At 41.8% G+C, this 72,089-nt stretch overlaps 1 protein-coding gene and 1 long non-coding RNA gene across 5 annotated transcripts; one reads left to right on the forward strand and one right to left on the reverse strand.

The window, feature by feature from the left end:
• Positions 1-19,416: 19,416 nt before the first annotated feature.
• spry4 (sprouty homolog 4 (Drosophila)) lies at positions 19,417-45,749 on the reverse strand. 4 transcript variants are annotated; one of them, XM_073067329.1, is made up of 2 exons: positions 45,506-45,749; positions 19,417-20,648 (listed from the first exon to the last, which is right to left on the reverse strand). In XM_073067329.1, the coding sequence occupies exons 1-2, from the start codon at positions 45,604-45,606 to the stop codon at positions 19,694-19,696; spliced, it is 1,056 nt and encodes a 351-aa protein (XP_072923430.1). In that variant the 5' UTR covers positions 45,607-45,749; the 3' UTR covers positions 19,417-19,693. The 4 variants fall into 4 exon arrangements, 2 of the variants coding, with proteins under 2 accessions (XP_072923430.1, XP_072923432.1); XM_073067331.1 differs by lacking the exon at positions 45,506-45,749 and adding an exon at positions 22,645-22,978; XR_012101583.1 differs by lacking the exon at positions 19,417-20,648 and adding an exon at positions 28,496-30,397 and having other exon boundaries at positions 45,506-45,630.
• Positions 44,241-53,540, forward strand: LOC140739230 (uncharacterized). Its single transcript, XR_012101585.1, has 4 exons — positions 44,241-44,535; positions 45,667-45,815; positions 46,687-46,824; positions 53,183-53,540. It is a non-coding gene; the product is annotated as an uncharacterized lncRNA (long non-coding RNA).
• Positions 53,541-72,089: the final 18,549 nt, after the last annotated feature.

Consider the following 72,089-nt stretch of genomic DNA (forward strand, 5'->3'; position numbering starts at 1 on the left):
AATTTTGATTTCAATGTTTAAGAGATGTTTGGATAAGTACATGGATGGGACTGATATGGGTAACTATGGTTTAGGTGAAGGTCGATGGGACTAGGCTGTTTAAATGGTTCAGCACCAGTGGACCTGTTTCTACTCTGCAGTTTTCTATGACTCTATAAACAAAAGTTTATTCAAATGACTACAATATCACTATTATACAACTTTCAGCACTTCATAAATTTATAATCTGAAATTAAAATATGGTTATAACTATCTACAACACAATCAAGCCCATGAGTGACCCACCATTCAAGGAAATTCCGCTTTTGTACCCATAACAAAAAACGTTATGGCAAAATGGCAAAATTAATTGAAAACAAATTAAGACTTTGTGTTTGCTAATGCAGTCCAACGCGAACCCCCAGTCATCTTGTTCTCAAATATTTGGCCGGCAAACAGTTCTTTCCCTTCCTTTTATTTTCAGAGTTCTGCCAAATGCGCCGGATTGCTGCATCTTCTCACCAGAGCCCACTGCCTTGGTGTAACTCGTGGCAAATATCAGCATGTTGTTCATTCACGCAGTGTTCGCCACTGCTCAGCACAATCCTGAATCCTCACATTCCAACCAGGGACATTCATCTGGATCACACTTTGTACCTGCTAACATCTGAACCCCCGTGAATGTGCTAGCCAATAAGAAGGATCCATTTGCAACATTAATTTACATAATTATTCCAAAACATCAAGTTTATTTTAACTATAAATTCAAAGACAGCAGATATATTTCATTAGGAGTCTGAGATTTGGTTTGTCACCAAAAACACTCACAGACTTCTACTGCTGTACCGTGGAGAGCATTCTGACTGGCTGCATCAGCGTCTGGTATGAGGGAGGGAGGCTACCGCACAGGACCGAAGTAAACTGCAGAAAGTTGTAAAATTAGTCAGCTCCATCGTGGGCACTGGCCTCTGGAGTATCCAGGACATCTTCAAGTAGCAATGTCTTAGAAAAGCATTGTCCATCATTAAGAACTCCCAGCGCCCAGGACATGCCCTCTTCTCATTGCTACCATTGGGAAGGAGGTACAGAAGCCTGAAGATACACACTCAGCGATTCAGGAACAGCTTCTTCCCCTCTGCCCTCCGATTTTTAAATGGACATTGAATCCATCAACACTACCTCACTACCTTTTTTTATTTCTGTTTTTGCACTACTCATTTTAATTTAACATTTAATATACATATAGACACTTACTGTAGTTGAGGGTTCTATACTTATCACGTATTGCATGTACTGCTGCTGCAAAGTTATCGAATTTCACAACATATGTCTGTGACATTAAACCTGATTCTGATTCTGAAATAACCTTAACCATCCTTTGTAGTATACAGAATGCAGTGTAGACTGAATCCTAACACAACGCGATGTTATCTGTCCTACCAAAAGTAAAGTATATTTTCATTTCTTTCTGTCAGTGAAAAAAAATGACCATGAAACTGGTCATGTGATTCCACAAAGCTACATCGTGTCTCCTATTTTCCTGACCTTTTATTACTCTTTCGCCTACTCTCATTGATACCACATTCCCCATGCCTGGCAAACAATTTTGAAAACACTAAAATAAAGATATTACATAGAATAAACTAAACCTTGCATATTCTAAGGAATAACAAATGTCTAACAGTGTATTTCAAAGCAGCTATTCAGCCTTGTGGTCTTGCTGACATTTATGAGCTCCTCAAGTTCTGTTCGTGTGGTTTAGGATATGAATTGCAGGCTTGTAACTGACTACCGGACATATATCATTTTGTATATAATACACCTGTTTAATGTTCAAGGTGAAGAAGTTCACAACAGAGCAGCTGCAGGACTTTGAGTGTCAGGTAGTGTTGGGAATAGGAGAAGTTTTGGCAGGATGAGAACGGGTACAGTGGGGGATTTCTGGGAATGGCTAGACCCTCAGGGGTTCGAGAGTGTTAGACTTAGAATGCAGACCTTTATAGTACAGTACAGACCCTTCGGCTCATGATGTGTGCCGACTTTTAATCTACTCTAAGATCAACCTAACTCTTCCCTCTTACATAGGCCTCAATTTTTCTACCACCCTCGTATCTATCTAAGAACCTATTAAATGCCCCTAATGTATCTGCCTCTGCCACCTCCTCTACTGAGCATTCCACACACTCACCACTCTCTACGTAAAAACCTACCTCTGTCATCCCCCATATACTTTTTTTCAATAACCTTAAAATTATACCCGTTCACTTCCACCCTAAGAAAATGCTTCTGGCAATACACAAGCTATAGCGGTGTCGTGGCATCGGCATCGGACATCTCGGCAAATGGACCCGGGTTCGATTTTGGCCGGCTCCTTGCACGCTTTCCATCCGTGCTGGGTTGAGCATTGAGCTAGCGACTCAGCCTCGTAAAAAATAGTCAGATGCTAAAGTAACAGCAAGGTTACTGCCCAATGTGCAGAAAGGAAATACAACAAACCTGCACAAGCTATGTCTCTCATCATCTTATACACCTCTATCAAGTCACCTCTCGTCCTTCTTCGCTCCACGTAGGAAAACTTAACTCACTCAACCTATCCCCATAAGACACGCTCCCTAATCTGGTATATCTCCTTTGTATCCTCTCTCAAGCTCATAGACAATGATATTGTAGTCATTGAATAAACTTTGTATATATAAAGTAAAGGATTAGCTGGCAACTGTAATAGTGGAAAAGGCCAAGACAGAACGGAGACAATACCAGCAGGGCCTAGGCCTCGCATGGGACTGCGTTGGTTACCTACAGTACATCTTCAGAATCAGAATCAGGTTTAATATTACCAGTATACGATGTGAAATTTATTGTTTAGAGGCAGCAGTACATTGCAATACATGATAATAAAAGCTAAACATTACAATAAGTGTATACAGTATAAAAAATAAATAAGTAGTGCAAAAAGAGAGGTTAATAAAAATACTGAGGAAGAGTTCATGGGTTCATTGTCCATTCATAAATCTGATGGCAGAGAGGAAGGAGCCGTTCTAGAATCACTGAGTGTGTGCCTTCAGGCTTCTGTACCTCCTCCTTGATGGCATAATAAGAAGTGGGCATGTCTTGGGAGATGGAGGTCCTTAATGAAGAATGCCGTCTTTCCGAGGTTCACCTGTTGAAGGTGTCTTCAGTGCTGGAGAGGCTAGTGTCCATGATGGAGCTGGGTGAGTCTACATAGTTCTGTATCATTTTCCATCCCAGTTTAGTCACCCCTCCATACCATTAGTGAAGCAACATCTTGCAGAGTCATATTCAGGTTGAAGCCTAAATTTTCAAGTTGTACTACTTGAAAATGCTCAAAGGACAATTATAGAATGTTTTCCTTGTGCTTTCAACTGCCCCTCATCTCAAGCCTTTGAACATGTATGTCCAAACGCAAACCATCAAGACAAGCTGTAAGTCAGATGTGTTGACTTCTCTCCTTTGTTGAATCTTTACTAAGTTCAGGACATGGGGAAGAAGCTGTGAAAGGCAATTAGTGTGTTCTGGGGCATTGCCTCACTATCCAATCCCTAAGGCCTCTTCACGATATGAAGCTTGCTCCACACTGACATATGCCTGTCAGGTACAGCAGGTCATCTCAGTCAGACCCTGCGGTCACAGATTTCTGCAGATGTACCATGCAAAGCGTTCTAACCACCTGCATCACCGTCTAGTATGGGGGGTGGGGGGTGCTACTGAAGGAAGTTGTAGACTCAGTCAGCTCCATCATGGGCATTAGCCTCCCCATCTTCAAGGAGAATGCCTCAAAAAGACAGCATCCATCATTAAGGAACCCCAACACCCAGGACCTCCCCTCTTCTCATTGCTGCCATCAGGGAGGAAGTACAGGAGCATGAAGACATCCATTCAGTGATTCAGGAACAGTTTCTTCCCCTCTGCCATGAGTTTTCTGAATGGTCATTGAAACCATGAACACTACTTCACTACTTTTTTAATCTTGTTTTGCACTACTTATTTAATTTCCTACTGTAACTTACAATTTTTATTATTATGTGTTGCAATGTGATGCTGCCGCATAACAACAAAATTCATGACATATGCTAGTGATATTAAACCTGATCCTGATTCAATACAGGGTGATCTCGGTAAGTGGCCTCCATGGTGGGTTTGGGTAACTCCACGAGCATGAAAATTCTAGACAACCTTAAATTAAAAGAGTCAAATCAGATTATAGTTCACTTTAGGAACCTTCACCATCCAGGACATGCCCTCTGCTCATTACTGTCATCAGGGAAGAGATAAAGATTAGCTTAATTTGTTACATTTATTTGTTACAACATACAGTGAAATGCATCATGTTCTTCAACAACCAAGGTTTGCGCTGGGGGCAACCTACAGATGATGTCATGCTTCCAGCGCCAACATAGCATGCCCACAACTCAGTAACCCTCATCAAATGCCTCTGCAATGTCTGAAGAAACGAGACCACCCGGAGGAAACCCACACGGTCATGGGGACCATGTACCAACTCCTTACAGAGAGTGTCAGGGATTGAACTCCCATCGGTGATTGCTGGTGGTGAAAACCATTGCCACGCTTTATAACACCTGCAGTCCCTGCTATGCTAACTGCTACACTACTATGCCATCCACCAGGAAGGAGGATGTATATAATAAATTTCACGTTGCAATTCTTATGTACTGCTGCCACAGAACAACAGATTTGACAACATACCTGTATGTCAGTAATAATAAACTTGATTCTGACTCTGACTTCTACAAATACGATCTTGTTTAACACATTTCTTGCCAAGCAGTCTGGCAGTCCCAGAAGGATAAAAGATGAAATGCAGCAAATTCCAGTTAATTGGGCTATCAGTGACGAGGGGCAGCCGCTTATTTGGGACAACTCCAAAAGAGCAAAAGCAAATCGAGAAAATTGCCGGGATTCCCTTCATTTATTTGGGTCACAATGCTACTTAATTGGGCCAGGAATCTGTTGCGGAAGTTTCTGACTAGCACCAGTAACGTGCACTTGTGTGATCGCTAAATGCTACATCAAGCTTAGCATGAACAGTTTTTAAATAGCATCGGTTGCGTGTGTTTGAGTTCAAAAAGCAGTGATTTTTGTCTCTGATAGGTGGTGAGAATTAAGCAGTAATGCAATCCAGAACTGTTTTGCTCACTGCAGTTTCAAGCAGTCAGGCTTGGAGATGCCAGAAACAGCTGGGAGTAAAACTGAAACCATTTCACTACTTCAACAAGTTTGGGACTAAGATGAATTTGGAGGTATCGGCAATCACCTTGAATGAAGATTTGGAGGATGCAATTACCTTTTCATTTCATTTAAAAATATAATTTGGTAATTAAATGGCATTTTGTCTATTTTTATACCTTTTTAACTATTTCCATGAATCTTTGGCTAATCAGGAAAGCCACTTAATTGGGCTAAAATGTACTGGTCCCAATGTGCCCCAATTAACTGGAATCCATTGTATATTAATTTTAATAAAGGAATATTCTGAGACAGAAACAGAAACAAAAGCAGAAACCCAAAGCACTGATGTAATCCGTTGGCAAGAAAAAACACACCATTCAAAAAAATGTAAAATTATTGCACCATCTCTTGGGCAACGGGAAACATTCCTATTTATTACCACTTTCCGGATGGTCAAGAACATTTAAGTTAAAAATTACTTTTCCCCCAGGATTGGTTTCTTCAGTGAGTTCCTTCAATTGTTTGTCATTCTTTTTATAGTTTTGTTACTAATCTCTTGGCACAGAGGATGTCTGAAGCTAGAAAATGCTCAATGCACATATCTTTAGAGTAACTCACTGAGAAATGAATAGCAACCAGGGTTCTATTTTTAATTTTCTATTGGAGCAATTTATTATTAGTAATTTCATCATATTCCAAAGTCACTCTGATGCTTTCTTGTCACTGCAGTTGCAACGGTTCAACGGGGTGAAAATCGGAAGACCAGAAATGCGATCGTGTGACACTGACAACAGAAACAAAACTTTTCCCTGAGTGAAATATGATTAAGACCATTTCACTATAACTTCTGGAAATTCAGCTACGCACTTGCCAGTTTGAGTCACATCTGTGCAACGGACAGACGCAATTTCCGTGACAGATGCACATCAAAAGGTGTCGATCTGCCCTTGTGGGATTGCATCTGGAATATTGCACACATTTCTGCTGTCCTTACATAAGGGAGGGCACAGTGTAGTGAAAGCTTATTAGGTTGCTTTTCAAAATAGAAATTGTTAGAGAAAGAGAACTTAAGCAGACAAGTCTGTTCTCTAAAAGTTGAAAGTAGGCCTTCCTGGAGCAGGACAGTGCACTGGAAGAATCTTTGGATATCTGTGAGTCCAGGCCAGGGCTGTCGGTTTGATGCCCAGAGGTGGCGTGTCCTGGGGTTGGACCATTGTCAGAGTCTGTGAGTGGGTGGTTTGGAAGGAGAAAAGAAGCATATTTTGCTGCTGTTGCTTTGTTTTGTTGCTGTTATTATGTTGCAGAGTCATAGAATCATAGAAAAGTACAGCACAGAAATAGGCCCTTCAGTCCATCTAGTCTGTACCGAACTATTTAACCTGCTCCCATCGATCTGTACTGGGAACATAACCCTATCATGCATATACCTATCCAAACTTCCCCTAAACAGTTGAAATCGAGCTCAAGCACAACTTGTTGTTGACGCTGTTGTTAGTGTTGTTGTGCAGAACGTGGCAGGCATGCAAACTGTGTGCCAGAACGTGTGGTGACACTTGTGATGTTAACGCAAACAACATACTTCACTGTATGGCTCGGTGAGTAAGTGAACTCAAATCTGAATCTGAATCACTACTGACCAGGTCAATCGGGATATTCAAGGCTGACATTGACAGACTCTGAGATATTAAGGGGTTCAATGATTCAGGGAAATATTCCTATGGAGAAGAGTGATGCTGAAGTAAAAGATCACACACGATGCTATTGAAAGGCAGAAGAGGCAATAGGAGTTGGATAGTCTACTCCTATTCCACTTCTTGTTCTCCATTTAGGACAGGGGTTCCCAACCTTTTTTTAAGTCATTAACCAATACCATTAAGCAAGAGGATTGTGGACCAAAGGTTAGGAACCACTGATTTAGAACATTGCCAGGATTATTAGCCAATCAGGCACCATCAATGGAGGGGAAAAAACAGCTGACGTTTTGGGCCAAGACCCTTCATTAGGACAGGAAGGGAAAGGGGAAGAAGCCAGTATAGAAAGTGGGGTGAGAGGAAGAAGTACAAGCTAGAAGGTGATGGGTGAAGCCAGGTGAGTTGGCAGGTGGCTGGGTGGGGCAAAGGTGGATGAAGTGAGAAGCCAAGAGGTGACAGGTAGTAAACGCAAAGGGCTGAAAAACACTAAACCTTTTAGTTCAAAGCTCCAAGTTAATTTATTACCAAAGTACATATATGTCAACATATACAACCCTGAGATTTATTTTCTTACGGGCATATTCAATAAGTCCAATAACCATAATAGAATCAATGAAAGACTGCACCAACAGGGCAACCACCAATGTGCAAACTACAACTGTACAAACACAAATAGAAAGAGTAATAATAATTAAAATATTAGTAATAAATAAGTAAGCAATAAAATATCAAAAACACGAGAGGAAGAGACCTTGAAAGTCAGTTAATTGATTATGGGAACAGTTCAGTGATGGGGCAAGTGAAATTGAGTGAAGTTATCCCCTCTGGTTCTAGAACCTGATGGTTGAGGGGTAGTAACTGTTTCTGAACCTGATGCTGTGGGGCCTGAGGCTCCTGTATATTCTTCCTGATGGCAGCAGAGCAAAGAGAGCATGACCTGAGTGGTGAGGGTTCCTGATGATGGATGCTGCTTTCCTGCAACACAGCATAGATGTGCTCAAGGACTTCACCTGTGATGGATATTAGGCTGTATCCACTACTTTTTGCAGGATTTTCCATTCACGGGCGGGCATAGGTGTTTCCATACCAGGCTGTGATGCAGCCAGTCAATATACTCTCCACAACACATCTATAGAAGTTTGTCAAAGTTTTAGATGTCATGCCAAATGTTCGCAAAGCCAGGTATATGTTCAACCTGTGTGGATTTAACTAGTCTTGTCAAAGATGGTCAAATTTAAATTCCACAGCACAGTCCTGAAGTCAGGACAGATCTCTAACTTCCATCCTCTTGATCTAAGGCATGCTTCACTTTAAAAATATGCTTCAGTAAAATAAATAGATTATTGCATCAATGCTGCTGGAATCCCATTGTTATTCCATTCTGACAGAAATACAACCAAGTCATCACTGGGATATCCTACACATCCTGTATCCACTTGTACCCGGGAGGTGTTTTGCGTAATCCTGAATGTTCTTGACATTTTTTGCAGTTTATTCCTTTTTCAGAGGAAATTAACATAAATAATCCTTTGAGATCTGAACTTCCTTTGCATCTATCAAAATATGAGTGCATGCACACCATATGCACACATGTGTATCCCAGAATGAGACACCTGCAAAGCTCGAGTGAACAGTCTGTACCCAGGCTCAGCATTGCTTATGGTCTAAGTGGTTCTGAACTCTTTTGGTGAGAGCTCAAAATATTCCTTCTGGCCTATGAATCATGACTCCACATTGCTGAATGTACTGTTTTGAAATACTTGTATAATCTAAAGCAATAATTTCTCTTCCGGCCTCTTTTTTTTTAACCATTCCACTGCAAAAGCCCATACCATAAACCACAACTCTATCTCTCGATTGGATCTTATCTGTCTACAGAAGACTGTAAACAAGAGTTTGTGCACAAAAAGCTGGAGGAACTCAGCAGGCCAGGCAGCATCAATGGAAGGGGAATGAACAGTTGATGTTTTAAGCCGACACCCTTCATAAGGACTGGAAAGGAAAGGGAGAAAAAGCCAGAATAAGAGGGTTTAGGAAAAGGAAAGAGAGGAGAGTGGACCATAGAAGAAAGAGAAGGATGAGGGACATTAGAGGGAGGTGATACGCAGGTGAGGAGAAGCAAAGGGGTAAGAGGAGAGCCAGAAAGAGGAATGGAAAAAGAGAGACGGGGGAGAGGTGAGAAATTACCAGAATTTGGGGAAGTTGATGTTCATCCTGTCAGATTGGAGGCTATCCAAATAGAAGATTAGGAATGAATAGATTGAATGCAGTGCTGGATATACGTACATGTACCACTTTGAAACTGACCGAGACCCTCCAGGCTCATCCTGTGCAGAATTCTCACCTATTTTACAGGATCTGAAACAAGTGGAATAATTGGCCTGCTTCAGATTGATAAATGAGTTTCCATAAAGCCAACACAGATGTTGTAGAACTTCATGTTCGAAGATTGGTGTCCCCTCTACCTATTTCACCCCTGACAATGTTGCACTTTTAGTGGGTCCTAGTTTCATATCTCCAAAAAACCTTCTGCTGAATTTGTCCAGATGCCAGGAGGTTCATTCCCAAAAATATATTTTATTCATAACATATAATTTGAATACTATTGGGGCGTGTCTTTCTTTACATTCAAGGAATGATCCACTGAATCAGGAGTCCTTTACAAGTCAATCTTGAAGAATTTATTTCACCAGTGGATGGTGAATCTGTGGAGTTTGTTGCCATAGACAACTGTGAAGGTCAAGTCATTGGGTGTATTTAAAGTAAAGGTTGATCATTCTTGATTAGTAAGGGCGTCAAATTTTGTGGGGAGAAGGCAGGAGAATGGGGTTGAGAGAGATTATAAATCAGCCATGATTGAATGATGGGATACACTCGATGAGCCAAAAGGCCTAATTCTGCTCCTATGTCTTATGGTTTTATGGCCTCACATACATTGTAATATTAAATCAATAGATTCCTTTGCATCAGTGTCACTCATATCTTCCCCTTAATCAATACGCCCATTATGTGTTCGAAAGACTATTTAGACAGGACCCAGCGCCTCAGTGTCCAGTGATGGCAGGCCCCAAGGCTGTGGTCCTTCCCCACAAAACCATTGTGGCAGCTGCCGCCTACAATGTGTCAGTCGGCAGCTTGCATAGAACAGAGAACAATACAGCACTGCAGTGTATAGGCATTTCAACCCACAAGCTTGTGCAGACCTTTGTTCAGTACTCCTGCCCCACAATTAATCCAACCCTTCGCTCTTACACGGTCCATAACTGGTTCTCGCACTGTTGAAGTCTTGCTTGGATCGCCCTTTGTCTAGAACCTCCTTCTTGACCTTACCACCACGGGTGACCCTACCACGAGCTAAGTGCCAGATGGCTAAACTCCAGACGGCATCGGTCTCGGGATCTCAGGAACTCACAAGCCTGTCCAGCATGACAAGCTGTTGTTCCTCATTTCCTCCACTCCTCAGCTCTCTCAAGGGCAGTATGCGATGGGATTGAGGCCCCGAGTGTACATGATGGGGAGGGCCTCCCTTTCATTTTCACTTGTGCTGACCTTTGTTCAGTAATCCTACCCCATGATTAATCCAACCCTTTGCTCTTACACAGTGGTGACTATTTGATGGACCTGTAGTCAAAGATGTTTTCCTGCACGGACACTTCTCCGAAGTACAGGTAGCGCGGCAGGGTCCAGCTGAAAGGAACCTTGTACTGCATTGAGGCCATCTATTGATGGTTCTGATCTGGGTTAGATGGTCGTGTCTCTGGAGTGGAGCTGAGAACCAGCTACTTTCTGTCTCAAGACACCATAATCACAGTAAAAGAGGCTTTAAATAAGACCATTACATGTAGGAGCAGAATTAGGCCATCAAATCTGCTCCATTATTCCATCTCGGTTGATTTATAATCGTCCAAACAGTAGGAGTGTGCAGTCCAGTCTATTACGGGTACAGCCTTCCTCACCACTGAGCACCATTGTCCCAGGACAGCAACATCCATTATCAGGGACCCCACCTCCCAGGTCATGCTCTCCTCTCACTGCTGCCATTGGGAAGAAGGTACAGGTGCCTCAGGCCTCACACCACAAGGTTCAGGAATAACTGTTACCCCTCAACTATCAGGGCCTTGAACCAAGCGGGATAGCTTTACTCAATTGCACTTTCCCCCATCACTGAAATGTTCCCTCAACTTATGGAGTCACTTTCAAGGACTGTTCAGCTCATGTTCTCAATATCTGCTTCTTCTTAATTTCTTATTATTATTTCTTTCTTTTTGTATTTGCACAATATGTTGTCTTTTGCACACTGGTTGAATGCTTGAGTTAGTGCAGTCTTTCATTGATTCTAGTGTGTTTTTTATTCTATTATGGACTTGTTGAGTGTTCCTGCAGAAAAATGAATTTCTGGGTTATATGTGGTGGCATATATGTACTTAGAAATAGAGTTTACATTGAGCACCCAACTAAATTTATCACTCACAACTCAGCCACCCCACACACGATATATTTATACATGGTGATGAAACATTAAGTGAGATCCCTCTTTTCCCTTTGATCATAATCAGAGACATCTGCCATAGCTGACATTCTAGTCATCTTCACATTTATCACCTTATGCAGTAAATGCTTATGTGCGGGCTCATCATGTTCAGTTTGACAAAACCACATTTGTGGGTTCACACATATTTGCAGAGACCCAATAAACAATCGACTGGTTGCATGCTCAAAGTGAAGAACTGACAATGTACCTGAGTCTCTGTCAACAAGATAAGGATCACATTGATCATATCATAGGATGTATATGTGCAGGTCAACTGTAAATTCTTTCACTTACCCTCTCACTTCCATTTAGGGCCCCAAAGAGCCCTTCCAGATGAGGCAACACTTCACCTGTGATTCTGCTGAGGTCATCTGCTTTATCTGGTGCTCCTGATGTGGCCTCCTCTACATTGGTGAGACCCGATATAAATTGGGATGAATTTTGTGAAGCACTTCCATTCCATCCACAAAGAGCAAAATCTTGCAGTGGCCAACCATTTTAATTCCTATCCCATGTTCCATTCTGCCACGTTGTTCCTTGGGCTCCTTTTCTGCCATGATGTGGCCACTCTCAGGTTGAAGGAACAACACCTCATATTCTGTCTAGTAGCCTCCAGTCTGATGGCACGAACATCAACTTCTCCAACTTCCAGTAATTTTTCCCTCCCCCTTCTCTCTTCTTCTATTCCCCACTCTGGCCTATTACATCTTCTCCTCACCTGCCTACCACCTCCTTCTTACCTTTCTCCCATGACCTACTCCCCTCTCCTATCAGATACCTTCTTCTCCAGCCCTTTGCCTTTTCCAACCATCATCTCTCAGCTTCTTACTTCATCCCTCCTCCCCCGCCCATCACCAATCATCTTCTGGCTTGTGATCTTTCTCCTCCCCCCACCCCCACCTTCTTATTCTGGAATCTGCTCCCCTTCCTTTCCAGTCCTGAAGAAGAGTCTTGGCCCAAAACATCGAATGTTTGTTTACTTCCATAGATGCTGCCTGACATGCTGAGTTCCTCCAGCCTTCTTTGTGTTTTGCACTGGATTTCCAGCATCTGTAGAATCTTGTGTTTTAAAATTTGTAGTTAACTAGTTATTAGGTATTTAGCAATTCAATTGATGAAGAAAGTCTTATTAACTTAAGACTTGCTTTTCCCTTATGTCCTTGGCAAAGAGTAAGCTAATCTAATTGTGTTAAGTGCAGTTTCAAACCTGCTGAATTCTGGAAACAGGCTCTCTTGCAACTGCTGTCTACAGATAGTCCTTAAGTCTTCTCTAGTCTGACTAACAAATCTCCAAGGAGATCTGGTTTATCACCAAAGATTCTAGCAGATTTCTACAGATGTACCATAGAGAGCATTTTAACTGTCTGGCATAGAGGGGTCACTGCATAGGATTGGAAAAAGCTGCCGAGAGTTGTAAACTCAGGCACGGGCAAATGTTGTAACCATGGGCTCGGGTCTCCCCACCATCGAGAACACTTATGAAAGGCAATATGTCAAAAAGGCTTAATCGGTTATTAAGGACCCTCACCACTCAGCACACACCCTCTTCTCATGCTACCATCAGAGATGAGGTACCGGAGCCTGAAGACACACACTCAAAATTTTAGGAACAGCTTCTTCCCATCTGCCACCAGATTTCTGAATGGACAATGAACCCATGAACACTACCTCACAATTTTTTGCTTTCTTTTTACACTACTTATCTAATTTTATATGTATTATATATATATATATATTTGTTTTAGATATATTATAATTTATAGTATATTTATGTATTGCACATAAATGTGCAATACAACAAATTTCACAATATGTGTCAGTGATAATAAACCTGATTCTGATGCTGGCTTCTGTCCCATTGATAATGAGCTTGCAGGTTTATTTTGAAGGTGGTTCATCACTACAAAGAGGCATGGATCTTTTTATCGGCAGGAATGATAGATTCAGTAACCAATGTTGTTTGAAAGAATGAACTCTCTATTGGTAGGTTAATAGCCTTTGTTGGCAGCAATTATGAATCGCATTATGTGAAAACCTATCTCTAGCATTCATCCCTGTATCTCCCTGACTATTGGTCCAGCTCGGGGGAAAGCAAAGTTGCTGAAGCTGATTTTCCTTTGTGTTAAATTTGAATTAGTATTCTAGTCCCTCACATTGGCATAGAAATTTGTTATAAATTATAATTAATGAGTCATAGTGTATTACAGCACAGAAACAGGCCCTTTGACCCACTCATCCAAGTGTTTTTCCTCAGCCAGCCTCTTTGCCTTTGTTTGTCCTGTATCCCTCTAAACCAGGGGTTCCCAGCCTAGGGTCCACGGACCCCTTGCTTTAGGGTAGAGGTTGCACGGCATAAAAAAGGTTGGGATCCCCTGCTCTAAACTTTTCCCATCCAGTTACCTGTTCTAATGAATTCTAAATCCATATCCACCACTTCCGCTGGCAGCTCGCTCCTTAAAATCACCCCCCTGTGTGCAGAAGTTGCCCCCCAAGCCCTTTTCAACTGTTCTCCTCTCACTTTCAACCTATGCCCTCTAGTTTCAGATTCACCTACCCTTATATTGTAAAAATAATTCACTATATATAAAATATATAAATATTCTGGTTAACCTAAAGGAGCCAGACTTATTGGTCTACTCACCCACAATAGGAAATATCCTCTCAACATCTACTTTATCTAGGCCTTTCAATATTTGTTAGGTTTCAATGAGATCCCCTTTCATTCCTCAAAACTATGATGAATACTGGCCCAGAGCTATCAAAAGCTTCTCATACATTAGTTCTTTCATTCTTGGAATCATTCTCGTGAACCTCCTCTGGACCTTCTCCAAGCCAATACATCTTTTCTTGGATAAGGGGCCCAAAACTGCTCACAATACTCCAAGTGTGGTCTGACCAATGGCTTATAAAACCTCAGCATTACATCCTTGCTCATTAGACATCAATTGCCCATTAGACATTAATTCAAAAATGTCTGTACTTCATTAACTGTAAGGCACTAAGCGATATCTTGAAAGAGGAGTAAAATGTTTTATACAAATATGAAATTATGAGGTGGCACAATGGCCATGGTTTGTGTAATGTTCCAAGGTGTCAGTGGTAAGATTGGGATTCCGATTCCTGCCAGTCTGTAACAGGTTTGTACGTTTTCCCCATAACCACGTGGGTTTCCTCCAAGTTCTCCAGTTTTCTTCCACATTCCAAAGACGTGTTTAGTGTTTGTAAGTTGTGGGCATGCTATGTTGGCATATGGTGACACTTGCGGGCTGCCCCCTGTGCATCCTTGATGCAATCAACACATTTCACTGTACTTTTCAGTGTTTTGATATACCTGTGATAAGTAAAGCTCATCTTTACTTGTTCTGCTTAGATAACAAGAGGTGTCTGTGTGTGTGAAGATCAGGGTGAGAACAATTGGCTTCCAAACAGAAGCAGCTGATACCAGCCCCATGGGACACCACAGCAAAGGCCAAGCTACCCTCGTTCAATTTTGCCTTGGAAACACAAAGGCCCTTGATATTGACACAACCAACCCAGAAGACAAGAACTGAGTCGGAGCGTATATTGCCCCCATCATTATTGGGAAGACATGCACTCCCTGAATTATCACAGAAAGTTTAATTCAAAACTGCACTAGTTATACATTCTTTAGGAGAAAAAAATCCTTAACAAGACCAAATCAGTTTTTTTATCATCAATATATTTTTCTGATTCATACATACATCACATTTTCCCCTTTTATTTTACACAATCAAAGAAATCTCACAACAAGAGAAAATCTAAAATAAATACTATAAAATAGAACCTTCAAATAAATATTCTTACAAGAACCCTATTCCAACAGAATCAGAAACAGAACTCCACACAGCTTTCCATGTTAACACAAAGGTGCCAAGTTAAACATGAACAGGAAATTGTAATGACTGGTACTGATAGCTTGAATTTCAATGAAGTTCACAATTACTCAAGTTGTTTCTTAAAGAGTACCACACAAATGGAGATTTTGGTAGGTGCCAACTTAGTTGGTTTTTTTTATTCGAGAACTAGAAGGGATGAACTTCGATTCTCATTTGAGTCTCATTTAATTCTGCTTTCCGTCTCTCTCTCTCTTCCATGTAAATGAAGTATAGAGAAGCTCAGGAAAGGAATCCTCACTCATATTGAACCATAATATTACGGGGAAGAATTAACTGTCTTCTGGTGGTTTTGTTACAACGTTAAACCTTTTGTTTTGCCTAAGGTGCTGACATATACCGAGGTATGGCTCTGATGTCTCCGACTGCCTTGTGCACTTTACCCAAGTGGTCACATATAAGCCCAGACAGAGTGCTGTGCGATCCCTTCCAATCAACTGAGTAACGTCCTAAATGAACCCAAGCGCTTCCTTCGACCGCCACTCACACACGAGGGTTTTCTAACACGGGTCATTAACTATCAATCACAGGAGTAATTTTTGCTCTGTCCTTGTAGGCTCATTAAACCCGTCCCCTATTAACTAATAACAACTGACATGTTTGGGGAAGACTGGAGATGGTAGTTTACATAGAAGAGACTGATGAGGATCTGCCATCCCTGACATTTGTTTTCTGATAGAAAGGCTACCACCAAGTGACCCAATGACCTGCCTTTAACATTCAGTAACATTGCTGTAATGAGGAGAGCCTAAAATGCTCTCGGACCTCTGACTAGCTTTGCATCTAAGCCTTTCTTCTCTTCTCAGACATTTATATCTTTGTAGAAAGTGCCTTATACACCACCAATCACTATAACAGGAACACCCTCACTACACTGATCAGGTTGTAGGGAAGAAAAAAGCATCTCTGCCAATGGGACGGTTTTTAAAGAAAGCTTCCTGCCTTTAGAACTACTGTATTTACAGAACAAATAGGAACGTGCACAGATTCCACAGTGGCATGTTACATTCAACAGAAGGGAGAAATATTTTTAAGGCTGTATCAGCCATACAGGTACACTTACAAACAGTGACACGTAGTAGGAACAGCGATACCAGACTGAGCTGGGCAGATGTGGAGAAAATGCAATCCACCATAAAGAGCCTGCATTCCATTTAGTTAAACAAAAAAGTGGAACTCTGCTGTGGGCAGAGGCACCTGTATATTGCCACGCATTAGCCTGGCTCAGTTTGGGATCTGAATTTCACTTGGGATGACAGGGAAACGGAGGACAATATAAAGGGGGGCAAGAAGTCCCTTAGCCCCCACCCCCACCAACAAGACTCCGGTCAAAGAAAACGGCACACAATACACGTTTATACATTGTGAATTGAATTACAACAGGCTGACAGTTTGGGTAAGTGGAAGCAGCGACAAAGAGGCTTGTCTGTGACTTGTCTATGGAACATCACGTTACTGAAGCTGTCGTTTCACATCCTCCATTCAGACGGTTGGCTTTGTTCTTTCAACATTCGTGTTCAGCACTGCGAGGCTGCACTGCCTTTCTTTCCAGCGCGTGGTAGCGCCCTGGACTGACTAACACTGCGGCCAGAGGTTTCCCTCGCCGGGGTGAGAACAACAACAAGGGCAGCGTCACTGGAGCAATATTCTATTCACTCTCTGATCACTATCCTGGTTGGCCATGAACATCCTGTTTCCATTAGTCATGCTGGTCTGGAAACTGGAGTTCAGTCCCCTGTGGGTCATCACACCACAAATAACAAACACGGCACTTGCTTGGTTTGCCAGCAACTTTCAGGGCAGAATCGGAGTTTAACCTGCTTAATTTACCTTTAAAGCTACTCTTATGGAGCTTCTCAATAAATAACTGTCAGTATAAATATGCATAATCAATTCTGCAAAATATATATGCATTGCATTCTGTGTGTACTGTACTTCACAGTCTTAGTCTCATGATCCAGTAATATTATCAATTGTAACCATCTGTTCTGTTTTGTCCCAATCTTTTTCTAATTCTCTAAGATGGAATAATCATGTCAGTCAGGATTTTAACCATGTTAAAATAATTCATTGCCCTAAATTGTTTTTACCCATAGTTATCAATTCTGCCACAGACACTGCCAAGCCCAGATGTGAAAGGAGGATTGGGCATGGTGCTAGCAACCCCATCCTGCAAAATTCCAGAGCTACAGAAACTCCAAAGACCTCATCCCTGGGAGAGGAAGGAGCTTAAGATGGGATACACCTGGGGTCAACTTAAAAGAGTGGCCCAGGACACAGGACTTGGGCGAGCTGCTGTCAGCTGCCTGTGCCCCAGTAGGGTAATGGCTTTGCACGCACACACTTATCACTGAGCAGATAGCAGAATGGCAGGTGCTGTCTCTGATTAAATGCAACCTTTGTTTTTAAATAACTTACTATCAAGAACACATATATTTTAAAATTTAGTTCAAGAATGTTTCTGTTTTTCATTATTTTTAGAAAAAAGACTTTAAGATCTTGTGAATATTAAGCACAGATGAGAATAGTTGATGGAAATTCCACAGAGAATAGGTTGAGTGGGAGGGTTTTCTTCACAATTGAAGTTGTTCAATTTCCTGTTCTTTTTGTCCTATCAGCTCCCCTGGTCTGTTTATCACAAGGTCTTACACAGCCTCCCTGGTATGATTGGTGCTAATGTTGACAATCCGTGCCTTCTCACACAGCCCACAGTCGTCATCATGCTGCATTGAGTCGATTAGGAGTATTACACTACACTGGGGGTCCGTCATGGGTGGTCCCAAGCCCAGCTGCAAGAAGAGGGTTGGGCATGTGGGGGGGGGGGGGGTAACAACTCCATCCTGTTAAAAACCGGAGCGACAGAGATGCCAACAGAAGCTCCAAAGTCCTCATCCCTGGGAGAGGAAAGACCTTCTCCTAGCACACGTATGAAGTCATCTGATGAAAGCAGTAGCCACAGGGCCAATCAAACTTCGACCTGGATCGGAGGACTCTGGTGAGCTCCTGCCAGCAGCCTATGCCCCGGCAAAAAAACAGGAGATGGGCTTAAGCAGAAGATGGTACAAGTTACCTATAATGGCCCAAATCTGTATAGTATTGGCAGTTAAAAATTGTTAAAAAATACAAACACATCACATGTGCCTTCTGTTCCCACAACCATATTTATAGTAATAATTATAAGTTATTACTTTGATATCCAGTAAAATGTGACTTGCATTGTTAGCAGTTATTTACTTGGTTGATTTTATTCTGAAAGGAACTATTGCTATCTGTCCATGCCTCTTGGTGCTTGTAAAGCACAAATCTCTCACACCAACAAAATAATCCCACTAATTACTGGCATGAATGGTGTACTAAAAAAGTCTTGTGAAGCAGACCGAATAAAAGAACAGACATGGATTTAATTAGGAACAAAAAAGGAAACCAAATTTTGTTGAAGATGAGTAACATACATAAAAAATATTTTTCAAAACACTTAATCGTGGACCCTTTTCTAGTGTTCAGGGCATGGCTTCCTGTTCCCTAAAGTTAAATATCCTAACACATCAAAAGCTTAAGTGACCCATTGGGTAGAGAGTGAGAATCCTTACCTACAAAACACAAAAATAGTTTGCTATATTGCTTCAAGACTCCAGCCTACAGTGTCTAGCAAGGTTTTGTTATATCTCCATCCACTAGTACCATTGTCAATCAGACAGTACACTGAATTTTGCAGTCAGTATCATTTCTTTTAAATGCCCTTCACTCATATGTTTTGGCACAACATGGGTCAATAGTTCTAAGGGTGACTGATTGAGGGATGTGTGTCATCTGGGAAATTTAAGGGAATAGTAGCAACTGATTGTATTCCAAAACAAAAACCTGCTTCTGTAACCCTGGAAAATATTAAAAGGCGTCTGGATAAATTCAGTATGTTTATATATTTTGTTTTAAAAGCAATGGATAATGGTGGATCTGAAACACCTGAGCACTGTTTCAGCCAGATATACTACATGGTAGGATTTAGAGGTAGTGATGTAAACTGTTTAAAATTCCTTTTGCCCGTTCACCCCCACCTCCCCTCCCCCACCCCACTGTCCCAACACCCCCCACCACATCAACGACAACAAAAAAAATGAAACCCTTTAGTTTTTGAGAGGAGTATCAGGGGAAAAGACGTGGATTTCGAAAGAACTTTTGAAAACCCCATATTTAGCTGCTTCTAAAAGGCTTCACATAATTATATATTAGGTCCTTTTCAGAAAGCTGCAGGAAAGGTTTGCCCACTCAGTACTGAATAAACCATGTACTTAAAAAATAAACAAAAAAAAACTTGCAAAGGGCTGAACCAATAAAGTACGGATGCGAGCAATGGGAAGGCCAGCCCTGCATCATGAGGGCTTGTCCGCACTGCAGGCCGACACCTCCGGAACCTTGCAGTACACGCTGTTGGAGTTCTTGCACCGGCAGCCCGGCCTGCTGACTGTGTCATAAAACTTCTGCGACAGCTTGACGCACCCAGTTGCTGGCAGGTAACAGAACAAGCACGGCAGGAACACAGACATAGTGCCCATGCAACACCAGCGGGCACAGCAGTCAGAGTGGGAGCAGGAACACGGGTGGTCCGCGCAAGAGCCCTCCTCGTCCTCATTGGTACAGTGATAGAAAATCCCTTTGACCAGGCACATGCAGGTCGCGTAGTTCACAATGTCCTGCGGGCTACACTGATAACTCTGATTGCAGACCCAGCAGTAGGGGAGAGTTCTGGGTGAGGTGCAGTGAGCACACTTGCATTTCCCGCAGCCCTCGCAGAGTAACACGTGCTTGCCAGGCTCCTGGCGCTGGGAGGTCTCCTTAAGATCGATGGCCTTGGAGCCGGATGACTTGGGCTGTGATTGAACGGCCCTCTCACAGCCAGGCTGATCGGCCACGGACGGCGGGGCAGCGTGGTCCAGTAGCCTTTGATCGGACGAGGTACTGCTGCTACTGCTGATTGAACCAGGTCTGCTGCTGGAAGTCCAAGACAGGCTACTGTGGCTGGAGAGCTGGTGGTGGTCACAGCCCTGGTCGCGGTGACCACCGGATCTCTCCTGATGGGGCGGCCTGCTGTGGGCACTCGGGTTCCTGCTGGGCTGGGTGGCGATCGGGTTTTCGACGTAATCGTTCTCCAGGCGGTTTGGTTTCATCTGGTCCATGGGCAGGATTGTGGTTTGCTGCAATCTGCCATAAGGCAAGCGACCGTCCAGCAAGGGTTGGAACACGGAAGCGGGGCTTCCAGCATTCCCGAGGGAAATCCGAGACTCCATTTGCCTCAGTCTTCTTGATCCAGCACTCGAATTCCACTCCCTGCAACAAAGAACCATCAACATTTTAAAACATTAAACACAAGTGATTCTGGAAATCCGGAATAACAAACATAAAATACTGGAGGAACTCCGCGCGTCAGGCAGCATCTACGGAGATGAATAAAGAACTGACGTTTCGGGCCGAGATTCTTCATCTAGACCTGCCGTGACCTGATGAAGGGTTTCTGCCCGAAAAATCGACTCTTTATTCCCATCCATGGATGCTGCCCGGCCTGCTGAGTTCCTTCAACATTTTGTGCGTGTTATTTTAAAATGTTGTCATATTGAAATCAACTATAACTCATCAATGTACAATGCACCTGGCCGAGACAATGTAAAACTCCACTTGGTTTAAATATTACCACTGAATTGGAAGCACTGGCAATTTTAACGCATATCTGTGGTCAAGGACACAGGAGGACTAATTCGTTGCCTAACTGGTGCTTGACGGGTTAGCTTATTATTTGGGACTATTCCCCGAGTATTTTTGTTATCGAAATCACACGTTCTTCGTGCTGGGAACCCCACCAAGACCATTCAAGTCAAAGCCACAGTCCTGATCTATTCTTAGATTCAAATAGATTTCCGGAATTGCCCGTTTCTGTTCATTTATGTACCAAGCCTGTGCTGGTTGTGAACGCATTTCACTGTATGTTTCCAGCACATGTGATAAATTTTAAAAAAACAAAAAACGAAAGTGGAGCTGGGAAAGAGACAAACGTATAACTAACCCAAGACCCTTAAAGAGTCATAAGCAACAAAGACGAGCAATTAACTATCTAATCCTTCAAACCAATAATATGTCCGCTCTGCTACAGTTAAAGTGATCAGTTACATTAACGTTATGACAGCCATGGGATCTGTTCCCTGCTCGTATCTCCACCGCCTTGTCCTTTGATTTCTCTCCCACTCTTTCTCGTTGGGGTGCTTAATTGTCAAGTTTTCTATTCATAACCCCGACTTGGCGCAGTAACCCACGGAGAGGGCTAGGCTGTGCGTGCATTATCTACAGACGTGTAAAAGGCTGCATGTATCCTGAATAAACCGGAGATCGTTCGCACACACCGACCCATGGAAGGAAGAATAGGCAAAATAATATCTTCAAAGTGCCCCAGATTAGACCATTCCTTTATTCATTAAGAGGTTAGAAATGCCTTCCTGGATTATTCTAGCAATATTTTATGAACTAAAACGCCCCTAACACGAAAACAGATGTTTATTCCATTTATTTAAACATTACACAGGGACATGGTTTATATACGGCGATGTGTTGTATTCTAAATAATACGACATTTGAACAAGCACAATAAGAGACCGAAGGATGAATCACTATTATAATTTTAACCGTGAAGGCAGCGAGTCTGCATCTGGGCGCAGTCAATAATGGAATTTCATTCATAAAATTGCCGATTAATGAATGGAACCATTTGGCCGCACTCCGGGAGGCTAGGATGCGTTTTACATCAATTTGAATAATCGATGCAAGCCATTGAAGGATACAATGAAACATATTTTCAAAATAACCCCTATTTGTAATTGCAAGAAACGGGTTCGGACAATAAACTCAATATTTATCATTTAAAACGATTACCTCGGAAATGTTATTAAACTCGACTCTGGGTCCCGGTTTTCCATTTTAGTTAATAAAACAGAATCAATGTTCAGATACCGAAAATACATTGCGATTTTGTTTTTGCAGGTCGCGGAAACAGCATCTCCTCGAAATATAACATACTGTATGAGGATTTGAAGCAAAATCGGCACTCTAGAATTTATAAATAGACCTTTTCGGTATTCAAGATTTAAGCATTTACTAATTTTCTGACAGAAATTCGCTTAAACGATGCAATTTAGTATCAATTTTAAAATCCGTTGTCTAAAAAAAAAGAGGAATAAATCTGATATTATCCTTAATACGATCTTTATCGGAATCATGTACTATAATACTTAACCCATGAATGTAATATGCTAAACAATAATAAATAGAATATACTTACTTTAAACGTCCCCAGAATAATAACAAGTTCCGTTAACACCCAGGTGCAATTGGGGGATGCTCTGCTTTGTAGATGCAGTACCGCTCGGCGTGAGGGCGCACAGTGGCAGATCCTGCGTAATTTTTGTGAATGAAGCGTTTGGCAGTAGCCGGGAGGGTAGTATTTTCTTTAATAATATATTAAATCAACAACAAATTTATAAAAATGAATTTGATACCCCAGTGGTAAGCATTGGGAGTATAGAAGATGCAGTCGTTGCTTTTGCAGATTCACAGTGGGGTTTGTGGCTGAATCATTGATAAACTGCAGAGTCTCCGACTCAGTACCGTCCATCAGCCCCACTTTCTGTGAAATGCATTTTTTTTCTCTTGCTCGGCGCTCATGAATGAAGAGGCACAGTCAGCACAGTGCGCAGGCGGCTTACTTGCAGTGCAGTATGGGTCATGTAGTCTTCCACCATTTATTCTCCCCTGATCTGGAGCCACACGGACTACAATTCCCATCACCCACTGCAGGACGCCTCCGCTTCCCACGGTTTTATTTGCATACCAGTTTACTATTGGCTGTAAGTAAAGACATGCGATGTTGATTGGATAATTAAAGAGGAACTGCCGCATCCGGTGAAAGCTGTTTGGGCAACTAGGAATGGGCTTGTAAATTTGCACTCTTATTGGACAGAAGGTGTTCATTGATATATTCTCTGAGATTGTTGTGAATTAAAGAATGGAGACAGAGAACGAGAGAGAGAGAGAGAGAGAGAGAGAGAGAGAGAGAGAGAGGGAGGGTACGACAGATGTGCCTTAAAGGGATATCGACTTTTTGCACTGTTCCATCAGCCACATCCATTGAATCCTTCGGTCAAAATGCAGTATTGTATGAAGGTTTATACCTTCTTTACCATTTGTTGTAACCGTGTACGTTCCCCGTTAAGAGGGTGTTTCCCCTCGCTCAGCTAATAATTCTTTCTCAAGCACAATGGAGGACAGTCACCTTTGCTAAATGCGGAGATCTCATTTTTACAATTAAATCTCAACGTTGAGCTATAACCTTGTCCAGAGCTACAGTGGATTGTACTTAGTTTAATGGAAAATTATTTTTTATCTAGATCAGAATAACCCAGAGTTATAATTGTTGACAACTATTCTGATAAATATATATAATAAATGTCATGCCTTGAGCTAACCCACCTGAAACCAGAGATATAGGAGCAATATCTAGAGGCCCTTTGGTGCTGTTATTCACTAAGTGAAATAATAGAGACAGAGCTGCCAATAAAACAGCTTTTATTGAAGACAGTCAACTTTTAATACCAGCAACAATCTATCAAAAGCCACGCTACTTTCTACGGTCTGTCCTTAAGGCTGCATGCACAATCACTTGCATTATGCAATTTCAAAATAGTGACAAGATCATACAAACTAACAACTTTCTGGGGCGGCATGGTAACACAGTAGCAGACTGGGTTCAATTTCCACCTTGCCAGTAAGGAGTTTATACGTTCTCCCTGTGACCACATGGGTTTCCTCTAGGTGCTCCAGTTTCTACCCACAGTCCAAAGATGAATGGGTTGGTACGTTAACTGGTCATTGTAAATTGTCCTGTGATTAGGCTAGAGTTAAATACTGGGTCACTGGGAGGCACAGCTCAAAAGGCCGGAAGGGCATATTCCACAAAGAAAAACTATCTGAAAGCCATGAATTAACAACTTGCGTACACATTAATTATACAATTAACTAGTTATAGAGACATATACACAGCTCAAGATATAACAAACTAAAAAAACCTCTCAAAGTCTTTTGACAAACAAGTCATTCACTTCATATCTCTAAAGTAACTGTGACAAGTATTGATAATTCCAGTAATTACGTATTCAGAGTTTTCGTACACATTCCGATTCACATCCTGCTTTGCAACCGTTGTCTGTATCCAAGTATGCAATGAATACATGTTCTAAACATCTGTGTCAAAATTAAACTTAATATAGGCTTCAAACGCATTAACTGTTACAACATCTACAAAGTATACATTGAGCTTATGATAGTCAGTAATGAGCCAATTAGAGACAGAGTAATAGAGAGCAATACAGCAGAGATACAGGCTCTTCAGCCCAACAGTATTCCTCCGCTGGTTTCCCCTTAAGTCTCGTCATCTCTGCCATCTCACCATCTTATATCTTAATTCTCATTCTGACTTCCTGTCGACACTTCTTTCTTGTAGCCACCTTTAAGTCATAAAGTTTGACTTTCCCTCTCGGGGTTGTTTCCCAAAGCTCACCATTCTACCAGACTGTTTCGAGTTCTCTTGCCACAGTGGTTACATTTCATTATCTCCGTGTTTGCTGCAACATTCATCGCTGGATCTTCAGAGCAGTTGAACTGCCTCCACGCTGCAGTGTCGTTCTTTCAAAGCAGCCAACTCGGTATACAATTGGTTCTCTCCCTTTAGCAATATTGCGAATGAAAGCCTTGCAGGCTGTTTTCAATTTTATTGAAATAAAACATATTTGGCCCTTTGAGCCACACCACCCAGCAATGCCCCGATTTTAACCCTAGCCTAATTACAAGGCAACTTACGATGACCAATTAGAACTGATACGTCTTTGGGCTGTGGGAGGAAACTAGAGCACCCGGAGGAAAAACTCCTTACAGGCACTGGCAGGAATTGAACCCAGGTCGCTTGTACTGTAAAGTGTAGTGTTAACGATTACGCAATGCTGGGCTCTTCCTTAGAACTCAGAATCTTACCCTTGGTATTAGTACATTGTGTGCCAAACTCAATTAAAACTACCTCATATCAGTGCTCATGCTGATCCTTAAGCCTTCCAATTTATCTGTGCTATCTTGTTTTAGCAATATCATCCTGAAACATGCTATATCATCCCAAGCAGATTAAGGAATTTTCCTCTGAAATAATTGCTAAGGGGGATAGTGAATTGCTCTAAATAAACGACTCCTTCCCCTCAAGCTAGTTATAATGAATTATCCTTTGTGATACATGTCACATCCTTCTCAACTTTGTGGTGACCTACATAGATACTTTGGTAATAAACACCTTCTCTCCTAGCAACACACATAAAGTGCTGGAGAGACTCAGCAGATCTGGCCAGCATCTATGGAGAGGAATAAACAGTTGATGTTTCCAGCTGAAACCCTCATTCAGACTGGAAAGGGGGAAAATCTCCTCCCCGATATCTTTCTACCATCAAAATACCCAATCAGTCAGCACTGCAAACCTTTGCCTCTCATACAGTCCTGTGCAAAAATCTTTGGCATACCAAACTAAGGTGCCTAAGACTTTTACACAGTGCTGTACTAGTCAACATGGAGCAGCAGATGAGTTTGTAAATCTGGCGGGAGCAAAGGATGTTGGGAATGGCAAGGGTGGAGCACCAAGTGAGTCAGGTGACAGAGAAGAAGTGTCTGGATTGGTGGGGTTGGGGGGAAAAGGGTGCGAGTGGCGCAGGTGCCTACACACCCAGCCCTAAGACATCAGAGAATATGTACACAACGCTGGAAGAACTCAGCAAGTCAGGCAGATTCCGTGAGAAAAGAGTAGCCAACGTTTTGGGCTGAGACCCTTCATCAGGCTGGTTCCAAACAAATGGCTTATTGATCATTGCAGAACGTCTCTCTCGTGCTTCCTGCTCCATTCCCTATCCCTTCCCCTTTTCCCAACCATTATTCTTCTCTCTCAGCCCCCTTTCCACTCAGTCCGGAATACAAACCCATAACAGAATCAGGTTTATCATCACTCATTCCTGTCATGAAATTTGTTTTTTTTGTATGGCAGCACTACAGTGCAATACATAAAATTACTACAGTACAGTGCACAAGTATTAAGCACCCTAGCTACATATACAGTATGTGCCTAAGACCTTTGCAGAGTACTGTATCTCAGGTATGATGCTCATCGGTCTCTCTTTTTCTATGAGTACGTCATGTTCTGGGATTGGTAACTGTGGCCAGTGCCCTGAGTCTTGGAGTCATTCAGCACCAAAACAGATCCCTTGACCCTCTTTCATGTCTGTGCTGACTAAGATACACTATCTATGTATTCCAGTCCCATTTAGCAGCACTCAGCATCTCTCAAGCCTACCTGCAGTGGTTGGGCAGTGCCAATGCACACAGAGGTATGAAAGCTTCCTGGATCTCTTTGCTGCAGAATATTATGATCCGTTCAATGACCCATAAAAACAACTCAATCTAGCTTGCTGGTGGATGTCCAAAACCCAGACTACCAAAGGAAAGTAACTGACACACCTTTACAACCATCTACCCAACTATTCACCTCCCACATAACTGGGAGAGTCCCACTAGCAAAGGTGCTCAACGACATTTTCCACTTCTTCAATGGAAAGTACTAGAAGTATTTCTGCTTCCTTTCTTTACTATCATGTGATATCCCGATCAGGATACCGGGCACATGGTGGAATTGGATAGTAAAGATGATAAGGGTGGGGCATGGTATTGTAATGGTTAGCACAATGTTTTACAGTATCAGCGACCCCGATTCAATTCCTGCCACAGTCTGTAAGGAATCAGAATCAGTTTTATTATCACCAGCATGTATCGTGAAATGTGTTAATTTATACCTCCTTCCTAATGGTAACAATGAGAAGAGGGCATGTCTTGGGTGGATGGGGGTCCTTAATAATGGCTGCTGCCTTTCTGAGGCACTGCTCCTTGAAGATGTCTTGGATGCCACAAAGGCTAGTACCCATGATGGAGTTGACTAATTTGACAATTTTCTGTTGCTTCTTTCGGTCCTGTGCAGTAGCCCCCCCTACCCCCATACCAGACAGCGATGCAGCCAATCTGAATGCCCTCTACGGTACATCTATAGAAGTTTTCGAGTGTTTTAGGTGACAAACCCAATCCCTTCAAACTCCTAATGAAATATAGCCGCTGTCTTGCCTTTTTTATAGATACGTTGGGACCAGGTTAGATCCTCAGACATCTTGACAACCAGGAATTTGAAATTGCTCACTCTCTCCACTTCTGATCCATCTCTGAAGATTGGCTTGTGTTCCCTCATCCTACTACCCTTTCTGAACTGCACAATCAGCTCTTTGGTCTTACTGGCATTGAGTGCAAAAAAAGGTTGTTTCTGCAACACCACTCAACTAGCTGGTATATCTCACTCTTGTATGCCCTCTCATCTCCATCTGAGATTTTACCAAAAATGGTTGTATCATCAGCAAATTTATAAAGGCTTTTGAGTTATACCTAGCCATACAGTCATGGGTACAGAGGGAGTAGAGCAGGAGATGCGCTAGCATTGATCGCCAGCGAGGAGCAGATATTATCACCAATCCACACAGATGGTGGTCTTCTGTTTAGGAAGATGAGGATCCAATTGCAGAGGGAGGTACAGAGGATCACAGTCGATCAGGACTGTGGGATGTTCTCCCCGTGAACGGGTGGTTTGCTCCGGGTACTCTGGTTTCTCCCACAGTCCAAAGCTGTATTGGTTAGAAGGTTAATCGGTCATTGTAAATTGTCCCGTTATTAGGCTGGGGTTAAATCGGGGGAGGCTGGGCAGCACAGTTCAAAGGGCTGGAAGGGTCGACTCCACACGATATCTCAGTAAGTAAGTGAGTAATCAAGCAAGCAGATAGATAGATAAATCAATCATTCCCAGCTGGACTCTTCCATATTATTTTCCTCTTGAATCTGAGACAATGCCAGTTACTTTCTCCAGCAGTGCTCCCACTCATGTGGGCAAATATCAACCTATCTCTTAACTGCAAAACTGCTCAATTGTTCATGCCAAGCAGACCTAAATTTTGTAAATCTTGAAAGCAAGGGAAGTGGACATCTTTCCATTCTGAGCAACAAAAAAAAATCAATTATTAACCTTTACTTATTTTTAACTTGAAAAATGACACACATTTAAACTGATGCAAAAACTTGAATGAACGGGGAGCAAGGACATTTCCCTGGTCCTACAAACCTCCAAGGCAGTATTCAAGCTAATTGCAACGTTGACTAGAAACCAAAACCAGCTTGACACACTTTACAAAGAATCACCAAAGTAAACTGATTAAAGTGCAAAATAAAATAAATATTCTTTAACATTACATTCCCCGGCCATTTTCCAATTGGTATGCAGGATCAGGAAAAATAACTGAAGTTGTTTCATTCTCTCATGTGGATAAGTATTATGTTCTAATCAACTATTTAGCAGCTTCCATTGTTCTACCAAAGCTTAACAGAACCCAAGCAATATCTCATGGTCAATATCAGCAAGACCAAGGAACTGATAGTGCACCTCAGGAGGGGAAGCTAGGAGAACACTCATCAGTAGTGGAAGGGATGAGCAGCTTCAGCTTCCTGGGAATCAAAATCTTCGAGGCCTAACCCATTGATGCGATTACCAGGGAAGTACACCAGTGGTTATACTTCATTAGGAGATTAAGGAGATTTGATATGTCACCAGAGACTCCATCAACTCTAGCAAATTTCTACAGACGTGCTGAGGAGAGCAGTCTTACTGGTTGCATTATTGCCTAGCATGGAGACCCAATATGCAGATCGGAAGAGGCTGCAGAAGGTTATAGACTCAGCCAGCTCTGTCACTGGCACAATCCTCCCCACCGTTGTTGACATCTTTAAATGGTGACGCCTCAAGAAAGTGGTATCCATTATTAAAGACCTTCAATATCCAGGAAAAGCCCTCTTCTCGTTACTAACATTGTACAGGAGTCTGAAGACCCACACTCAATGTTTTAGAAATAGCCTCTTCCCCTCCACCATCAGATTTCTGAATAGTCCAGGGACCCATAAGCACTGCTTCACTACCCTTTTCTATTTTCTATCTATCTATTTATTATTTATTTTAAAGCGTTTGATGGCTCTGGGCCTGTACTCACTGGAATTCAGAAGACTGTGGGGAGATCTCATTGAAACCTATCAAATGGTGAAAGGCCTCAATAGATTGGATGCGGAAAGGATGTTTCCTATGGTGGGGGAGCCTAAGACCAAAATAGAGGGGTGTTCTTTCAGAACAGAGATGAGGAGGAATTTCTTTAGCCAGGGAGTGGTGAATCTGTGGAGCATGTTGCCACAGGTGGCAGTGGAAGCCAAGTCATTGGGTATATTTAAGGCAGAGGTTGATAGATTTTTGATTAGTGAGGCCATGAAAGGGATATGGGGAGAAGGCAGGAGAATGGGCTGAGAGGGCAATTAATCAACCACGATGAAATGGCAGAACAGACTCGATGGGCCAAATGGTCTAATTCTGCTTCTATATCTAATGGTCTCATTGTACCTTAGAGCAATTTTTATGTCTTGCAACGTACTGCTACCACAAAACAACAAATCTCACAACATATGTGAGTGATAATAAATCTGACTCTGATTCTCTTTACTGCCCAAGACAGAAGCGCTAAAGGTGTGATCCCAAGGAGCATGCGTTCACCATATGTCCAGCATTTAGCCTTGAAGGCCAATGATTTTATTAGGAGCACTTTCAAAATGCTCCTCCTACGAAGAACAGAATAATTACTTTACCCTCTTAAACTTCAGAAGAATTTGCCTCTACTTGTTCACTCAAGAATGCCATTCTTTGGGCTTGACTTCAGTGAAGGAATCATGCCTTTTCACTATTTTCGATGGTCTGTAACTTGGGGTGAGTACAACAGCACATGTGCATCATTCTGCCCCCTTTAGAATTGTTGAGATCCCATCTCTCATGCCGAGGAGATTTGATCACCGAAGGACACAGCCATCCTGAACCAGACTTCCACATCAATCTGTATAAAAAAAGCATAACCTGATGGCAGATTTGGTTTCCACAATAACTCTTGTCCCCAAATAAATATACTTAGCAAAATAGGCAATAATGTAATATGTATTTCAGAATAGCTGCGTATTAAAATGAAAGAGTCGACAGAATCTTTACATTGGACACAGAAGAGAGAATATCTTCCCATTAATGCTGACTGGATGAGAGCACATGACACTAAGGTGAAAGGACACAGACTAATCCACACTATCACCTGAAATGTTTTCTAACTAAATTGAATATTAGTTTGTAACTATCAACCCGGATCTTCAGAAATGTCGGAATCAGAATCAGGTTAAATGTCGTGAAATTTGTCATTTTGTGGCAGCAGTGTACAATGCATAATAATAGAAACTATAAATTACAGCAAGTGTATATATATATATATATATATATATATATATATATATATATATATATAAATAAAGAAAAGTAAATAAAATAATGAACACAAGAAAGTCAGCGGATGCTGGAAATCCGAAGCAATGCACACAAAATGTTGGAGGAACTCAGCAGGTCAGGAGGCATCAGCCCAGCAAAAAGAGAGTTAAAAAAATACTGAGGTAGTGTTCATGGGCTCAATGTCCATCAGGAATGTGATGGCAGAGATGAAGAAGCTGCTTCTGAACTGTTAAACGTATGTCATCAGGCTCCGGTACCTTCTCTATGGTGGCAGCAATGAGAAGAGGGCATGTTCTGGGCGATGGAGGTCTTTAATGCCGCCTTTTTGAGGCATGGCCTTTCGGATGCTGGGGTGGCTGATGCCCAATGACAGAAATAAGGCCTGAATGAATGAAATGTGCAGTAATTTGCTACCATATTTATCAAAGAGAAATACATTGAGGCATACTCCAAGTGAGGTCAGAACAATAGGCATTTGAAAGTGGTCGTGGTGCGGTCAAGAGATTCAAGGAAGATCAACAAAGGAATGGAGTGAGTGAGAGCTGAATGCCTGCAGAATGTTCCTTCTGTGTCTGCCTCTTGCTGCATCAAGGCAAAACTCACTGTGGACAAAGTATAAAAAGCTGGTAAAAAGTAAAAAGTAAAAGAATTGCAGTGGTATTTAAAGGTTAAAGTTTTGTACTGTATTACAATCAGACCTCAATTTAGTAATCTACGATGGACAAGTTCAGCACAAGTTTACCAATATTAGCATTTAAGATACTCCAGCATACATTTAGAATCAAGCTGCGCTTTTTAAACTATATATTTCCAATATATTTTCAGAATTCTGCCAAAACTATTTCACTGCCATATTAAGCTACAAATTAAGATTTATAGTTTACATTATAATAAATTTCCAGAGTAATAACATGTAGCGCTGCATAAGTTTCAAAAGCCATTAATTTCTTCCTTAGGTGCCTTAGAAACTTACAGAATGAAATGATTAAAGTTCCAAAGTTTATCCTTCAGTATCCTCTCAGGTCCCTTAGGTAGTGTAAATGCCTGCAAGATTTACAAGTCTCCTCACAGTGTTCCTTGTTATTAAGTTTAAAATAAAGAAAAATTCAGTCATTGTTTATGAGCACCAATAGGCATATAAAAAACATATTTTTCACATTTGTATTTAAAGAGCATCACATAATAAGCAATTACTAATCCATCTCTGCAGCAGGTATTATACATGAAAGCATTTTTACGTTTATGCACCCTGTAATCCACACAACCGTACCTCTCCACACATCAGCTCTAATGACAGATGCCACTGGGAGCCTACTGCTTCTGTGCCTCGAACAGGAGCTACAGAATGGGGATGCAGGTGGGCGGGAGTGTGCAGACTGTGCTCGCTCAGCCCACCCACATCAAACAATGCCATCTCCGTGCCATACAGCAGGGGCTGCTCACACCACTTGGCATCAATTGAAAGCATCCTTTTAATTAGAAATATTTTTTGAAGTGGCAGATTGTTCACAGTGTAACTGCAGCACAAGTGATTCTATCTGCAACAGTTGTGTTTCAAGCACATTTGTCTTTTAAAATTGGGTTCGAATCCTGTGGAATAGGTGATAGAGAATTTCTGCTTCCTTTCTCTGGTTCTACCTCCAAGCCAATCCAACATTTTGATGTAATTATCAGACTGAATTTGATATTCCGAAAAGACGTAAAAAATACCATTTCTCCGCAAATTCAATGGGACCATAAGACATAGGAACATAATTAGGTCATTCAGCCCATCAAGTCTGCTGCACCATTTCATCGTGGCTGATTTATTACCCCTCTCAACCCTATTCTTCTGCCTTTTCCCTGTAACCTTTGATGACATCCTTATTAATCAAGAATCTTTCAACTTTTGCTTTAAATATATCCAATATCAGCTTCTACTACCATCTGTGGCAATGAATTCTACGAATTCCTCCTCATGTCTGTTCTAAAGCAACATCCTTGTACTCTGCGACTGTGCCCTCTTGTCCTAGATTTCCCCTACTATAGGAAGCATCCTGTCCTTAGAGGTCTCTATCTATCCTGTCCACTCTATCTAGGTGTCTCAATATTTGATAGGTTTCAGTGAGATCTCTCCTCATTCTTCTAAACTCCAATGAGTACAGACCCTTTCATCAAATGCTCCTTATACTTTAACCCATTCACTCCTGGGATCATTCTTGTGAACTCCATCCTTCCTCTTCAAGGTAGATAGATAGATAGATAGATAGATACTTTATTCATCCCCATTGGGAAATTCAACATTTTTCCAATGTCCCATACACTTGTTGTAGCAAAAACTCATTACATACAATACTTAACTCAGTAATAATATGATATGCATCTAAATCACTAACTCAAAAGCATTAATAATAGCTTTAAAAAAGTTCTTAAGTCCTGGCAGTTGAATTGTAAAGCCTAATGGCATTGGGGAGTATTGACCTCTTCATCCTGTCTGAGGAGCATTGCATCGACAGTAACCTGTCGCTGAAACTGCTTCTCTGTCTCTGGATGGTGCTATGTAGAGGATGTTCAGGGTTTTCCATAATTGACCGTAGCCTACTCAGCGCCCTTCGCTCAGCTACCGATGTTAAACTCTCCAGTACTTTGCCCACGACAGAGCCCGCCTTCCTTATCAGCTTATTAAGACGTGAGGCGTCAGCACGTTTTCTCAGATAAGGGGCCCAAAACTGCTCACAATACTCCAAGTGTAGTTCTTTTTTCATATTCTAGTCCTCTTGAAACAAATGCTAACACTGCATTTGCTTTCCTTACCACTAACTCAACCTGCAAGTTAACCTTTAGGGAATCCTGCACGAGGACTCCCAAGTCCCCTTGCAATCTGATTTCTGAATTTGCTGCCCATGTGCAAGGGCATGGTTGCGATAAGTTCAATTAACACCTTAGATCACATGTTAACACAGATAAGAGTCCAAATTCCAACTGGTCTTCAATTGAGTTTTATTCTCCTGAGCAATATTTCCGTTTTTATTTACAGTCATAGATCAGTTTGCCATGAAATGTTCCAGCCAAGATTAGTAATTCTACACTATATATTTAAACCTGAAAGGCAGTGTCATGAGTTGAGATAAGTAGAGCCTGAAGAACATCAAAATCAACCTTAGGCCATTTCACTTCGGACACAACCTGGGTGCATGCCACTGTTCTGCTTCAACATTTCAAAGCCAACTTGGCAAGAAATGCAAATCACTGATCGGGGATCCTAATTTTCAATCAGAAAATGCATAAATATTTGCAATATATCCATTTTCCCTTTTACTTACTTTTCTTTGAACTACTCCACTGAAACCAAAATCTTGTGAAAATTTTTCATAGAAGTGATAAGACAATCTACTGGCATGGAAACAGGCCACAAAATAAAACAAAATAAATTTCATGACATGTGTGAGTGATGATAAACCTGATTCTGAAATGGGTCTCTATTGTGGACTGAGAATGAGAAGGGGGCAGGGAGAGGGGAATAATGGTTGGGAAAATGGGAAGGGAGTGGGAAGCACCAGAGAGACATTCTGTACTGATCAATAAATCAATTGTTTTGAATCAAGTGACCTTGCCTGGTGTCTCAATGATGGGAGTGTCTAGATGCGCACCATTTCCTGCTCCTGAAACTCATTCACTGCCACACCCCTGCCATGGCACTACACCCTCACCATTCCCAACGTATATATATGCCTAAGACTTTTGCATAGTACTGTACACACTGGCGTCAATCTGTAATGGCCAATTAGACTACAACTCCCACACCAGTGCTTTCTAGGTATTACTGAAGACCAGTAAAAACTTATTTGATAGGCCATAATTCTGCACCGAGGCACAGTTAGTAGATCTGCTGCATCATAGATCCATAGACAGAGGTTCAATACTGACCTCTATTGCTCCCTTGGTGATCTTTTCATGTTCTTACTATGGAGAGTATATTGACTGGTTGCATCACATCCTGGTATGGAAGCACCAGTGCCTTGGAAGGGAAAATCCTCGAAAAGGTAGTGGATTTGGCGCAGTACATCATGGGTAAAGCCCTTCCAACCACTGAGCACATCTACATGAAACACTGTTGTAGGAAAGCAGCAGCCATCATCAGAGATCCACACCACCCAGACCGTGCTCTTTTCTTGTTGCTGCCATCAGAGAGAAGGTACAACAGCCTCAGGACTCACACCACCAGGTGCAAGAACAGTTACTACACTTCACCCATTTGGCTCTTGAACAAAGGAAATAACTACACTCACTTGCCCATTCATTAAGAAGTTCCCAAAACCAATGATCTCACTTTAAGGACCCCTATATCTTGTTATGTGTGAGGTGGTTCATTTTGGTAGGTCAAGTATGATGGCAGAATTTAGTATTAATGGTAAGACTCTTGGCAGTGTGGAGGATCAGAGGGATCTTGGGGACCGAGTCCATAGGACGCTCAAAGCTGCTGCGCAAGTTGACTCTGTGTTTAAGAAGGCATACGGTGCATTGGCCTTCATCAATCGTGGGAATGAGTTGAGGAACCGAGAGGTAATGTTGCAGCTATATAGGACTCTGGTTAGACCTCACTTGGAGTACTGTGCTCGGTTCTGGTCGCCTCACTACAGGGAGGATGTGGAAACCATAGAAAGAGTGCAGAGGAGAGTTACAAGGATGTTGCCTGGATTGGGGAGCATGCCTTATGAGAATAGATTGAGTGAACTTGTCCTTTTCTCCTTGGAGGGACAGAGGATGAGAGGTGACCAGATCGAGGTGTATAAGATGATGAGAGACATTGATCATGTGGATAGGTATAGGCTTTTTCCCAGGGCTGAAATGGCTAACATGACAGGGCACAGTTTTAAGGTGCTTGGAAGTAGGTACAGAGGAGATGTCACGGGTAAGTTTTTTATGCAGAGACTGCTGAATGTGTGGAATGGGCTGCTGGCGACGGTGGTGGGGGAGGATACAATTGGGTCTTTTAAGAGACTCCTCGATAGGTACATGGAGTTAGAAAAATAAAGTGCTATGGGTAACCCTAGGACATTTCTAAGGTAAGGACATGTTTGGCACAGCTTTGTGGGATAAAGTGCCTGTACTGTGCTGTAGGTTTTGCTTGTTTCTATGTTATCTCATGTTCTCGTTACTTATTGCTATTTATATTTACATTTGCACAGTTTGTTGTCTTCTGCACTCTGGTTGATCTTTCATTGATCCCGTTATCGTTACTATTCTATAGATTTGCTGAGTGTGCCCAGATGAAAATAAATCTCAGGGTTGCATAGATAGATAGATAGATAGATAGATACTTTATTCATCCCCATGGGGAAATTCAACATTTTTTCCAATGTCCCATACACTTGTTGTAGCAAAAACTCATTACATACAATACTTAACTCAGTAATAATATGATATGCATCTAAATCACTAACTCAAAAAGCATTAATAATAGCTTTAAAAAAGTTCTTAAGTCCTGGCAGTTGAATTGTAAAGCCTAATGGCATTGGGGAGTATTGACCTCTTCATCCTGTCTGAGGAGCATTGCATCGACAGTAACCTGTCGCTGAAACTGCTTCTCTGTCTCTGGATGGTGCTATGTAGAGGATGTTCAGGGTTTTCCATAATTGACCGTAGCCTACTCAGCGCCCTTCGCTCAGCTACCGATGATAAACTCTCCAGTACTTTGCCCACGACAGAGCCCGCCTTCCTTATCAGCTTATTAAGACGTGAGGCGTCCTTCTTCTTAATGCTTCCTCCCCAACACGCCACCACAAAGAAGAGGGCGCTCTCAACAACTGACCTATAGAACATCATCAGCATCTCACTGCAGACATTGAATGACGCCAACCTTCTAAGGAAGTACAGTCGACTCTGTGCCTTCCTGCACAAGGCATCTGTGTTGACATATACACACTTCGATAATAAATTTAGTCTGAAATTTGAACTTGGTGGTCCTCTTAGGGTAAATTGCCTCTAGTGTGGAGATATGTGGTAAAACCTAGGAAGAGGGATACAGGGAGCAAAATATGAAATTACTGTAAGCTTTTAGTTGGACACTTGATGGTAATCAGTGGACCAAAGGACCTATTACTATACTAACTAACTATGATTAGACGACTCACAGTGATCGTAAAATTGGGCGTGCATCTTGCTTCTTCTGAATAGAAACTATTCATGTCAAAAGAGAAACTTCAATTATCAAACTTCAGAATGTCCCTAAATTGTGATGTACTGAAAACTGCTGTGAAGGAAGAAAACTCCCACAAAGAACAACTATACTATCTTGATATTATTTCACTGATACTGGAGATAATAATACCAGATACGTGCTCTGCTCATTGTCAATACATATCCACATAGTCTTATCTAAACACAACTGGTCATACATATTTCATTAAAATTATGAGCATTTCCTGCCTCTCAGATATAGTGCGTTGCAGTTGTAACGTAGATGCAGAGTGTGAATTGTTTTGTCGCAAGTAAAGCAACCGTTTTGTATCAGTGGCGATAATTCTTGTCTGGCGTTGGTTAAGAGAAAAAGATATTGGACAAAACTTGGACTTTATTTTTTTGAGTAATGGCTTGGGATATTCACGGTCTGTTTTAACACGTGCACAAATGGTCAGTGCAGCTTTGGGACTGAGCTGACTTGATTAGTTTGCCAGCCAGTTTTACATCTTGTCCAAAAGGGAACAGTCGGACCAGGTGATGTTTCCCTCAGTATTGGAACCAGTCTTGTTGACAACAGTGGCCCTCAAAAGACCCTGGACACCAGGAAAATGTCCAGGGTACTCTCCAGTCATCCTCAGTGAAAAATACATGTATATCATATCAACCACAGTAAAGTAGGCCACCATCTGTAACCAGCTAGTGATATTCTTCTAGATAAACTGTACATTAGCACCTTTCTCTTAGAAGCAGGAGTGCTGAAGATCCACTGAGCACCATGAATAATCCCTTTTTGGGTGTGATGTGGAAGATGCCTGTTACCTTTGGAATCGCATCAGAGCAAGACACAGATGCCTCCAGGCAACAGAGGAAGGAAGGAAATTGGAAAAGAAAATTGGTGAGAGAAGAAAAAAACGCTAACCTGTTTGCCGACTGCCACAGAAGAGGTTTTGTGTATAAAGCACATTTGGGAAGCATTAGCTTTTGCCTAGATGTCACTATGACACCGCAATCTTTGAAGTTAAGGATCTATAATTAGGAAAACAGAGTAGAACATCTTGAGAGCAGGAGTTTTTTTTGTTGCCTGAGATGGAACTTTGTACAGTCAAGGAAGCATCTGCACTCTTGCATGAATTGTGAAATTTTCTGCATTGTAAGTAGGCTAAAGGTAACATGAAATGATGAACCCTCACAATTTTCCACAGACAGAATTTCATATCTTAATTATTAATACAGTACTATAATGCCATAAAGATATTTACTGTTTGAAGGCAGTTGCTCTTAACTTCAGTTCTCCTCTTTTATGATTATCCAGCCACGTGGTCTCTCTCTCTCTCTCTCTCTCTCTCTCTCTCTCTCTCTCTCTCTCTCTCTCTCTCTCTCTCTCTCCTCTCTCTCTCTCTCTCTCTCTCTCTCTCTCTCTCTCTCTCTCTCTCTCCCTCTCTCTCTCTCCCCCCCCCACCCCCAATAAATATCAACAGAAGCAGAGAACCATTTGCTCCATTATTCCTCTGCTTGTGTTGCTCCCACACTACAAACAAAACATGCTGAATTAAGTTAAAATCTTGCTCTTTACTTTGCAGATGCTTTAAACAACAGACACTGCTAAAGTAGCACCCTAGTACTCTCTTCACTTCGGGGCCTGAGCTAAAAGACTGACCAGTGTGGGAACCCCACCACCATCTCCCACTTTCTTTCTCCACTATCTGAGGTACCTAATCTAAATCCATTGGTCCAGCCCTAATTCGATTGCAAATTGAGCCAGAATACAGAAGAGCCCAGAGCTCAAGGCAACCAAAATAACAGTTTCAGTGAAATATTGTACAGAAAAGGATGTGCAGGGCGAAGGAGTACATTTCTGAGACCGAGGTGGAGGAGCGTTGTTGGGAGAGACATAAAGAGAGATTTATTTAACATCTGTCCACACTATAATCTGAACTGACAGTAATTGATGGTAACCTAGCATGCCAAGAACGGAAAAGTATTCAATTTCGCAGTATCCTCCAGAGCCAAAAAGCAGCATTAAAATAAAGTTTGTGAAACTTTAGAGAACTGCCCAAATTAATACTAAATTCTATTAACCAGATAACAGGAAACTATGAAGTCAATTCTGCCTTTAATGAATTACTTGCTGAAGCTATTACAGAAATAGTTGGATACAATTAAATACAGATCAACAGGGATTGATAATACTCTTTGGAAAAGAGAACACATAAACTAAATGCTTTAAATGCTTGTAAATTAGGGCAATATCGAATGTTACTAAAATATAGGGAATAGAGTTTCTGACACAGAGTCAGAAAGGCATCAAGTTAATAATATGGGGGTATGTAGCATTCAGCAGATAATAAAATACTCAGGCAGTTGGACACATGATTCTTGGACACACCCAAAAACAGTCATATTTTTGAAGTACTTTATCAGATTAACTAAGCATTTGTCCCACTACTATTTGTAGGAACTTGCTCTATACAAATTGCTGCATCTTTTGCTGCCACACAATACCAAATGAGCTTCAAAGGTACTTGCTTTGAAGTGCTTCTGAACGTCGCACGATTGTGAATCAGAATTGGGCTTATTATCACAGACTTAAGTTGTGAAATTTGTTGCTTTGTGGCAGCAGTACAGTGCAATACATAAAAATATGTATATATGTTGCAATAAGAACTATAAAGGATAATGAATAAGGCCAGTGTAAAAATTGAGACAGTGGTCATGGGTTCACAGTCCATTCAGAAATCTGAACAGACCCTGAACCATTTACTTATTTAAATTTATTTAAAGATACAGCATGGTGATGGGTCCATCGAGTCCGTGCCCCCAACTCTACCCATGTGACCAACTAATCTACATACCTGTGACCTTTGGAATGTGGGAGGGAACTGCAGCACTCAGAGGAAGCCCATGCGGTTGTGGGGAGAGTGTACAGACCCCTCACAGACAGTGGCGGAAATCAGACCCCGATCAATGATCACTGCCGCTGTAAAGCGATCGCGCTATCCGTCAAAACAGCATGCCATCGACTCACTAAACCTAACCCACACGTCCTCGAAATGTGAGAGGAAAGGGGAGCACCCAGAGAAAATCACCACAGTCACAGGGTGAACGGGAATACTCCTTACAGACAGCGGCAGGAGTTCAACACGGGTTCTTGGCTCCAAAATGGCATTATTCTGACCACACCACCCCATTTAATAAATAGGAGCTCTTTCCTTTGTTTACTATTCAAAATAGTGTTGATAACAACTGTGTTGAAAAACTGCAGGGCTTCGCGTATCAAGTAAAGGACATTCAGCTCTGCAGTAGGGAGTACTGGGAGACTTGTGAACTTAAAGAGTGAAAGCCCCCTATAAGAGTCCAAAACTGTGTAACTCTCATAATGCTGAAAATCAATTGTAAAGTCAATTGAAAGTCCACACAAAACACAGCATAATGTTTAGTTACAACTTTAAAACATTTTTTAAACTCCTCTGATATCTTCTGGTACTATGAATATAAGTTGGAGTTTGCCACTAACACAATGGCTGTTTGATTCCAGTGGAATGCCAGGACAGGGCAGTAATTATTACTGCTTATGTCTTCAATGTACATGCCCCAGCAAAATCCCAGTGTTCTTCACCCCCTAACAATAAACAGGTTACCACTGCGGAAGTGACTTCAAATGTTTCTTCAGTTGTGTGAATGGCTGTCAGATTTATCATAATAACTATTAACAATGTTTTTTTTTTAACCTGTTAGCATTAATGGGGTAAATGGCAGTGATCCAACTTGCAGACATATCAGGAGGGTCAAATTACACACATCTGAAAGATGTGAAGAGAGATCCATTAGACCATAAAACCACAGGACAAAGGGCAGAACTATGCCATTCGGTCCATCAAGTCTGCTCCGCCATTCTATCATCGGCTGATCCATCTCAACTCCATTCTCCTGCCTTATTTCTGTAACCTTTGACCCCCTTACTGATCAATCTCTGCTTTAAATATAGCCAATGACTTGGCCTTCACAACCATCTGGGGGCGCAGAATTCCACAGAGTCACCACAGTTGATAGAATAAAGGTGGAATACATATGGCTTACTACTTCCTTTACATAACCCACTCGCCCAGTCGACAAGCAGTATAACATATTTTTCACTGTGCTCTTTGCAAGGGCTCTGAAGGTCCCTATGATTAGCGTAGGGACTGCATATGACTGGTTTTGCAAAGGTTCTGCTTTTTAATAGGCAGTCTAGAAAATTGTAAAATACAAACAGTGTTAAAAGTTTCATTTGATTCTCCAAATTATATATATCAAGTATATGAAGTAAAGGAGGGCTATGGTCCCGATGCAGGTCGATGGGATTAGGCAGTTTAAATGGCTCGGTACAGACTAGATGGGCTGAAGGGTCTGGTTCTGTGCTGGACTTTTCTATGACTCTCTGACTCTATCTTGGCACATTAGAAAGATTTTGGATGAGATTTCAACAGAACCAAGGCAATTCTTGGAACTCAACCATGTTGTTCCTGGTGTAACAGGCACGCTCAGTTTGAACCATTTTTCATAAAATGTATGTATCTTCCTGTAAATGCTTGCAAGAAAGTGAAGCTCAAGGTAGTAAATTCTTACATACAAGTATTTTGATAATAAACTTACTTTGACAAAACCATATATTGATCTCTATGAGTTCAAATTAAATTTATTTACAAGGTATGCATGTCACCATATACACCCTGGCATTCATAAAAGAACAAAGAAATACAATAGAATCAATGAAAAGCTACACGCAAAGACTGACAAACAACTAATGTGCAAAAGAAAACAAACTACAGATACAAAATATAATAATAAATAAGTAAAGAAATAATACTGAGAACATGAGTTGTAGAGTCTTTGAAGGTGAGTCCATTGTTTGTGGAATCAGTTCAGAGTTGAGGTGAGTGAAGTTATCTATGATAACTTCCTGAACCTGGAGGTCTGGTACATAAAGCTCCTCTACCCTCTTCCCAATGGCAGCTACGAGGAGAGAGTATAGCCTAGGAGTGGGGGTTCCTGATGATAGATATTGCTTACTTGCAGCAGTGCACTCATTGTAGATGTGCTCAGTAGTAGGGAGGGCCTAGCTTGTGACAGATGGGGCTGCGTCCAACATCCACCACTTTCCGTAGAAGTTTCCATTCATGGACATTGCAGTTTTGAGTATACAGTACTGTACACACACAGTATATATCACTAGGGTGCCTAAGACTTTTGCACAGTACTGTGGTCATTTTATGTATTGCACTGTACTGTTGTTGCAAAAATAAAACAAATTTCATGACATATGTGAGTGATGATAAACCTGCTTCTGATATGGGCCTTTATTGTGGATTGGGAGTGGGAAGGGGGCAGTGAGAGGGGAATCATGGTTGGGAAAAGGGGAAGGAAGAGGGAGGAAGAGGGAGGGAGTGGGAAGCACGTCCTGTAATGATCAATAATCCAATTGTTTGGAATGAAATGACCATGCCTGGTGTCTCAGGGCTGGGTGTGTTTGCACCTGCACCATCCCCTGTACCTGGCACTCCTTCTCTGCCAACTGTCCCACACCCCTCCCGTGGCACTCCATCCTCGCCATTCCCAACATCCTGTGCTCCCTCTGGATTTACAATCTCGCTCTCTGCTCCACACTGACAAATACAGTACTGTGCAAAAGTCTTAGGCACCCTAGCTACACACACACACACACACACACACACACACACACACTCACACACACACACACACACACACACACACACTCACACACACACACACACACACACACACACTCACACACACACACACACACACACACACACATACACACACACACACACACACACACACACACACACACTCACACACACACACACACACACACACACTCACACACACACACACACACACACACTCACACACACACACACACACACACACACACACTCACACACACACACACACACACACACACACACACACTCACACACACACACACACACACACACACACACACACACACACTCACACACACACACACACACACACACACTGCTGGAGGAAGTCAGCAAGTCAGGCTGCATCCATGGAAATGAAAAAAAATAAGAGTCAGCGGTTCAGGCCGAGACCCTTGCTGAGTTCCTCCAGCATTTTGTGGTGTGTTGCTCTGGATGAGCAGCTGGGGTATTGAGCAGGTGGAGGAGCTGTTGGATGGCAGAGAGTCAATGTGGAGCAGTCAGTTTACAAGGGGTTATACCAGACAAGAAGATTGTGGAAGGCTTCACAACACTATAAAAGTCTACTACATGGCATTTTCCCAATCAGGGGAGCTACGGCAGAGCTGTAGAAACAAGTCCAATAAGTGAATAAAAAGGCATTTATTACTTCTTTCCTCTAAAGTTTAATATTTATACATTAACTGGAGCATCACTACATTAACATTACCACACTCCCAACACTGCCTTGGCAATAATGGTTTCTTTAATTTAGAATGGTAACCAAGAATTTAAACAAGTTTAAAGATTTGACCTTCATTGGAAGCCTGCTATGAAAATGTGGTCCAAACGATTCTGAAAGGTGTATTTTCCAAGAACGAACCCCACAACCTGTGCATTTTATAAATGTGTTACCGGAGCCTATCACTGCTGATCACAGTCAAGGCTTTGGGGACACAAATGTATTCCAAAACACTAATAAAAATTTAAGAATCCTATGTCATTAAAAAAATGGGATTTGATTTACACGGTCGCCATAAACCAGGGGCCTGATTATAAACAACAAGATCGGGGAATGCTGTAAACCAGTCCCCAAAAAGGCTGTGATAAAAAAAATCCTGGAATCCCGTGCGGCAGAAAGGGAATGTGATTTTAAAACGCGATAGACTCCTGCCCCGGTTAAGAGGACCGGATCAGCCTTTTCATGTAAAGGGCTTTACATTTCAACTGTTTGCAAATGCAAGTCAAATCAGGGCATTCACTAGGGAGCGGGGTGTGCTGAAGACAAAAGTGGATATTTTACTGAGTCAAATTATGGCCGGGTTGGTAATCTCCACCCTTTCAGAATGTCTTCAAATGTTTTGATGTATCAATATATTTTCAGTTAGCAAACATAAAGTTTGGTGCGAATGCAAAGGGAGAGATATATTGGAATTTGACCCAATCTCTCAACACGTCAAAGAGCTGGGGGCGGGAGGAACAATAAGCGCTTGCGATCGGAGAGAGTAAACAATGATTAACATATTCGAATTCTAACGCGTTTAAGAATAAGTAGGGTGAGCAACAACTCAGAAAAGGCTAAAAAAAAATCCAGTTAGACGACGTAAATTAATTTATTAAGAAAAAAGTCTGCGCTGTCTATTTGAACAGGTCAGAATACAGACTGTGGGATCGGGGGCCAATATTTAGGTAGCAGTGCGGGAGAGTGAAGCTGAATGGGCTGAGTTTGTCTGTGTTGGGAGGGGTAAGCTGAATTCTTTCTTTAAGCAGCGCTTGATACAGACGGCCCGCCTGGCAGGCGCCCCGAGCCTCACAAAAGGACAGGATGTGTTCATTTGTAAGTAAACCACAGAACGGAAATTATTGTAATTTTCTCTAAAGTATCCTACTGTCTGCTCTTCGCCGCACCCCCACCCCGACTCCTCCCCTGCATACAGAGGCAGAAAGGAAGAGGAAAAAAGGGATCCGTTTAAACGGGCTGCGATGTTTATCCACGGGTCAAAGTCCAAACTTTTAAAATGCAGAAATAAAATCTTAGGAACTGCTAAATGCCATTTTCACTTGTTATAAACAGCCTTAGTTGAAAGTAAAAAAAACAGAACGCCCAATCCAAGGCTGTGAATGGAACACCATATCATTTTCTCTGATTGAATACTGCAAAATCATTTACCAATTAACATGGTTTAAATTAAAACAGCATTTTGATATTTCTACTCTTGTTTTCGTTATAGATCCCTCGAGTTAAATTGTGTCTCTTCATATTTAAAAGAAAATAAACGCGTCTTAGTTTACAGAGAGGAAGAATAAAATTATATTTAACACTACGTTTAAAGTAACAGGACGGAATGATAATGTTGCATAACCATTAAATCGGATCCGGATGTTTATAGAGAAGATAAATTAGAACGCTCACAATCTTTATTTTATTTTATTTCCGACTTGACGGTTGCCAAAACAAGAGGAAAAAGTGTTGGCGAGCGTACGCAGCAAAGAAAATTTGGTTTACGAGTTGAACATGCAAAACTTGTGTGTGAGGGGAGGGAGGGAGGGTGAGGATTCTTATTTTTCACGCACAAATACAACCTAAATATCACTAAACTTACAACGGCACGTTTGAAAGACGAAGTTTGTACGTATATTTTCCTGTTCTGTACAGATCAGATTTTAACATTAACTTTGTACTAAGTGCTATCAATTCCAGCGCCGTTTCTTTTAAAAGTGGCTGAGATCAGGAGATGACCGATCTACCGCCCCGCTCACTGTAAGGGAAGGATTGCTTTAAGAATTTCTGAACTCGAGACACTCACCGTGAAACTTGAGCAAGGAGGTTGGCGAGCGGGTCTTGGGAGTTCCTCTCTCTTTCTTTCGATTGGTCTTGTGCGCTTTTCCAACCGATAAGAGTCGCCATGTATCGATCGCCGCTGTTTATTGTTAGCGTGCTGTCGCTGTCAATCTTTTTTTTTCACAGCCCGGAAGAATCGGGACTATACAAACACGAGGGATGGGAGGAGAGGTGATATATCGTCCAATAACAACAAATACACCATTCTTGTACTTAGCAGCAATGATTTGGATCAGACCGTTTTCATTCACTGAACAGTTTTTGTTCCAGCCGAGGTGAATTTTGTGTTTCAGCCAGTTGTAACTTTGGTAGAAAGAGCGAAAGGGAAAATTGGGAGAGGAAAGAGTTAACATTTTGAACAAAACGTACGAAGAACATATGAAGGGATTTTTTTTAAAATGCAGAGAATTGTTACAATCTCTGACAACAGACATGGTTAAAAACAATCAATTGGACAGGTATTTGAAAAAAAAACTTGCAAGGCGATGAGGAATGAGCGAATTGCTAGTCACAATTCACTGATGGTCGTCTCATTCAGAAATCTGTACAGACCTGAGCACAGTAATCCAGGCTGGCATTGTACCAGGTGATAACTGAAAATCATCAATTTATTTTGAGGGAGGGAGATTTTGTCTGATCTCTCGCATGGAAGTAAACGAACTCGTGGTATCACTTAAGAGCAAGGAGATTATTCCAACTAATATTATTACTCGCTCAACATCATAAGATATAGGAGAAGAATTTGGCTATTTGGCCCATGGAGCATGCTCCGCCATTCGAACATGGCTGATTTAAAGTTCAAAGTAAATTTATTATCAAAGTACATGTATTATCCCTACCAACCCCGCTCTCTTGCCTTCTCCCCATAACCTTTTACGCCCTTACTAATTCAGTACCCGTCAATCTCTGCTTTAAATATACCCAGTGATTTGGCCTCCACAGCCACCTGTGGCAATGAATTCCATGGATTCACCGGTCTCTGGCTAAAAACTTGCTCTGCCCATTTTAGAGTGCCGTTGTTGGAGAGCTGGCACCGTGTTAGCTTTTACAGAAGCCGTTCAGTTGACGATAGGAACATCTGCTTATTCAGGTGAATGTCTTTACACCGTACGATGCCATTCAAAGTGCTTCCTGTTGTCTCTGCAGGGTTCATCATTCCGAACACTTCCACTAGTTATTTAGCTAGCTGCTTGCAGAGATGTCGCTGAATGCAAATTAGACATTGTGCTCCGGACACATCAGTGGTGGCCCTCCAAAGGTACCTCTGCACAGCAGAGCACTAAGGTACAGTTTCCAGCTTTGGAGCGATGGATATCCACCAGCCAAACCTGACCTTTAAAATTAATTTACCATTCTAAATGTGCTGTTCAAAATTTAATGTTTTAACCCAGAAATGGCCTTCAAACCCCAAAAAAATCAAAAAAAAATCAAGGCCTTCCATCTTTGCTTGTGATAACATTTAATCTCTGGTATGTTGAATGATTTTTCTCAGCATAGTCCATTAATCTTTCTATACGTGCAAACCTGGAAGGCTGAGATCTATTGGTATCAGTAAACTTTTTTGTGTTCATTTAGTTTCTGGGATCCAGGTGTAATTGGGAAAGCCATCCTTGTTCCTGTTCCAAAATACTCCTGAGCCGAGGGTGGGGATGGGGCTGCCCTCATGAATCACTGTGGTGTTTCTGGTGAAGATATTCCCCCAATAATGTTGGGTAGGGAGATCCAGAGGCCTGGCTGAGCGATGAAGGGTCAGTGATATATTTCTGCATCAGCCTGCTGCATGAATTTGAAAGGAACCTTCCAGGAACAATGTTTGCTGTATGTGGTAGATGTTTGAATTGAGGAGTTGGAGGAGTCTTAATGTGTAACTACTGTGTATGTTGTAAATCAGAATAAGCACTTCTTCGGCTTAAAGCCTTATCCACCTTCCATAGCATGGCACTCTAACAATACTTGTATGAATCCCACCACCCAGTAGATCTCCACCACCCCAGACCATGCTCGTTTCTCGCTGCTATCATCAGGTAGAAGGTACAAGAGCCTCAGGACTTGTAGCAGCAGGTTCAAGAACAGTTCCTGACCTCAACCATCAGGCTCTTGAATAAAAGGGGATAACTACACTCACTGCAAACAATGATCTCACTTTAAGGACTCTTTATCTCATTATCTCATGCTCTTGGTATTTATTGCTATTTATTTATATTTGCATTTGCAGAGTTTGTTGCCTTCCGCACTCTGGTTGATCTTTCGTTGATCCTGTTATAGTTACTGATCTGTAGGATGCCACAGGAAAATGAATCTCAGGGTTTTACTGTTTATAGTGACATATATGTACTTTGATAATTTACTTTGAACTTTGAGATGATCAGGCAGTGATTCTAAACAATAATTAGTGTATTTGGTGCATCAGTGGTAGGGAGAATGAATGTTTAGTCAAAGCCAAAGTAAATTTATTATCAAAGAACATAAATGTTAACATATACTGTACTGAGATTCCTTCTTCAAGGATCAGCAACTTGAGGTGGAGAGGGTTCTGAGTTCTGGAGATCCCAAGAGTGATGGCATCTAGAGTTAACACGAGGAAATCTGCAGATGCTGGAAATTCAAACAACACACACAAAATGCTGGTGGAACACAAGAGGCCAGGCAGCATCTATAAGGAGAAGCACTGTCGACGTTTCGGGCCAACCCTTCGAAGGGTCTCGGCCCAACACGTCGACAGTGCTTCTCCTTATTGATGCTGCCTGGCCTGCTGTGCTCCACTAGCATTTTGTGTGCTGTTTGGCATCTGGAGTTTACCACTTAATAGAGTCACCTACAACGGTGGAGGTGGCAGAAGATGATGGCACATCACAATGGCAGTGAAGGCGGAGGAAGGTTGAAGCAGTGAAGGGTCGCAAGTGTCTTGCATTCCATGTCACTGGACCCTGGTCCTCTCTGCCGAGGACTGTGTGGTGTTTGACTATGCATCAGCCTCCCCACGTTAAACAAAATCACACACAGGCTTTCTCCATGAAGGTAATCCATCGTAACATCCCTAGTATGTGGATTCAGGATTGGGATCTACAGCCACGTGAGGATCCACCAATAGATAACCCCTTAGAAGCACATCATACTCGACGCGTGATCGCACTACAGTGATTTTCTTACAGGTACTTACAGGAAAATAAATACAACAGAATTTATAAAAAGCTATACATTAAGACTGACGAACAACCAATGTGCAAAAGAAGATAAATTGTGCAAATATATGAATAATGCTGAGAACATGAGTTGTAGAGTCCTTTAAAGGAAGTCCATTATGTTGTTGAATCAGTTCGGAATTGAGGTGAACGAAGTTATCCATGCTGGTTCAGGAGCCTGATGGTTGCATGGTAATAACTGTTGCTGAGCCTGGTGGTATGGTACGTAGTAGTGAGAAGAGAGCATGACCTGGATGGTGAGGGTTCTATTTGCTGGATGCTGCTGTCTTGTGTGAGCACCCTTTGTAAATGTGCTCAATGGTGGGGAGGGCAGTGGTGATGGACTGGGCTGTGTCCATCATTCTCTGTAGACTTTTCCGTTCCTGGACAATGGTTTAGTGTGGTAGTCAAGGTATTAATTATGCAGGCTGCCTGTCCCGGATGATAGTGAGCACCTTAAGTCCTGTGGGAGCTGCACTCATCCAGACGTGTGAAGAGCTTTACATCACACTCCTTGTAAATGATGGAATGTCATTGGGGCGGCAGGAGATGAGTCACTCATTGCAGGATATATATCTGATCTACTCTTGTAACCGTGGTAATTATGTGGCTGGTCCAGCTGAGAATCCGTTCATAGAACACAGAACACTACAGCATCATATGGGCCCTTCAGCCCGCGATGTTATGCCAACCGTTAAATCTACTCCAAGATCAATCTAACACTGTCCTCCTACGTGGTCCTTCATTTTTCTTTCGTCCATGTGCCTAAAATCTCACAAATGTACCTGCTTCTACTACTGCCCCTGGCAGTGCATTCCACACATTTACCACACTTTGTGTAAGAAAAACCTACCTCTGGCAGGCCCCCTATGCTTTCCTCCAATCACCTTGCAAAAACCCAGGATTCCATTGGAATTATTTACCCCCCCCCCACCTTCTTTGCCCATAAAGAAGGCGTAGGTTGTCGTCCCCATTCACTGCAACACCTTGCCAAGATATCTTTTGTAGTACTCCTCAGATGTGCAACCCCTATCACATCGAAGACTATTTCTTTGGGGCTTCCTTGGGATCGAGGATGATTTGAAGACCACAGGTTTGCACTCCTTCTGATTTTGGTACTCAAGTCACCAAGATGGATCATTTTGTCTCCAGTTGGGATCTGGGCCAGTTATTTGTTAATGTAGGGTGTCCCTTGCAGTCCCAGCAACCTAAGTTCTACCCTGACTTCAGCTGCTGTCCATGTTGAGTTCAGAGGTTCTCCCTGTGACCATCTGGGTGTTTCAGCTTCCACACCCCAAAGGTGAGCAGATTGATCCATCAATTGGCCACACTAAATTATCCCTAATGTGTAGGTCAGGGATTCCCAATTTTTATTATGTCAAGGGGTCTGTGGACCCCAGGTTGGGAATCCTGGTGAGGATGAATGGTAACATTTTGGTGGACTTGACAGAAAACGAAGGGAAAATTAAGGGAGATGACTGTAGAATTAGATTAAAAGGATGTCGCCTGATCACCAGTGTGGCCTCGATGTGTGGTAGAGCCCATTTCCATGCTGAATGGCTTCAAGAATTCTACTTTGGTTCTGTTACTGAGCAGGAAGGTGATGAGACATTTACTTGCCCCCTTGTGGATGTCTGTGACACCAAACTATTCTCCTTGATGAGCCAATGCTACAAAGGCAGCATTTCCCCCTTTCTGGTGGTCCTTCCAGGAACAGGTGTACCAGCTCAATCTCAGCCTAACTTCTTTCAGTAAGGATAGCAACGTAATGCTTGAAGCAGCTGAGTTCTCTGGCTACTTTGACAATTCAGATCAGTTGCTGCTGAGGGATACCACAAGATCACCACAACAGCCCTTGGAAAATTGTGCACAGCTCTGGTCTACTCATTATATAAAGCATGTGGAAGCTTTAGCAAGGTTGTAGAGGAAATTTACCAGGATGCTGCCTGGACTGGAGATTATATCTCATACGAGTAGGTTCAACGAGCTAGGGCTTTTCTCTTTGCAGCAAAGGAGGGTGAAAGCTGACTTGACAGAAGTGTACAAGATGATAAGAGGCACTGAAGGAGTGGACAGCCTGAGACTGTTTCCCAGGGCAGAAATGGCTACAACGAGGGGGCATAATTTTAAAATGATTTGAGGGAAGTGTTGGGCATGTGAGAGGTAAGGTTTATATACAGTGAGTAGCAGTTACGTGGAATGCACTACCGGGGTGGTGGTAGTGCAAATTTAAGAAACTCTTAGATAGGCACATAGATGTTAGAAAAATTGAGGCCTATGTAAGAGGGAAGGGTTAGATTGATCTTTGCATATGTTAAAAGGTCAGCACAAGATTGTGGGCCGAAGGGTCTGTACTGTGCTGTAGTGTTCTATGTTCTATTCCAGAGCTCAAACTTCATTTTGTGGGGTGAGATGTGCCTGTGTGTGATTTCTTTTGACATGAATTAGCTGCTGCAGAACCACTACACCATGGCCAATGGCATGGTGGGCCAGGACAAATGGGAACCTGGCTCTTCTCCATAGGATTAGTTCAAACAAATGTTGGACACCGTTACCCTAGTACACTCTGTTCAAGTGTATGTTCGCAGCAGGAGCACACGCGCACACACACACACACACGCAAAGAATTTTCACATTCTGCCAACAGCCTTTCAGGACTCACCAAACACCCCTACTCCTCCACTGCTCTGCCATTTTGTTGTTGTTCCTGCTTGTGTTGTTCTGTGGATGAAGTGTTGCTGGAATATGTGGTGACACTTGCAGGCTGCCCCTATACATACCTGAGTGTGCTGGTCATTTACACAAACACTGCCTTTTACTGGGAATGCTGGAGGGACTCAGCAGCATTGTACAGTATGTTTTGATGTACATGGGATAAGTAGACCTGAATTTGAAAGGAAGCAAAGGGATGGGAAGATAATATGTACAAATAATTAAGGGACAATTGTAGGACAGGTATCATCAGATTCTTCACTCAATGAGTGAAGACAACAGATGGAATTGATTTGATTTGATGAAATTGATTTCTAGTGACTGGTAAAACCATAAGTCATGGATTCATTTCTGGCCAGATGTTTCACGAAGTTAACTATTTCCAGGAGATTTATTCCCGAGTGACTATATTAGAGTTATCACTATTGCCTTGACCAACACGTTTCCCTCGATCGACATCACTAAAGCAAATGATTTTATCAACGTCACATTGACGTCTGTGGTAACTTGCAAATTAGACTCTGTTTTTCTGCCTTATGACAGAGATTACATTTCAAAAGTACTTAAATAGTTGTAACACATCTGTGTGGCACCTCGCAAAAGGGATGTGAAAAACGCCATGAAAATGCAGAATGTTTTCCCCATACATTCACTTTCTTTTAACGTTGTGTATTTATCATGTATCTGTTAATTTAAAAATCATCATACCCAAAGTAATCCTAGACCAGCGTAGGGAATTGCTGGCCAGGATAAAGGTTGAAAGGTACTTTCAATACATTTGAGAATGATGTTCATACAGCAAAGGAAAGAATGTAGCAGATTATATCTTTTTAAAGTGTCATCAAACATATTGCAACTGGGTTTCATTTACACTTTAGGAAACTTCACACATATTAGTATGTGTGAATATTGCACAATAGTTTTCTCTGAAAGCTTTGATTAAGTATACGTATTTTTTTCCAATATCATTGCTACTGTCTTTCACTGCCTAAGCATATCCCCAGTTGCTTCTCGGCCAGCAAAGCATTTTAGAAATCTTTTCAATGTTATAATGTTAAAAATACCAGGACACTATGGAGAAGTCCTTTTTTCTATGAGACAGTGTGATGGGAATGTTTGTATTCCGTTTAGAGGATAGGCAGAGGGTTGAATTAATATCTCATCAAACAGGAGCACTTTCAAAAGCGCCTCCTTTTCTCACTACATTCCAGGAATGCTTCCCTTTCCCTAATGCAATACCGTATGAAAAATTCTGCAGGGGAAATCTATGGGTTTATTTATTTATATTTAGAGATGCATCGCCTTTATTTAGAGTAGCCCCTTCCGACCCAGCAAGTCAAGTTTATTATCATTTAAATATATGCATGTATACCGTCAAACAAGACAACATTTCTCCGAACCAGGGTATATAACACTGTAGTATACATAACATACAATAACTAATAAAAGTAAGAATGAAATCGGCAGATTGATCACACATAAATAAACAAACTAAAGTGCATAAATTAAATGACACATTCGATGACACTTCGAATGTGGTGCAGCAGGGAGTTCAGAAGCCTAAAGGCCTGAGGGAAGGAGCTCTTTCCCATCCTAACCATTCTTGTTTTTTTTTGTTTTTTTAAAATAATTTTTTTATTAGTTTTTCAAAACATTTTACAAATTTAAAAAAAAAACCCAAATCCCAATGAGGAGCATTAATACAGTGCAAAATTAAGCATACAGTAACACCATTCTTGTTTTTATAGCCTCTAGTGTAATCTCAGGACAATTTACAATGACTAATTAATCGACTAATCGGTACGTCTTTGGACTGCGGGAGGTGCCCCGAGCAACACGAGGAAACCCACATGCACAGGGGAAGAACATGTACACTTTCTTACAGAGGACGCCGGAACTGAACTCCAAACTCTCACACCCCGAACTGTATAGTAGCTTCGTGCTAACCACTACGCTACTGTGGCGCCCCCTTGATGTCAATTTGGATATATTTAAAGTGGAGGTTGATAAGTTCTTGATTAGTTAAGCTGTCAAATGTTATTGGAAAAATACAGGAAAAACGGGTTGAGAGGGACAATAATAATAAAGCAGCCATGATTGAATGGTGCAGCAGACTCGATGGGCAAAATGGCCTATTTCTGCTCCTATATATTATGACTTTATGAAATGTCAGCCAATGACCTATAGCTTACTCTAAATGTTCAAAGTACATTTATTATCAAAGTATGTATAAATTATACAACCTTGAGATACATCTATCTCCTTAAAGGCAGCTACAAAACAAGAAACCTGAAATAACCCATCAACAAAAAAGTCTACAAACACCCAATGAGAGAGTGAGCAGCTTCAAGTTCCTGGGTGTCAAGATCTCTGAGGACCTAACCTGGTCTCAACATATCAATGTAGTTATAAAGAAGGCAAGACAGCAGCTATGCTTCATTCAGAGTTTGAAAAGATTTGGCATGTCAACAAATACACTCAAAAACTTCTATAGTCACACCATGGAGAGCATTCTGACAGGCTGCATCACTGTCTGGTATGGAGGGGCTACTGCACAGGACCAAAAGAAGCTGCAGAAGGTTGTAAATCTAGTCAGTTCCATCTTGAGTACTAGCCTACAAAGTACCCAGGACATCTTCAGGGAGCAGTGTCTCAGAAAGGCAGCATCCATTATTACGGACCTCCAGTACCCAGGGCATGCCCTTTTCTCACTATTACCATCAGGTAGGAGGTACAGAAGCCTGAAGGCACACACTCAGTGATTCAGAAACAGCTTCTTCCCCTCTGTCATCCGATTCCTAAATAGATATTAAATCTTTGGACACCATATCACTTTTTTAAAAAACTTACAGTATTTCTGTTTTTGAACGTTTTTAAAATCTATTCAAAATATGTAATTGATTTACTTGTTTATTATTATTTTCTCTCTGCTAGATTATGTATTATATTGAACTGCCGCTGGTAAGTTAATAAATTTCACGTCACATGCTGGTGATAATAAACCTGATTCTGATTCTATGCTTTTAATGCACCCAACAGATCAGGAGAATGGGCAAGGAAGTGGCAAAAAAATACAGTGCTGGGAAGTGTATGGTCATGCACTTCGGTCGAAGAAATTAAAGGGTAGACTATTTTCTAAAGGGAGAGAAAATTTTAAAATCTGAGGCACGAAGGTACTTGGGAATCCTTGTGCAGGATTCACTCAAGGCTAATTTGCAGGTTGAGTCCGTGGTGAGGAAGGCAAATGCAATGTTAGCTTACATTTCAAGAGGACTAGAGTATAAAAGCAAAGATGTAACGTTGAGGCTTTATAAAGCACAGGTGAGGCCACAGCTGGAATATTGTGAGCAGTTTTGAGGATGTGCTGACAAGTGTTCAAAGGAGGTTCAAAAAAAGATTCCAGGATTGAATGGGTTGTCATATAAAAAGTGTCTGATGGCTGTGGCCCTGTATTCACTAGAATTCAGAAAAATGAGAGGTGATCTAATTGAAACCTACTGAATGTTGAAAGGCCTTGATAGAGTGTGTGTGGAGAGGATGTTTCCTATGCTGGAAGAGTCTAGGACCAGAGGACACAGCTTCAGAATAGAGGGTCATACTTTTAGAACAGAGATGAGTGGGAATTTCTTTAGCCAGCAAGTAGTGAATCTGTGGAATTCATTGTCACAGGTGGCTATGGAGGCCAAATCTTTACATATATTTAAGACAGAGGTTTATAGATTCTTGGTCAGGATATGAAGGGATACATGGAGATGTCAGGAGAATGGGGCCGAGAGAAAAAATGAATCAGCCGTGATGAAATGGCAGAGCAGACTCGATGGGCCAAATGGCCCATTTCTGCTCCTATATCATATGGACTTGTGGTCAATGTGCACAGAGAAAAAAAACAATGTAATAATCATTTTGACATGAGAATAATAACGTACTGGGGTTCACTTTGAATCAATTTGTTTTCATCCTTCAAAAGACCTATGCAAAATTAGATTCCAGCACAAATAATTAATTTTATCTACAAGAGATTGCTATTAACATGTGGTCATACTGGAAATGGCTATTTAAGAATTACCTTCCTAAACTTCTTTTCCACTTCAACTTTCTTCAATGTTGTTCTAAAACTTAATTTCTATGTCCATTCTTCCATTCTTTGTTCTGAGTTAAGTTTTATATCATTGCATCTTTGTGAAAAACCTTGAGGTGTTTTGTCACTTTGAAAGAACTGTATTAATGCCAGTCAGTATTTTGATGGATGTCCTTTTGTTTTCAAGGGGCACAACATTGGACACTGTCACTAGCTTTCTCCTTATGCTAAATTGTCTTATATTTATTTATGTTCATTTGCAGAGGCATGTGGATGTCACTGCTGAACCCTGTTTTGTCAGCCGAGAAGCCTGGTGTCCCACATAGACTGTAGCAGTTAAAGGGACTAGGCCTAAAATGTGAACTCTTTATTCCTCTCCGTAGATGCTGCCTGACCTGCTGAGTTCCTTCAGCCTTTTGTGTGTGCTGCTCTGGATTTCCAGCATCTGCAGAATCTCTTGTGTTGACGATAGCAAATGAATCTGTATGGTAATTCAGTCATGTGTCAACCTTACCAAGACCTTGTATTTTGTTCCAGAGTTTATTGAACTGAATCTAAATCTCTCAGCTGCTAAGGTGGGATTTGAACTCGAGTCTTGGGATCAGAAGTCCAGAGTTGAGATACCAGTCAGTATTTAGAGTTAGAACATGTCGCAGTGTCATGATCACATGCCAGGATGATAAACTCGTATTGTAAAGTGATAAGGACATTGCTGCGGCCAGATTAACTTGTCTGACCTTTGCTTATAGAATCAGGAGTCCAAAACTAGTCATAACCTCTTGCTGTCAGTATACAGGATGTGTTTTGTACGCTAGTTTGCTGATAATGATCTGACATCTGAATTGTTGACACTATTCTCAATGACCTTAGACCTTTAAAATCCAGCTGCACAGGTGTACAGCAGGAACAACAGCTCAGTAGCTTTTAAATCTCAGCAATGGCATCCCTTGTTGCCTGGAAACACAGGGGTAAATTAAAGGTGGTCTCCTGTCTGTAGCCTTGGGTCACATGTGCGCTATGACAATGTGTCATAACGCTATTAAACGCATGACTAGCAGCTGGATTTTGCTGCTGCTGAGATGCTGTTACCTAGTGGGGAACAGAATATATCACAAAATTGGCTTAGGAACTGAATGAATCGTAAAAGATAAGACTCTACAAAAAAATCACAAGTAGGATTTAATTAGCTGTGTTAATATCACCCACAATTTCACTTTTTTCTAATTCATTCAAGTTTTTTTGGTTTCTTTCTCATTGAACTTATTAAAGTGGCACTGAGTTGTTAATAATTAGAAGCCATAATAACTGGTGTGAAGTAGAAGGGCAGGACCCACCCATTTCCTGGAGCATATGGGAGAGATGTTGTTTTTCAGGTGTTAAAAAGAGTCTTGGTGGCCTGGCAACTAATCGACTTCCTGTGAGCTGACTTCAGCACTTCTGAGGGAAAGACTATATTTCACTTCCTTCAATTTATTCTGTATGTTACAATGTGAAGCCCCGGCAAAAGAAAATGTGATGCATTGCATAACACGGCATAGAACAAAACCGCATAATAGCATCTTGTAGCTGGTGTCTTCAAATCTTTGTAGGAACATTATCAAGCAAATATGCTCTGCAAGTGTTAGAGCAGCTGACAAAATGGTTGCTAAGAAGTAAATCTTAAAGAGTATTCGTAAGGAGGAAAGTGAGCTGAAAAAGGGGGTCATAGAAACCACAATAGTAGGTATCTCCTGAACCTAAGAAAGTGGCCACTGAGTGTATGGTTGTGGTTTTCTGCTGCTGTACAAATCCACATCAAGTTTGTGCATTTAGAGATACTCTTCCGTACACCACTCTTACTTGAGTTCCTGTCACCTTCCTGTCAGCTTGAACCAGTCCGGCCATCCTCCTCTAGCCTCTCTCATTAGCAAGTCCTGAATGGAGTGGGTGAAGTCGGCAAGGGGTGAGGTTGTGTGGCAGGAGGTGGGCCGGAAGCATTTGGAATACCAAGGTCAACAATGGGACCTTAGCTTTGTTCAGCCATTGAAGGTTTGATCTGGTCTTTGAGGGGAGTGTTCAGTCATTGACATTCAGTGGTAGTGGGAAGGTGGGTTCACACTTTCAACTTGTATATTAATGGCCTGGTCAGCTGGATTGGTTTTAGGAGTCTGTCTTCATTTGGGGCCTTGATAGAGTGGATATGGAGAGGATGTTGTCAATAGTGGGGGAGTCTGGAGCCAAAAGGTACAGACTCGGAATAGAAGGATGTCTCTTTAGCACAGCAGTTAGGTGGAATTTCTTTAGGTAAGGGGTGGTGAATCTGTGGAATTCATTGCCACAGATGTTTGTGGAGGCCAGGTCATTGGATGTGCTTAAAGCTAATAATAAATTAGCCATGATGAAATGGTGGAGCAGATTCGATGGGCTGAATGGTCTAATTCTGCTCCTATGTCTTACGGTGTGAGGATTCTGCACACATTGACTGTCCACAGTCCTTTAGAGTGGGGGTCTGTTTGAATTGGAGCCTTGTGGCAAATCAAGTTAAGATCATGAAATCTATGGATCAGCAATGGGGAATAGATCCAAGCACCATCAGCATATCACCTGCAGCACCAGAGGACCCAACCAACTTGACCTCTGCTACACTACCGTCCAGAACAGGTTCCCAACCTGTCATCCTTGGTTGGACCCATTGCTTAATGGTATTGGACCATAAGAAAGGTTTAGAACTCCTCATCTACAGAAAGTGGTGGATACAGTCCAGTTCATCAAAGGCAAAGTGCTCCCCACCACTGTGTGCACATTCACAAGGAGCACTGCCACAAGAAAAGCAGCATTCATTATCAAGGACCCCCCCCCCCCACGATCCAGGCCATGCTCTCGTCTCTCGTCTCTCTACTACCATTAGGAGGAAGGTACAGGAGCCTAAGTCCCACAGCACCAGGTTCAGGAACAGTTATGACCCTTCAACCATCAGGCATTATTTCACTCACATCAACTCTGAACTGATTTTACAGCCTACCGACCCACTTTCAAGGACTTTACCAATCATGTTCTTGGTATTATTTATTTTTTGTTTGTACGATTTGTCTTCTTTTCTGGCTTTCTCTGTTTATGTATAGATTGTTTCATAAATTCTATTGTATTTATTTACAAGAAAATAAATCTTAGGCGAGTAGTTAGTAACATAATCACTCAGTGGCCACTTTACACCTCGTTAATGTAAATATTTAATCAGTCAATCACATGGCAGCACCTCATTGCATAAAAGCATGCGGACACGGTCAAGAGGTTCAGTTGTTGTTCAGACCAAACATCAGAATGGGGAAGAAATGTGATCTAAATTACTTTGATTGTGGAATGATTGTTAGTGCCAGACAGGTTGGTTTGAGTATCTCAGAAACTGCTGATCTCCCGGGTTATTCACATGCAGTCGTCCCTAGAGTTAACAGAGAATGGTGCAAAAACTGAAATATATCCTGTGAGTGGAAGTTCAGTGGGTGAAATTGTCTTGATACTGAGAGACGTTGAAGGAGAATGGCCAGGCTGGTTCAAGCTGACAGGAAGACAACAGCAACTCAGTTAGCCACACGTTACAACAGTGGTGTTCAGAAGAACACCTCTGACGCACAACCTGTTGAATCTTCACGTAAATGGGCTAAACAGCAGAAAACCACCTTGGCTTGCTGTCCTGTGGCCACTTTATTAGGCACACTCCTGTACCTAATAAAGTGGCCACTGAGTGAAATGAGAGCATTTGTTTTAACTGGAGATCAGTTGGCGGAGAGTTAATGAGACTCAGGCAATCCTGGACAGGGAGTCCCACATGCATGCATATCCCTTAAGGGAAGGAAGGAACTTGTATTTTATAAAGAGTCTTTCAGAGTCGCAGGATGACCCAAAGCTCTGCAAAGACAATGAAGTACTTTCGTTGTGTAGTCGCTGCTGTAACGGAGGAAGCACAGCGGCTAATTTATGCATGGCAAGTTCCTGGAACCCGCAGTGAAATAAATGAACAATTTATTTCTGATGATAGACATTTTTGATGTTGTGTGAGAGATAAACGTTGGCAAGGAGATTTCCCCTGCTCCTCTTTGAATAGCACCCTGGTATCTTTTACATCCACCAGACCAGGACAGCAGCCTCACTGCAGCATCTCAAGTTCAATGCCACACAGTGAAATGTCAGCTGTGTACCAATTCTTTGCAGCAGGGTTGAATCCACAATCTTTTGACTATATGCATACTTTTCTTAAATTGTACTGCCAGTGAGATAGTGAATCAGGTTGTTCATTTTTGTTTTTTTTTTCTATTCTGAACTAGAGGGACTGAGGGTGATATTAATTTCAAATACGGGGAAGTCTGCAGATGCTAGAAATACAGAGCAATGCACACAAGATGCTAGAGGAACTCAGCAGGTCAGTTCCGACATGTCGATCCATGGCCTCCTTGTGCCAACATGAGGCCACCCTCAGGGTGGAGGAGCAACACTTCATATTCCATCTGGGTACCCTCCAACCTGACGGCAAAGAATATTGATTTCTCCTACTGGTGAACAAAATTCCTACCCCTCTTCCTCTATTCCCCACTCTGATCGTTCACTTCTTCTCACCTGCCTCTTACTTACCCCTGGGTCCCCTCCTCCTTCACTTTCTCTTATTGTCCACTCTCCGCTTCTATCAGATTCTTTCTTCTCCAGCCCTCGATCTTTCCCACCCACCTGGCTTCACCTATCACCTTCCAACTAGCCGCCTTCCCCTCCCCCCACCTTTTTGTCCCGGTGTCTTCTCCCTTCCTTCTCAGTCCTGAATAAAGGTTTCGACTCAAAACATGAACTGTGTACTCTTTTCTATAGATGCTGCCCAACCTGCTGAGTTCCTCAAGCATTTTGTGTGTGTTTCCTTTGATATTAATTGTTCCTGTACTTACCCTAACGAAGATCGTTTTTTATTTTATTTTGAGGTAGAAAACAGGTCCTTCCAGCGCAACAAGACTTTTGTTACTATTTCGTAAGTTTATTTATTGAGAAGCTGAATCATATTACTTAAGAACGTTATGAGTGGGAAAAAGTTTAGCTTTAATTGTCTCATGTACATTGAAACGTACAGTGAAATTTGTTGTTTTGCATCGACAACCAACACAGTCTGAGGGTTGTGCTGGGGACAGCCCAGCTAGGTCATTTAAGGGTGAAATTATGAGGGTACAGAATCTTTATGTTCCTGTTAGGTTGAAAGGAAAGTTTAAAGGTTTGAAAGCGCCATGGTTTTCAAGGGATATTAGAAACTTAGTTCGGAAAAAGAGGGATGTCTACAATAGATACAGGCAGCATGGAGTAAAGGAATTGCTCGAGGAATATAAAGAATGTAAAAGGAATCTTAAGAAAGAGATTAGAAAAGCTAAAAGAAGATACGAGTTTGGTTTGGCAAATAAGGTAGAAGTAAATCCGAAAGGTTTCTACAGTTATATTAAAAGCAAGAGGATAGTGAGGGATAAAATTAGTCCCTTAGAGAATCAGGGTGGCCAGCTATGTATGGAGCCAAGGGAGATGGGAGAGATTTTGAACGATTTCTTCTCTTCGGTATTCACTAAGGAGAAGGATATTGAATTGTGTAAGGTGTGGGAAACAAGTAAGGAAGTTATGGAACCTATGACAATTAAAGAGGTGGAAGTACTGGCGCTTTTAAGAAATTTAAAAGTGGATAAATCTCCGGTTCCTGACAGGATATTCCCCAGGACCTTGAGGGAAGTTTGTGTAGAGATAGCAGGAGCTCTGACGGAGATCTTTCAGATGTCATTAGAAACGGGGATTGTGCCGGAGGATTGGCGTATTGCTCATGTGGTTCCATTGTTTAAAAAGGGTTCTAGAAGTAAGCCTAGCAATTATAGACCTGTCAGTTTGACATCAGTGGTGGGTAAATTAATGGAAAGTATTCTTAGAGATGGTATTTATAATTATCTGGATAGACAGGATCTGATTAGGAGTAGCCAGCATGGATTTGTGCGTGGAAGGTCATGTTTGACAAACCTTATTGAATTTTTTGAAGAAGTTACAAGGAATGTTGACGAGGGTAAGGCAGTGGATGTAGTCTATATGGACTTCAGCAAGGCCTTTGACAAAGTTCCACATGGAAGGTTAGTTAAGAAGGTTCAGTCGTTAGGTATTAATGCTGGAGTAATAAAATGGATTCAACAGTGGCTAGATGGGAGATGCCAGAGAGTAGTGGTGGATAATTGTTTATCGGGATGGAGGCCGGTGACTAGCGGGGTGCCTCAGGGATCTGTTTTGGGCCCAATGTTGTTTGTAATATACATAAATGATCTGGATGATGGGGTGGTAAATTGGATTAGTAAGTATGCCGATGATACTTAGGAGGTGTTGTGGATAATGAGGTGGGTTTTCAAAGCTTGCAGGGAGATTTATGCCAGTTAGAAGAATGGGCTGAATGTTGGCAGATGGAGTTTAATGCTGAGAAGTGTGAGGTTCTACATTTTGGCAGGAATAATCCAAATAGAACATACAGGGTAAATGGTAGGGCATTGAGGAATGCAGTGGAACAGAGAGATCTAGGAATAACAGTGCATAGTTCCCTGAAGGTGGAGTCTCATGTAGATAGGGTGGTGAAGAAGGCTTTTGGAACACTGGCCTTTATAAATCAGAGCATTGAGTACAGAAGTTGGGATGTAATGTTAAAATTGTACAAGGCATTGGTAAGGCCAAATTTGGAATATTGTGTACAGTTCTGGTCACTGAATTATAGGAAAGATATCAATAAATTAGAGAGAGTGCAGAGACGATTTACTAGGATGTTACCTGGGTTTCAGCACTTAAGTTACAGAGAAAGGTTGAACAAGTTAGGTCTCTATTCATTGGAGCGTAGAAGGTTGAGGGGGGATTTGATCGAGGTATTTAAAATTTTGAGAGTGATAGATAGAGTTGACGTGAATAGGCTGTTTCCATTGAGAGTAGGGGAGATTCAAACGAGAGGACATGATTTGAGAGTTAGAGGGCAAAAGTTTAAGGGAAACATGAGGGGGTATTTCTTTACTCAGAGAGTGATAGCTGTGTGGAATGAGCTTCCTGTAGAAGTAGTAGAGGCCAGTTCAGTTGTGTCATTTAAGGTAAAATTGGATAGGTATATGGACAGGAAAGGAGTGGAGGGTTATGGGCTGAGTGCGGGTAGGTGGGACTAGGTGAGATTAAGAGTTTGGCACGGACTAGGAGGGCTGAGATGGCCTGTTTCCATGCTGTGATTGTTATATGATTATATATAGCATGCCCACAGCTCACTGATCTTAACTTCTCTGGAATGTAGGTGGGGGGGGGGGGGGGGGAACTGGATCACCCAGCGGAAACCTACACAAGTCGTGGAATGTACAAACCTCTTCCAGATATTGGTGGAATTGGATTCTGGTCACTGCTTCTGTAATAGTGTTCCACTAACTACGATGTTACCGTGCTGCTGATAACTCAGCATGGACAAAGGATTCATCTTCCAAACTTTTGCTGTGCACAATTGTATATGGTAGTTACATATATGAATCGACATTGGAAGCAGGAGTGGAAGTTTGGTTGTGAAACACAGTCAAATGATTTGGTGTGTAGCCAAAGACATTCTCAATTTTCTGCAGATGTACCCTGGAGAGCATACTGACTGGCTTCCTCGCTGTCTGGTATGGAGGCTGCAGTGCACAGGATATCAAGAGAATGTAAAGGGTTGTAAATTCAGCCAGCTCCATCAGAGGCACAACCGTCCCCACCATTGAGGACATCTTCTAAAGGCGGTGCCTCAAAAAGATAGCATCCATCATGAAGGACTTGTCATTCCAACCATGTCCTCTTCCCATTTCTACCATCAGGAGTCTGAAGACAAACACTCAATGTTTTAGGAACAGCTTTGTCCTCTCCACCATCAGATTTCTGAATGGCCGCTGAACATTACCTCTCTATTCCTCTTTCGAACAATTTATTTTTTATATTTATCATCATTAACTATAGTTGATTTTTAAATACCTCATTCTGTACTGCCAGAAAACAAACAATTTCACAACATATATCAGTGATAATAAACTTGATTCAGGGACTCGGCCCAAAACATCAACTGTTGTCTCTTTTCCATAGATGCTGCCTGGCCTGCTGAGCTCCTCCAGCATTTTATGTGTTGCTCTGGATTACCAGCATCTGCAGATTTTCTCTTGTTTCTCATTCTCCTGTTCAGATACCACATGACTAAACACAATCTATCCACGCCTGCAGAATTATACCATTGCATAATATTCATTGATGCTCCCAGATACATGATAGAAAAGTTCAAAGCAAATGTTATTATCACAGTATGTACATGTCACCATATACAACTCTGAGATTCATTTCTTGCAGGCATACTCAATAAATTTTAAGAATTATAACCATCACAGAATCAATTAAAGTTCTTTTTCAAGATGGTGCCTGTAATCATCAGTGACATTCTGGGGACTATGGACAATAGTTAAAAATATTCTTTTAAATATACCTTTCTGACAATATTTTCCTTGTAAGGCTTCTTAGTGTCACTCACCCACCCACCTTCCCCCCTCACCTGGTCTCACCTATCACCTGCCAGCTCAGTAGGTATATGGAATAGACTCTTAGATGGAAGTGATAGATGCGGGTACATGTACAATGTTTAAGAGACATTTGGACAGTTCAATGTTCAAAATAAATTTGAAGTGCATATTGTCATGCCTTTTGCAATCCACATAGTGCTGCAGAACTGCCTTCCTGGCTGTTGGATCTCACTGCAGAGATCGCCACCCAGTCCATCAGACATGACTTTGCATGCTAGAACTTACCCCTATCTCACTGGTGAATGAGATACACCAGCTACCCCCAACCTGGTCCAGACCACCTGTCATCGCAGCGTACCATGTAAACAGCTACTTGGAGGCAGAGGTGAGAGCTGATTGACCAAAGGTAACATTCAAGGTGATGGTTGGTACCTTCAAATACTTTGTAGTTCCTAACTTGTTGAATTAGAGAAATTGTTCATTTTTCCCTCCCAGCCGTATCTGGAATTTCCAAGGCTGAATGCAGGTAACCACAGTGAGCAAAACAGGTTCTGAATTGTGTGAGAGCTTACTTGTAGCCAGCTAGCAGTGACAAAAGTCACTGTTTTTTGAACACGAACACTCTCTTTAAAAACTGTTCCTTGTGAGTACAGTGTAGTGTCTAATGGCCTTACAAATGTACCTGATGACACAAGTTAGAGAGAGGTCAGCAACAGTCACCTGTCCTAATTAAATCTCCCAAATAAGGGGATCGTAGATATTTTCCTGATTAGTTTTTGTTTTTAAGAGTTGGCCCAAATAAGCTGTTGCCCGGTTATCCGATTATTGAATGGTCCAATTAACTGGAAACCACTGTGTGTATGTATGAGTGCTTTGGGCAGGTCAGGCTCATCAGCCTTGGACGGCAGCCCACCTAGGAGAAGGAGAACTCTGATATTAAACCTCCGCTGCCTTGCGGCCAAACCCACCCATGGGAAGGGCTTTGGGAGTAAGCCCCAAGGAAGAAATCTGGAGCCAGAGTTCCTAAGGCAGTTTGATGTTGTTTACAACTTCACTCTGGCAACCTCTGTGATGACACTGGTGCCAAGCTGCATCGACACCTGCCCTTCCCTTGGACGACATCAGTGACGTGGAGAGGGGGAACCCGCTGCATGGGCAACAGCCAGTTTTCCAAATCTTCCCGGCCAGGCTTGCACCCTGGAGAGGACACGGTCCTGCAGAAGGAAAAATATAATAGAATCAATGAAAAACAACATACAAGGTCTGAGAGTAACCAAAGTGCAAGAGAAGACAAACTATGCAAATACAAAAAAAAAACAAATAATAATAAAATACACTGAGAGTATGAGTTGTAGAGTCCTTTAAAGAAAGTCCACTATGTGGTTGAATCAGTTCAGTGTTGAGGTGAGTGAAGTTATTCATTTTGGTTCAGGAGCCTGATGGTTGAAGGGTAACAACTATTCCTGAACGTGGTGGTGTGGGAGCTAAGGCTCACATACCTCCTTCCCAATGGCAGCAGCGAGAAGATTATTCTCTGGATGGCGGGTACATTGACAGGAAAAGTTAAGAGCAATGTTTCCCAACCTTTTTTAACCCAACACCCCCCCTAAAGCATCTTCATATTTGCCAACACCCGTCTTAGGCACAAATACTTTCCGGCACCCCCTTAGTTTTAAAACATGTCTACTATATGCTAACATGAAAGAAATGATTCTGTTTTAAATTTTTATTTGCCTCTAAACCTAGCTTACATAGTACCTATGTGCTGTACAGTCGATTCAATATCAATGTGATCCTTAAGCTTGATGGTTTTTTTGCAAGGGTTGGAATGTCTGGTTCAAGTTGTGACAGCAAATGCTTTAAGTCCCCATGTGTAACAATGTCCAAGTGGTTTCTGTTTTTGAGAGGACGTGGTTCACTGCACTGAAGCCTCTTTCAACAAGGTAGGAGGATGGAAATACAATGAAGAGCAGTTTGGCTCTTCTCCAAAGACCAGGAAACTTCATATGACAGTGTAGCCACAAACCACAAAAGCCGACAATTTTGAAAAGTATATCTTCTTCTTCTTCATTCTGAATTTCGATCATTTCTTCTTGCAAGGTCTCTTCCTGTTCGTCCACCTTGCAAAGAAAGGGTTAATTACCCGGTCCAGAATTTCCAGATCATTGAAAACCTTGAATCAATTCTGAAAATCCTTCTTCAGTGACTGCAGGTGTAAGCAGTACTCTTGTAAATTACCATCTGTGAAAGAGAGTGCCATACTTTCCATGCAGGTAAACTGTGAGAACATTCTCCAAAGTTTTGCTTATATACTTCAAATTTTCAGTTAAAAGTGGACACTGCACTTTATGCCTAGATTAATTTGAAATTCTCACCTCACCCTGCAGTTTCATATTTAGAATGTTCATTTTGTCATACAGATTGGCTGGGCACATCACATCTCATGTAGAAGTTCAGTCTTGTTTCTCAAGCTCTTGTCGACTTTGAGCAAAAATTCAACCACAGTGTCATAAAGATCAAAGAGATATTGTAAGCAGCAGTCCTTTGACAGCCAACGCACTTCAGTGTGAAGAAGCTAGCATTCAAACACTTCATTGTTATCTAGACATAACTGGCAAAATATTCTGCTATTTAATGGATGAGCTTTAATTTTGTTGATAGCAGATATTACAAGAGTCATGCTTGGAAAAAAGTCACTGGCTGATGTTTTTGGCTGCAAGATGTTGATGATGAATATACTGCCTTGGAATTTCTGTTTTCATAAATGCCATTAAATCAGCATGGTGACCTGTCTTATATGGTGCTCCATCTGTTGCACAAGAAATCATGTTCCCAATCAGAATACTTTTATCCTCAACATACATTTTGATCTCATCATAGATTTCATATTTGTTTTTAACTTTTTACAAAAGAGAATCTCTTCATAAGCTTTTCTATTGTTGATAAACCATACGTATTCCTGTAGCAATGTCTCATTGTCTCACACAGTTGACTCATCCACTTGTATCCCAAATTCTGCTTTTTTAGCTCGGTGCATAGTTGATACTCAATGTCTTCACTCATTTTATCAATACAATGAGCTACAGAGTTATTTCTCACAAGAATTAATTTTAAATTACTGGGATCCATTTTGAGAACAGTGGTGAGCACTTCTGACACTGCAGGCATTCTCAATCTTTCACCAATTGTATGAGATTTTCCACACTTTGCTATCATTTTGGAAATGTTATAAAAAGCAATGAGACAGCTATCAGGGTTATTTTTAGTTTCCTGACAAATGACTGGAATGTGCAATGTTTTTCAAATGCTTCCTTCATCGTCTGGAACTGAGTAATACCATAAGAAGCCTTTTCAGGGTGTCTTTTACGGTGAAGTTTTCCTGCAATCTGATGGTTTCTGGCTTCATTAGACAGAACAGTATTACAAATAAGACACATGGGGCGTCGTTAATCGGATGGGAATGGAACAAAACCATACTCTAGGTGTGTAACATTGTATTGATGTAGTTTCTCTTTCTTAGCAGGATTAGAATCAAAGGCTTCACCACCTTCAGAATCATGATCGCGCCATGCATATTTATTCATCATTAATTTAAAATAAAATATTAACACAAACTGGGAATGCCTATCAGATGTTGATGATGACAATGAGTTGACACAGATGGAACACTGATAGCGGCACACAAAAGAATGGCGAGGTGAAGATGAAGATGATCACAACAGCAAAAATTACATTGACAAGGATTCAGATTGGAATCTGAATGTTAGTCGGGATAGAGCTGGTCTTCGGCAAGCTACCTATACTCTTCCAGTTAGCACGATTGACCAGTCATGTAAGGTCTCATAATCCCCAGAGTTGGTTCTTGACCGCACATATGAAACCGAGGTCACTTTGAACACCTCAATATGAATCTTCAGGGTGGACAGGCTCACCGATTGGCTCTATCTCACCACCTACAGAGCTATGGTTCTTCCTGTGTTCAAGAAAGTCATCCTTTTTTGGAAGTGCCTGCTCTGCTAACGGTGTACTAATGGGATTAGATTCAGTAGGGCAGCAGAGTAGCATAGCGGTTAGTATAGTCCTATTACATCACCAGTGAGCTGTGTTCGATTCCCATCACTACCTGTAGGGAGCTTGAGACCATGCGGGCTTCCCTCAGGTGCTCTGGTTTCCTCCCACATTCCAAAGATATATAGGTAAGTAGGTTAATTGGGTGGTGTGAGAGCCAGTTACTTCATTCTATCTCTACATAAAATACTATCTCTAGTCAGCATGAGAAAGTTGGGCCAAATGGCCTGTTTCCATGCTGAATTATCTATGAATTTATTGTCTAATATCCAGAGGCCTGTCCTATTGATCCAAGGACTGGAGTTTGAATCACCAGCTGGGACATTTTACAATAATATCAAGTTGGATTTAAAAAAAAGATTTGTGTTAATACTTCTGATTATGAAGCTATTGAACTAACATAAAATCTCATCTTGTTTCCTAATATCTTCAATGGAAGATCTGCCATCTTCTCACAGGCCAGCTTAAATATAACCTCCCCACCCCCCAGACTCACATCAATAAGGCTGACACTTAAACTGCCCCCTAAAATGACTCAGCCTGTCACTCAACTTGAAGCAATTAGCGACGGGCAATAAAACGTTGGCAGGGACAGCAACGCCCACATCCCGTTAATAAATAAAGACATTTATGTACTCTCAACTGTTGACACTGTGAACTTTAATGCAATGGACTCCTTGTCTCTTTGTCCTTCCTGCCTTTTGCAAGCTTAAGGATTTGAAAATGAGCCATCTAATCATTCACTAATTTCTGAATATTTTTCTGTCTCCAGTCAGAGTGACGGCTCTATCAGGGGTTTTGGCCTTTCAGCTAGGTTACATAACATACAAAATGGCTGAGTAGCTCACTGCCTTTACCAAATGAGGCATCAGGGGAACCATTAATTAAGCATTTATCTTGCAAAAACATTGTGCATTTTCTGCTTATTTAGCAGGATGAGGGTTAGCAAACATGAACTCCAGGGGTTTACCATGGGGTCACAATCCATGCTTTAATCTTTTCTCTGGCAAATAAAGAAGACAGCTATATGGTTCGCACAACACATATGGTGACACATATTTTAACCCTTGCCCTGCTGGATAAACAGGAGCCTTTCGGGGCAAATGCAATAAGTTCTGCAGCAGGCACACTTAACCTTTTTACTGCTCAATTTGTTGCGCCAGCTGTCCAGAAACTTGTGTTTATCCAGGAGTGTAAGGGTTAAAGCACTTTCCAGACTATTTGTTGTGCTAGCTGTATGAAGTTCCTGTTTCAAAAGCAACAAGAGGGCCCTGAAGAAAAGGCTCTTGAGCGCCTTGTGCTTAAGAGCAGCAAGTCGTATGCCTGAAGGAAGAGGTGTCCCGGCCTACTGAACTGGAGCGGGCAAAATACTTGTGCATGTAAAGATTGTTGGAAAGAGGAAAACTAGGTATTCAGCACTGACTTGGCCTGTGCAACCAACCAAACGCTAGTAAATAGTTTAAACTGCTTGACAAATGCTCTAAGTTGGCCATTCATAATGATCAAAAGGAGAGAAGCTTAGAGAGCAGTTTGTTTTTCTTTGTGTCCATATGTAGACATTCACTGGAGGAGCTGCACACAATTCTCAAGACCAACATACACTCAGTAGCCACTTTAAGGTATCTCCTGTGGCCAGTGAGTGTATCTTTGTAGTCTTCCTCTACTGTAGCCCATCCACTTCAAGGTTCAACATGTGTGTTCGGATACGCTCTTCTGCCCACCACTGTTGTAACGTGTGGTTATTTGAGTTACTGTCACCTTCCTGTCAGCTTGAATCAGTCTGACCTTTTTCCTCTGCCTCCCTCATTATCAAGGAGTTTTCTCACACAGAACCGCTGCTCACGGGATGGTTTTTTTTCGCACCATTTACTGTAAACTTTTGAGACTGTTGTGTATGAAATCCCATGAGATCAGCAGTTTCTGAGATACTCAAGCCACTCTATCTGGTGCCAACAATCATTCCACGGTCAGTCCACCCATTGCATTCCCCTATCAAAGTTACTTAGATCACATTTCTTCCCCATTCTGATGTTTGGTCTGAACAACAACTAAACCACTTGTCCATGTCTGCATGTTTTTATGTATTGAGTTGCTGCCACATGATTGGCTGATTAGATATTTGCATTAATGAGCAAGTTTACAGGTGTACCAAACAAAGTGCCAACTGAGTGCATATGAGAAAGATGAAAGTTCTGCTTCTGCACGGCAATCACATTTTGACACTGATGAAGCTTGCAATCTCAGATTCAGGTTTATTTATGAAATGTGTGTCGAAACATTCAGTGAAAAAGGTTGCTCTTGCATTAGCAGCCACCCAAGGTGGTGCTGGGAGCAGCCCTCAAGTGTGGTCACACATGCCGGCACCAACATAGCATGCCCATCTCTTTAAACTATTAGATTCCCCATTTCATTTGATTAACCCAGGGTTTGGAATGTGATTGCAGTTATACAGAAGAGGCTAATTTTTGAACATAGAATCGATTTCCTGAACTAAGCACTACTAGTATTTATGCTGGAATGGTGGCACGCTGGTTACTCTGCTGGGCTCGTGATCAAGTGAACCAACCTAATCAGCATTGCAATGGTTTGATTTGTCGTCGCACAATAGAGTTCCGATACATGAAAAGGAAGTTGTCCACCTTGTGCTGTAGAGGAATATCCTCCTTGCCCATCGCAATTACTTCTTGAAGGTTTGGATAAACCTTTCAGCTAACCCATTTGTTGCTGGGTGGTGAGGAGATGACTTGAAATGTCTGATGCCATTTCTCTTCATGAACCGTCCAAATTCTTCTGACATGTATTGTGGTCTATTGTCATTCGCAGTTAGTTCAGGTAAGCCATTTCTGGTGACAATTGTCTTCACAGCAGAGGCAGCCTTTGCTGAGGTGGATGACTTCATTGATATAAGCTCCGGCCACTTTGAAAGAGCATCCACAGCAATCAGAAACATGGAGTCCAGGAATGGTCGAACAAAGTCAACATGTACTTTTTGCTGTGGTGACAATGGCTATTCCCATGGGTGTAATGGAGCCCGTGGGGGTGCATTTTGAACTTTCTGGCATCCTGGACAGCTTTTGGCCAAGTCCTCTATCTGTTATCCTGGGACTGAAAATAGACAAAAGGGACGTGAAATTTTATCCATAGAGTTAGTGGTGGAACTTCTTTATTCCCTATACTAGACCAAGGACCTCTTGGTCATCTGTGTGTAGTTGTATTCTGCGGTCATCAGTGATCATGAAGCAAATGCAATCAGATGTTCAGATCCATCTTTCATAATGTGTGACAAAATGGCTCTAATGCCATAAGGGGATGCAAACTATGCCAGTCTGATGGTCAGGGATGGGTCATAATGGGTGAGCAGTTCATCAGATATTATTAGTCCCTTTGTTTCCTTGAATGTTCCTTCACATCTTTCTGACCATTCTCACTTTGCTCCTCTCTGCAACAGTGCATTCAATGGATGTAGCACTGTAGCAATGTTTGGGAGAAACTGGTGGAAGTAGTTTTTCAAGGCCCAAGTTGTGACATATTTTCCAGTTTGGGTGCCTGTAGCACTGTTTCAGTTTTCTTTTATGACTTATGTAAGCCATGTTTGTCAACAACAGGTCCACAATGTGACATCTCATTCTTGAAAAGCACACATTTCTCTGTCTTTGCATGCAGACCATACACTGCTCAGCCTGGTAAACACTTTACCAAGGTTCTGGAGGTGCTCTTCATCATTTTTGCCAGTCACAATGATGTTATCAAGGTACCATTGTGTTCCTGGGATATCTTGGAGCTCTTGGTCCATTGCTCTCTGCCAAATGCTGGAGCTGGTGTGATGCCAAAAACTAAACAATTATACTGGAACATTCACTTCCTGCTTGACTCCTCAATCTCCATTTCCAGATAGGCGTGTGACAAGTCAATCTTTGAAAGCTTCTCCCTGCTTGCCAAAGATGCAAAACTGTCTTCTGTTTGCAGCAGGGGATACACAGCACTGGG

This window comes from Hemitrygon akajei, chromosome 15 (assembly GCF_048418815.1).
Source record: "Hemitrygon akajei chromosome 15, sHemAka1.3, whole genome shotgun sequence".
NCBI classification, from domain to species: domain Eukaryota; kingdom Metazoa; phylum Chordata; class Chondrichthyes; order Myliobatiformes; family Dasyatidae; genus Hemitrygon; species Hemitrygon akajei.

Coding starts and splice junctions, on each gene's coding strand:
- spry4 (XM_073067329.1), bottom strand. CDS start 45,606: ATGGCGACTCTTATCGGTTGGAAAAGCGCACAAGACCAATCGAAAGAA. Junction 20,649..45,505: donor CTCCTTGCTCAAGTTTCACG/GTGAGTGTCTCG, acceptor TCTTTGTTGCAG/GGAGTGGAATTCGAGTGCTG.